The sequence below is a fragment of the Rhineura floridana genome, chromosome 1 (assembly GCF_030035675.1).
Source record: "Rhineura floridana isolate rRhiFlo1 chromosome 1, rRhiFlo1.hap2, whole genome shotgun sequence".
In the NCBI taxonomy this organism is placed as follows: Eukaryota; Metazoa; Chordata; class Lepidosauria; order Squamata; family Rhineuridae; genus Rhineura; species Rhineura floridana.
In genome coordinates this window covers 310,909,107-310,981,195 of record NC_084480.1, presented here as the reverse complement: position 1 = coordinate 310,981,195, position 72,089 = coordinate 310,909,107, and the positions used below count along the sequence as shown (strand labels likewise).

The following is a 72,089-nucleotide window of genomic DNA, read 5'->3' as shown; positions in this document are numbered from 1 at the left end:
GCTAATTCTGGATCCACACAACCTCCCACAGTGAGGACATAGGTTTCCAGATGGAAGATGGTCACAATGAGGATTTGCTTGATGTGCCTTCTGCTTAGCTCGTTTCTCCCTTTCGCCCTGTACTCGTGCTTCTTCAAAGTCCATAGCACCTTTGATAATGACCAACCTGCAATTGGGACGCTCATAGGCCAAGGCTTCCCAGTTCTCGATGCTTATGTTACATTTTTTAGATTAGCTTTGAGAACATCTTTAAACCTCTTTTGCTGTCCACCAATATTCCGTTTTCCATCCTTAAGTTGGGAGTAAAGTAGCTGCTTTGGAAGATGGTGATCAGGCATTCGAACAATATGGCTGGTGCAGCGAAGTGGTTGTTGGAGGATAATTATTTCAACACTGGTGGTCTTTGCTTCTTCCAATACACTAACATTAGTCTGCCTATCTTCCCAAGTAATTTGCAGAATTTTCCGGAGGCAGTGTTGGTGGAATCTTTCAAGAAGATGGGAGTGGCGCTTATAGATGGTCCATGTTTCACAGGTGTACAGTAAGGTCGGTAGTACAATGGCTTTGAAAATAAGCATTTTGGTCTCCCTGCAAATATCCCGATTCTCGAACACTCTATGCTTCATTCGGGAGAATGCGGCACTTGCATAGCTCAGACGATGCTGAATTTCAGCATCGATGTCAGCTTTTACAGAGAGATGGCTGCCAAGATAAGAAAAGTGATCGACATTCTCCAGCATCACACCATTAAGCTGGATTGATGGTGCTACAGAGGGATTGGTTCGCACTTGCTGATGAAGCACTTTGGTTTTTTTGATGTTAAGGGAGAGGCCAAGCTTTTCATATGCTTCTGCAAAGACATTTAGGATAGTTTGAAGATCTTCCTCTGAATGTGTGGAGACTACATTATCATCGGCATATTGAAGTTCTATGACAGAGGTTGTAATTACCTTACTTTTTGCTTTCAGTCTACTGAGATTAAAAAGCTTTCCATCTGTTCGATATGTGATTTCCACGCCAGTGGGAAGTTTCCTCTCAACAAGGTGTAGAATCATGGCAATGAAAGTAGCAAATAAGGTCGGAGCAATGACACATCCCTGTTTGATGCCTGATCCCACTTTGAATGGATCACTTTGAGAGTCATTGTTATTCAAAATTGTTGCAGTCATGTTGTCATGGAGGAGTCGCAAAATATTAACAAATTTATCAGGGCATCCAATTTTCAGAAGGATGGTCCAGGGAGCAGTTCGATGTACAGTATCAGAGGCCGTAGTCAAATCAATAAATGCCATATACAGAAGTCGGTTTTGCTCCCTGCATTTTTCTTGAAGCTGTCGTGCAGTGAAGATCATGTCCACTGTCCCCCTGGAAGGGCGGAAACCATTTTGGGATTCAGGGAGGATGTCTTCTGAGATACGTAGGAGGTGATTTAGAAGGCTCAAGTACATTGCAGAAGACACATAAAGTGCATGTAAAAATGGCAGGCCAACCCAAATTAACAAGTTATAAGGACTTAATCAAGTTATACATGCATAGATCATTCAAAACAGCTTTCTTCAGATACATCCATAGTAAAAGACAGAGAAAAGAAATGATGGTACAGTTATTCAATAAGGATGGCAATATGATAACAGATGACAAAGAAAAGGCAGAAGGGATCAATTCCTAATTTGGCTCAGTCTTCTCCCAAAAGAGATGGCCTCCATGATGACCATGGGGCTGTCTCAAGTTGTTACTGGCCTAACACATAGGGCAGGGCACACCCTCAACTTGGTTTTTGCTCCAGATGGAGGAAGGGGTGGTCTAGAGATGGGGGGTGGATGTCACCCCATTGTCATGGTCAGATCACTTCCTGGTGAAGTTTAGACTTATGGCTCCGATCCTTCCCTGCAGGGGTGGTGGACAGATCAAGATGGTCTGCCCACGGAGCCTAATGGAATCCACTGGATTCCTGAATGCCCTGGGGGAGTTCCCAGTAGATAGAGCAGGTAACCCTGTTGAAGCCCTCGTCACACTGTGGAACAGCGAGGCACGTCAAGCTCTTGACACGGTTGCCCCCGAGCACCCTCTCTGGCATTGTGGAGCCTGGCTTGCACCTTGGTACACCAGTGAGCTATGGGCAATGAAACAGGCTGGACGACGTCTAGACCACAAGTGGCAAAAGACATGCTGTGAGGCTGATCGGGCACAAGTAAGACATCATAACCATGCCTATTGTGTGGTGGTGAGGGTGGAGAAGAAGGCCCACTTTTCTGCCTCCATTGCATCCTCAAGTAGTCGTCCAGTGGAGCTTTTCCGTATTGTGAAGTGGCCAAGTTTGCTGACGACACTAAATTGTTCAGGGTTGTTAAAACAAAAAGGGATTGCGAAGAGCTCCAAAAAGACCTCTCCAAACTGAGTGAATGGGCGGAAAAATGGCAAATGCAATTCAATATAAACAAGTGTAAAATTATGCATATTGGAGCAAAAAATCTTAATTTCACATATACGCTCATGGGGTCTGAACTGGCGTTGACCAACCAGGAGAGAGACCTCGGGGTTGTAGTGGACAGCACGATGAAAATGTCGACCCAGTGTGTGGCAGCTGTGAAAAAGGCAAATTCCATGCTAGCAATAATTAGGAAAGGTATTGAAAATAAAAAAGCCGATATCATAATGCCGTTGTGTAAATCTATGGTGTGGCCGCATTTGGAATACTGTGTACAGTTCTGGTCGCCTCATCTCAAAAAGGATATTATAGAGTTGGAAAAGGTTCAGAAGAGGGCAACCAGAATGATCAAGGGGATGGAGCGACTCCCTTACGAGGAAAGGTTGCAGGATTTGGGGCTTTTTAGTTTAGAGAAAAGGCGGGTCAGAGGAGACATGATAGAAGTGTATAAAATTATGCATGGCATTGAGAAAGTGGATAGAGAAAAGTTCTTTTCCCTCTCTCATAATACTAGAACTCATGGACATTCAAAGAAGCTGAATGTTGGAAGATTCAGGACAGACAAAAGGAAGTACTTCTTTACTCAGCGCATAGTTAAACTATGGAATTTGCTCCCACAAGATGCAGTAATGGCCACCAGCTTGGATGGCTTTAAAAGAAGATTAGACAAATTCATGGAGGACAGGGCTATCAATGGCTACTAGCCATGATGGCTGTGCTCTGCCACCCTAGTCAGAGGCAGCATGCTTCTGAAAACCAGTTGCCGGAAGCCTCAGGAGGGGAGAGTGTTCTTGCACTCGGGTCCTGCTTGCGGGCTTCCCCCAGGCACCTGGTTGGCCACTGTGAGAACAGGATGCTGGACTAGATGGGCCACTGGCCTGATCCAGCAGGCTCTTCTTATGTTCTTATGTTCTTATGTCAGGGTTCTGTTGACATCAACTCCAGGAAAAGGAGTTTTAGACCCTTTGGAGGTCCACTGTGAATTGTTTGCAAGGCACTTTGAGGGTAAAGTTGCTTGCCTCCATAGCAGTCTTGATGCCCCATCCATATCTACTGAAGTCCCCAATGAGGTGTCCAGTGCAACATCTGCTGCAACTTCTTAGGAACAATTTCAGTTGATGCGGCCTGATGACGTAGACAAGGTGCTTGCAATGATGCAGCCATCAACGTGTCCTCTCGAATCTTGCCCTTCTTGGCTTATTAAAGCTTGCTGAGGGGGTCTGACCGAGTGGATCCAGGGTGTGGTCAATGCATTATTGCAGGAGGGAGTGGTTCCAGCCACTTTGAAAGAGACTGTGATCCGACCACTCCTGAAAAAGCCCACCCTGTACCCATTGGTTTGTGACAACTACTGACTGGTTACAAATACCCCCTTTTTAGAGAAGGTGATTGAAAAGGTTGTGGTGCAGCAGTTGCAAGCATTCTTGGATGAAACAGATTATCTTGACCCATCCCAGTCTGGGTTCAGGCCTGGTTATGGGACTGAATCAGCCTGGGTCACCCTGATGGATGACCTTTATCGGGAGAAGGACATGGGGAGTGTGACCCTGTTATTCTTACTTGATCTCTCAGCGGCTTTTGATATCATTGACCATAGTACTGTTAGGTAAAAATTTAAAAGGTGCATTTAACATTTTGGTTATGCCTTCTGTCTTGCTTAAAGTGACACAAGCAATATTAGGAGTAGCGCCAGAGTGTCTTCTAATTGACTTTCGATATAAAATGGCAATATATTTCCTGGTGACCTGACCCTTTCTCATTCCAGTGGCTCAAAGAATAAAAGCCGGTTTAAGCTGGAGATTTCCCTTCCCACTATTCCCTTTTACTCTTGTATCACACTGAAGTTGATTGCTTCGCTTATAGTTGCAAATCATAACATGTATAGAAATGTTAAAGCTCCCCAACTACCCCACAATCTTCTCATGTAAGTCTAGCAATATTAATCTGTCGTCACTTGAGGGGCGCCTGGTTGCAGCTAGGGGCTCCTGCTCAGTATCTCTTTTTGTTCCCATAGTCGCAGAGCGCTTATCTCAAGGACATGTGAAATACGCAGTCCCATAGTCTAACAGATATTTTGATGTTTCTACTTATGTTCTTCCTCTGCACCCCTTCACTTCCTCTACATGTTTTTAGGGATGATGACAATGAAATGTTCTGTTGTAGTTTATGACGCTGCTCCCTAATTTTGTAACTTTTCGGGGTAAAAGCTATATATTCTCTGACCTATCAATAAAACGGGTTCCCACGCTGACCTGCCTTTTGGCTTGTAAGTATTGGGTTCCCCTTTGCAAAGGAATTGTGTTGCGCTTACTTGATCTCTGATAGTGGGTTAAAATTGCACTCATCTCCGCACCCCCTCCCGGGTGAATGCAAGTTGAGGAGACAGAGACGGCTCGTGTGTTAAGTTTGGACCTAACAGTATCCTTCTGGGCCGACTTGGTGAGATGGGTATCTGAGGCACTGTTTTACAGTGGTTCCAATCCTATCTCCAAGGTCGCTCTCAGAGAATAGCATTGGGTGACTGTCTTTCAGTCCCCTGGCAGATATGCTGTGGGGTGCCGCAGGGTACCATTGTGATGTCCCTATATGTAGATATTACTGTAAATATGGTAAGTGCATGAATGAATGAATGAAACTTTATTTTTACCCCACCCTTTTTCCAAACTGGAGCTCAGTGCAGGTTTGGTAGGGTAAATGTGGTAAGTAGAGTGAGTGAGAGGGGGGGAGTACATGGGCTAGAATGGAGAATGTTGTATTGTGATTGGCTGAGGGTTTGAGTGGCTGAAGGTATAAATGAGAGGATGACAGTTGAGAAAGAGTTCTGTTGGTTGAGTCGGTTGGTCGGTTGTTGTGGGTTGGAGTTGGTTGTGGGTTGGATTATATTTGGCTGGTATTAAGGCAGATTATATATGACTGGAAACATAAAGAGTGACACTATATGAAACCATATGCTTGTTAAATATACCTTAAGTAATCTTGTTATTTCCTGGTGTTTATAAATACATATTTTCTTGGTTTACCAAAGGCCTGATCCTTGCCTGGGGCTTTCACAGACCAGAGGGGTAGGCAGGGTATTTACCAAGGTGGAGAAACAGTATCAAATGGTGGCAGCGGTGAAGAGATAGTGTATCATCAAGTATCCAAGGCAACCCAGGTCTGTATGCTTTATAGACAAAGATACAGGTGGGTTGTGACCTGCAAGTGCACCCAGACACAAAGTAACAACAAGCCTGAAGGAGACTAAGGCAAAGTCTCAAAGTAATATTGTGAAATAGGGAGTGGCTGGTGGTGCTGCCTAGCAGTGGGATCTTGCGAGATCTGTGTTAGAGCCGGTGAGAGAACAAATAAAAACCAGGATCCTGACTAGAGGGACCTGACAGGAGGTGGCAGCAGGTGGGATCCTCAAAACCATCTTGTCCCCCACACTGTTTAACATCTATATGAAGCCTTGGGAGCAGTCATCAGGAGATTTGGGGCAAGGTGTCAGCAATATGCTGATGATACCCAGCTCTATCTCTCCATAACATCTGAATCAGAAGAGGCGGTGGAAGCCCTGGACTGGTACCTGGACTCGGTGGTGGACTGGATGAGGGCGAATAAACTGAGTCTGTATCCTAGCAAGACGGAGGCACTGTGGGTTGGGGGTTCCCAGGTTCAGATAATTGGTCAGTTGCCTGCTTTGGATGGGGTAGTACTCCCTCTGAAAGAGCAGGTCCGTAGTTTGGGGTGCTCCTGGATCCATCTTCGTCACTAGAGGCCCAGGTAACCTCTGTGGCTAGGAGTGCCTTTTTCCAGCTTCAACTGGTAAGACAGCTGCGGCCATTTCTGGACCAGGATAGGCTGACCACTGTTGCCCATGCACTGGTAACCTCCAGGGTGGATTACTGTAACGGGCTTGAGGTTGGTATGGAAGCTGCAGCTGGTGCAAAATGCAGCAGCGAGACTGCTCACTGGGGCAGGGTATTGCCAACATGTCACCCCGCTGCTGGAAGAATTGCACTGGCTGCCCATTTGCTACAGGGCCAAGTTCAAGGTTCTAGTTTTGGTGTACAAAGACCTATACAGCTCGGGACCAGGATACCTGAAAGACCATCTTACCCCTTATATACCCAGTCGATGACTGCACTCTGCAGGTGAGGGCCTCCTGCAGATACAATCTTATCAGGAGGTTCATTCTGCACAATATAGGAAACAGACGTTTAGTATGGCGGCACCTACCCTGTGGAATTCCCTCCCCTTAAATATTAGGAAGGCACCATCTCTGCTATCTTTTTGGCGCGTTTTGAAGACTTTCCTCTTTCAACAAGCATTTTAAGTTGAGACCTATCCCAGTCTGCGTTTGTGTTAGAATTGCTTGTTAATATGTTTTTTTAATAATATGTTTAACCCTTTTAAAAAAGATGTTTTAAAGCTTTTTAAAAAAAATGTTTTTAACGTTTTGTTTTAATGTATTTTAAGGTCTGTTTTTATGATGTTTTAAAGTGTTTTTAGCGTTTCTGTTTGCTGCCCTGGGCTCCTGCTGGGAGGAAGGGCGGGATATAATAAATGAATGAATGAATGAATGAATGAATGAATGAAGAGGGTCTATGACTCTCCTGGCAAATGAGAAGTTGAAGTGGAAGGACTGCAGCTTGAGATTGGTAGATAAATGGTCAAGAAATACCTAATCATTTGGTGTGTGTTATATGCCTTCAAGTCGATTATGACTTATGATGACCCTATGAATCAGTGGCCTCCAATAGCATCTGTCATGAACCACCCTGTTCAGATCTTGTAAGTTCAGGTCTGAGGCTTCCTTTATGGAATCGATCCATCTCTTGTTTGGCCTTCCTCTTTTTCTACTCACTGCTATTTTTCCCAGCATTATCGTCTTTTTCTAGTGAATCCTGTCTTCTCATGATGTGTCCAAAATATGATAGCCTCAGTTTCATCATTTTAGCTTCTAGTGATAGTTCTGGTTTAGTTTGATCTAACACCCATTTATTGGTTTTTCTCGCAGTCCATGGTACCCACAACGCTGTCTTCCAACACCACATTTCAAATGAGCTGATTTTTTTCTTAACCACTTTTTTCACTGTCCAACTTTCACATCCATACATAGAGAGCGGGGATACCATGGTCTGAATGATCCTGACTTTAGTGTCCAGTGATACATCTTTGCATTTGAGGACCTTTTCTAGTTCTCTCATCGCTGTCCTTTCCGGTCTTAGCCTTCTTATACACTCTTGACTATTGTCTCCATTTTGGTTGATGATTGTGACAAGCTATTGATAATCCTTCACAAGTTCAATATCCTCATTGTCAACTTTAGAGTTACATAAATCTTCTGTTGTCGTTACTTTAGTCTTCCTGATGTTCAGCTTTAGTCCTGCTTTTGTGCTTTCTTCTTTAACTTTCATCAGTATTCATTTCAAATCAATACTAGTTTCTGCTAGTAGTATGGTATCGTCTGCATATCTTAAATTATTGATATTTCTCCCTCCAGTTTTCACACCTCCTTCATCTTGGTTCAATCCCACTTTGAATAAGTTCAAATTTCCAGGGTCTGATTAACTGCATCCTTGAGTATTGAAGGAACTGACTTAGGAACTCTAAGAGCCACTGTCTTATCTTTGCAAAACTGTGAAAGATGGGTGGAGGTAACAAGAGGGGGACTACAGGGCTTGGTCCTGGGGCCCGTGCTCTTCAACATTTTTATTAATGACTTGGATGAGGAGGTACAGAGAACGCTTATCAAATATGCAGATGATACAAAATTGGGAGGGACAGCTAATAACCCAGAAGAAGACAGAAACAAAATTCAAAGGGAACTTGATAGGCTGGAGCATTGGGCTGAAAACAACAGAATGAATTGAACAGGGATAAGTGCAAATTTCCACACTTAGGAAAAAGAAACCAAATGCACAGTTATGAGATGGGGCATACCTGGCTCAGCAATACTACATTGGATTGTTATTGATCACAGGCTGAATATGAGCAAACAGTGTGATGTGGCTGCAAAAAAGGCAAAATGCTATTTTAGGCTGCATTAAGAGAAATATAGGTTCCAAATCAAGTGAAACAGGGGAATGCTCGGGGTGGGTGGGATGGCAAGCTGGGCCACAATACACCACCCATCCTGCATTGCCATCTAAGGCAAATGCGTCAGCATGGCTAACCAGAGGGCATGCCTTGAGCTCCTTGAGGGGGAAAGTCCAGAAGGACATGTGTGTTACCAATATTTTGTATTGCACTCATCTCTATCTCTTTTTCTCCTTCTTTTCCTCCCTAGGCACGTAATGGAGCCTACAGCTTCCTCATTTTCTGGCATATCTCTGTAACCTTTTAAAAATATATCTTCAAGATTGCCCCAGAAACAAACAAACAAAAAAAGGACCTTTGTGGATATCCGGCGGCTTATGGCAATTCAGGAAGATTCAGGTCAAGACGGGCCATTAGAAGTTCAGGAAGCACCCTCTGCAATTTGTTTGTTTAATATTTTTTAGTGATCCCAAAAGAGCTCTCACTGTTATCCTTCAACTGCCTGAGCCCCAGTGGCACAGTGATAATAAATAATAGCAATAACAATAGCAGCAGTTTCTCTCCTAGTCTGAAGACACAGCCTTCCTGTCCTGCTGTTCAGTGTAGCATGGCTCAACCATGGTATTGAGCAAGGCAGGGTTCATGGTGGGCACAAGGCAAGGCAGAATTTAGACTGTGCTCTGGGAAACACAGCGCTCTAAAGTTGCTCTAGCAAGGAACAGGCTAAATCCAAACCCTTATGTATTAATAGCAGCAGGTGCAGTCAGATTGTTAGCAGCTCCTGGCTCAGGTCTTTCAGGGTATAAATTATTCTGAGTCAGAAGACAGGAAGGCCACATCCTCAGGCCAAAGGGCAGGGGAACTGGTCCCACAGATTATTTTGGTAGCATTCCTCTGGGGTGGGCCTATGGAGTCCTTACCTCCTCCACCTGATGAAAAGGAATCTGATTCCTGGTCCCTGACATCATCCCTCCTCCCCCCACCCTCAAGAGTTCCCTCTCGGGCAGTGGCAGGCCCTGGGATGTTGGGATACAACCTGTGAAATCAGCTCACCAGTTGAGGGGCATGGATGTTAGCTGTCACCTCCCAAGATCTTTCTTCTAGTCCGCGCAACAAAATATTGTAGCCTAGCCAGCCTCTGTGGTTACAGGAGTCCAAGATGTTTGGACTGCACATTTCATTGGATGGTTAACATTTGATAACAAGAAAACCAGAGAATACCTCAGAAATATACACGATTGGGCACTAGAAAAATACCACCATTTATATTAACGCATACATCTCCAGGTTTATTATATGTGTACAATAATTCTATGAATAAGACAGGTCAACTTAGAGACCAGTGATTTACTTGCGGTCACAACATTTTGATTTGTATATTCATTGAGCAATGAGGAAGACCCTTTGGGAGCTGAAACACATCTGGTTTTCAGTATTAATTTTATTATTGTTGGTCATATGAGCTTGACATTTTGACATTACCGTACATTAGGGCTGTGCACAGCTCTCCCTCTCTGCCCTGTGGCCCTGATCTATAAGCCAGTCCACCCTGTCCCAAAGAGGGGACCATCTGCCCCACCCCAAATCCATCCCCATAGCTATTCAGGGGGTGGGGCAAAGGGCCTTTTAAATATCAAAAATATGATTGGGGAGGAAAGAAGCTACATCTCCTTCTTCCCTCCCACCCCTGACTGAGAGCTGGCATGCAGGGAAACTACCCATGAATGAGCAGTGACCAGCACTGCACAGGATGAATCCTCCTGCTTATCAGCTGATAAGCAAGCAGGAAAGCCACTTGTAAAGGGGCTGCATGCAGGAAAGGGGATTTGGTGTGTGCAGCTTGAGGAGGTCTGGTGAGAAAGAGCAGAGACTGAGCAGTGTCGTGGAATTTATGACTAGGTTCTTTTTGGAGGAGACTCAATAACGAAGCCAAAGTCTGTTTTCAGGTTATTTATTCAGCAAAGTGCTTCACTGGAGCAAAGTACACAACTCGACTAAAAAATGGTGGCCGGGGACAAACCCTTGTGGTTTTTCCCATTAGTGTTGCAAGAACACCTGCACTTGGCTGACTTTCTCTTCTCCAAAAGATAAAGGATCAGTCTCAGGCCAGGAACCTGGCAACCCTAGCTCTTTGTGCATGTTCAGTCTGCTACAGCAGTTCTACTCACTATTGCCTATGTGGCTCCCCTGCTTAGAAGGAGTCTGCATCAGCGGCAAAGGCAGGCACCTACCTTCCCCCACAGATAGGTGCCTTTCCTGCCCAACATCTTTATTCCTGCCCATGCCTGCCTCTTTGTCTGCCCTAAGCCCCACCCCACCTGGATCACTCTGGACTGCCGTACCTGAACCTGAACCTAAGTCGTAGAGATCTGAGGCTATCTCACTCTGACTCTGGTGAGGCTCAAATGCCGGAACAGGCCCAATTTGGCTCAGGCCTCAGCCAAATCTGAAGCACAGATCTACCTTACACTGCTATGTTCATAATGACTGCATTTTAGAAATTTCATTCACCTTTGATGTCTGTTTATAATGTTAGGAAGATTAAAGTTGAATTCTATTATATATATATATATTAGTAATATAGTAGTAATTCACTTTTTTCTTTACTTGCATCCAGTTTTGTGCCTTTGTTACTAGTCTGTCTTTTGATATTAGGCACTCTTTAGATGTATGAAGACTGCTGAAAGTGTAAATACAATGAAGCCTATTAGGCAAACAGATACATTGTGGGTATTGCTCTCTCAGCATCTAAGAATAGGACACCTAACAAACGTGCTTCCCCAGTCCACCAGTGGAAACATAGTTGAAGCCCCAGTGACAAAGGAATGTAAGGATGTCTTTTGCTGGCAGTGGCTGACTGGTGAGGTAGCTAGCACCGACTGGCGAGGTCTGGTATAATGTCATGCCCACTGCATTAAATGAATAGATAATACCATGAGGCCTAGAATCTTCACCAGGAGTACCAACTCCACTGTTTTCATTCACGAGATGGGGTTCTTGTAGGCTAGAATGTGTGTCTGAGTTGCTGGGACATGCAAAGAATAGTGGAACCCAGGATGAACATTTGTGGTGTCAGGCAGAGAGAGGTAGTACGCCACAGGATGTGTTACTTGGGCTATTGGGAAAGGACCCAAATATTAGTAGTCCAGTTTATGGGAGGGTCAGGTGATTCAGAGATGCTTTGCTGAAAACCATGTGTAGTCACCAATTTGTAGTTGTTTCCAAGTACTTGTCACATGTGACTCATCAGCCTATGTCTTCTTGGCCTCCTTGGCTTGGTTGAGCCTGAAGCTCCTTTAGAAATTTGTTTACCTACAGTTGGCACAGTAGTGAGAGGACAAGTAGGAAGGTGGAAGCTATAGTTGGCAAAGAATGGGGCATCTTATCTGTCACGTCCACATCTTCCTGGTCAGGTTTACATTGGGGTCAGTTCAGTTAGAAAAGGTATAAAATATGAGGGGGTTGAAGGGGTCAGCAGTTCCTCTTTCTGGAAGCTTCTTATGGCTGCCTTATTTACCAACGCACCTCAGCATCATCAGGACAAATGTGGAGCTTCAGAGATGAGGATTTGAGTGAGCTCTTTCAAATCTAGTGCTGGTTACACGAGGGCTGAGCCTTGGCTCATTGGGCTAGATACAAAAGTCTCCCTCTCAGGCTTAGACTTGCAGCTCTCCAGGAAAGGCATACACAACTTTGGGTCTCTTTCCTTTTTTCTCTGTATGGGTGAGCTTGTCGTGAGAGTTCGTGTAGGGTTTAGTCTCCTTGCTTTAGTCTATCTAGCACTACAAAATGCATGAATAATAGATGGTGTTCAAATATTAACTGTAATTGTACACTGCAATATTTTTCCTTCTTTCTTCTCTTAATAAAACTGCTCTGTTTTACTTTCTGTGTATGTGTCATTGGGTTAAGGGTAGATCTATACATTCTTTAGAGATGACATGCAAATAACTCCAGCAAAAGGTCTCACTACCCTTGCAATAGGGGAACTTGCATTTCTAGTGAGCTATGCACATGAGGAAGTCCAATGTCCATTCATAACAGTACTCCTCCTCTTCCTCACCTTGAGAGAGGACTGCTCCCAGCCAATGTTGGAAGCATCAGTCTGTAGCCAAAAGGCTGAGAGAAATCAGTATTTCAAAAGACAGGAGCCTGACAAATACAATCTTTTAAGCTCAGAAAGGCTTTACAGGCAATTTCTAAGAAGGAGGCAATGGTGCATTCCCTCCTTAAGAAGATCTCTCTGGACCCAAAAGTGTTAAACAACTATCATCTAGTGGCAAATATCCCCTTTCGGGCGATGTGTTCAAGAAGGTACTGGTGGTCTAGCTTCAAGCATGTTGGAGGAAACTGATTACTTGGATCCATTCCAGTCTGGCTTCAGGCCTGGCTATGGCACTGAAACTACTTTGGTCACTCTGGTTGATGACATCTGTTGGGAGAGAGATGGGGGAGTGTGATCCTGCTCATTCTCCTTGATCTCTTGGTAGCTTTTGATACTGTTGGCCATGGTACACTTTGGGAGCATCTCAGAGAAGTGGGGGTTGGGGGACTGTGATTCAGTAGTTCCACTCATACCACCAGGGCCACTTCCAAAAAGTAGTTAAGGGAGGCTACTGTTCAGCACCATGGAAGCTGTCCTGTAGTGTTGTGCTGGGTTCCATCTTGCCCAGATGCTATCTAACATCTATATGAAGCTGCTGGGAGCTGTCATCAGAAGATCTGAAGTGACATGTCATCAATATGCAGATGACACCCAACTCTATCTGTCTGTTCCTTCTGAATCGCGAGAGGCAGTGGAGGTGCTGGACTGGTGCTTGGAAGTGATGGGCTGGATGTGAGCCAATAAACTGAAGCTAAATTTTGAAAAGACAGAGGCATTATGTGTCCAGAGTTCTCATGTCTTGGAGATGGGAGGTGGCCTGTTCTGGCTGGGGATGCATCCCCCTTGAAGAAGCAGGTCTGTCACTTGGGGGTGCTTCTGGATCCAACATTGTTACTGGAAAGTCAGGTGGCCTCAGTGGCTAGGAGTGTCTTTTTCCAGCTCTGGCTGATTTGCCAGCTTTGCCCTTTTTAGACAGAGATGACTTGGCCACAGTACTCAATGCTCTGGTAAATTCCAGATTGGATTATTGCAATGTGCTCTATGTGGGGCTACCCTTGAAGATGATTCGGCAACTTCAACTAGTCCGAAATGCAGTAGCCAGATTACTGGCTTGGGTTCCCTTTAGGTCTCATATAACTCCTGTTTCAGAACAGCTGCATTGGTTGCCAGTTCATTTCCGGGCCCAATTCAAAGTGCTCACACTAGTGTTTGAAGCCCTAAACAACGTAGGTGCCAAATATCGAAAGACCATCTCCTTCCCTACATACCCTCTCAGTGTTGAGATCAGCAGAAGGGGCTCTGTTGGTAGTTCTGCCACTGTCAGAAGCTTGGGGGCAGGGTGGGGGGCAGGGCATGGGACAGGGCATTCTCTGTGGCAGCCCCTACATTGTGGAGCTCCCTCCCTACTGAGATGTGTTTGGCAGTTTTAGGCAAATGCTGAAAACACACCTCTTCACACTGGCCTTTTATGCCTGAGATCTGTAGTTTTGGGAATCACCATGTTTTCTCATTTTAGGTTGGTTTTAATGCTATTTTTTTAATAAAAAAAAAACAAAATCTGGCAGACAATTCTTGTTGCTTTGTATGTAAGAATTATACAGCCACGAGAGTGCATTTTTCACATTCCGCAATGTTAAATTGAAAAGACCCCCCTTCCCATTCTGATGCTTCCCATAAGCTCATTTCAAAATAAAACCTTACCAAAGTTACAGTCCTGAACTCAGAAACGCTTGCTTAACAACCCTGTCAATTTTCATGGCGATACACAAAACAGTCAGAGAGAATAGAGAGTTCAAAGTCTAGAAAGAGAAAAAAACTTCAGAGAAGTTTTGGATTTTTTTCTCTGACAGTTCTCATAATCTGTTGAAATTCATTAAAAATCAGCCATGTTCACAGAGTACCTGTAATTCTGTTACTGACCTGTAATCCTAATACTGACCTTGACCCAATCTCTGGCCTTCATCTTCTACAGTTTAAAAGTTAAAAAAAAACCTGGGTGATTTTTAATTAATTTAAGAAATTTTGACTTGAAGCCAATGATAAGGGCAGGCATGCTCAGTAAGAACCAACTGTCAGAGTTCTAAAAGCCTCACAGCTGCTGGGCTTGGCTAATCAGGAGGCCACACCCACACCAGACTTGATTTCACTTGAGACATTCATGGCTTCCCTCAAAGAATCCTGGGAAGTGTAGTTTGTGACGGGTGCTGAGAGGAGACTCCTATTCCCCTGAGAGAATGGTTAACAGTCAGCCACTCTGATTGAAGGTCTGTGAGAGGAACAGGGCGTCTCCTAGCAACTCTCAGCACCCTTCACTCACTACACTTCCCAGGATTCTTTGAGAGAAGCCATGATTGGCTTTGAGCCATGGCTTTGAGAGAAGCCATGATAAATTGTTTTAAATTGTGTTTTAAATTGTTTTTAAAAGATGTGTTTTTAAATTTGTATATTTGTTTTTAATGTTTTTAGTTACTGTAAACTGCCCAGAGAGCTTCGGCTATGGGGCGGTATATAAATACAATAAATACATAATAAATAATGATTGTCCAAAGTGTAATAGAGGCCTGGTGTGGATGTGGCCAGGGACAGCTTTGTTCTAAATTTGGATGGGAGGTAGGGTTGCCAGGTTCCTGGCCTGAGACTGATCCTGTATCTTTAGGAGAAGAGAAAGTCAGCCAAGTGCAGGTGTTCTTGCGACATTGTAATGGGAAAAATCATAAGGTGGAATTCTCCCTTCCTCCTGCACAAGTTTGAAAGATACAGAAGACCTCTTGGTTGCCAGGCCCAGCCTCCAAGAAGTCTTCTGTATCTTTAAAGTTGTGCAGGGGGAAGGGAGAATTCCACCTTGTGTTTTTTCCCATTACAGAGTTGCAAGAACACCTGCACTTCGCTGACATTCTCTTCTCCCAAAGATACAGGATCAGTCTCAGGCCCTGAACTGGCAAGCCTAGTGGGAGGCTACATGTGCGTTCTGTAGAATAAAAAGGTGGGGGAAATGCTGAAAACCAATGATACTGTTCACAATGTTTTCCTTTTGGGAAGGAAAGGGGCTTCCCTTCTGCCCAGTGCCCACCCACACAATCTCCTCCCCTCCCCCCGCCCTGCCCCTCCCCCAGGTCAGTGTTGGTCTACGACCTGGGAGACCAGGGTTCAAATCCCCACACAGCCATGAAGCTCACTGGGTGACCTTGGGCCAGTCATTGCCTCTCAGGCTCAGAGGGAGGCAATGGTAAAACCACATCTGAATACCATTTACCATGAAAACCCTAATCAAAGGGTCGCCATAAGTCCGGTCGACTTGAAAGCAGTCCATTTCCATTTTCAAACATGATTGCACAGAAATAATTCCCATTGAACTCAAAGAGTATGCAAATGACCAAACCCACCCTCCCTTCTCCTCCCTCCCTTCTCCTCCCTCCTATTCCCTCCCTCTTCCCCCTTCCCCTATTCCCTTCCTCTTCCTCCTCCCCTCCCCTCCCCTCCCCCTCTTCTTCCAATCCCTTCCCCTTCCCTTCCTCCTCCCCCTTCCCTTCCTCCTCCCCCTTCCCTTCCTCCTCCCCATGGTCAGTTTTACCTATCTTAAGCATGATAGCATGGAAGTAAATACCACTGAACTCTATAAGCATGCAAATGTTCAAACCTGCCCTCCCCTCCCCCTTCCTTTGCCCCCCTCCAATATGCTCCTTCCCCTTCCCCTCCCTTTCACCCTCCCCCATGGTCAGTTTTACCTATCTTAATCATGATTGCATATGAGTAAATCTGATTGAACTCAATAATCATGCAAATGATCAGACCTGCCTTACCCTCCTTCCCCTTTCCTCTCCCTTCCTCCTCCCCTCCCCTCTTCCTTCTTCCTCCTCTCCTGCCCACTTCAGCCCTCCGTCCCTCCCCCCCGGTCTGTTTTACCTATCCTAAGCATGATTGTACGAGAGTAAATCCCACTGAACTCAATAAATATGCAAATGATCACATCTGTCCTTCTCACCTCCCCCTCCTGCCTGCTCCCATCTCAGTCCTCCCTTTCCACCTTTGCCTTTCCACCGCTCCCTCCTCCTCCTCCCTTCCCCATCCCCTGTGCCCAGTTTCACCTATCCTAAGCATGATTGCAGGGGAATAAATCCCACTGAACTCAATAAGCATGCAAATGATCAATCCATTCTCAACAAACTTGCACAGGATCCCATTTCTTACCTCCCAGTTTAAAAAGCAGGGAAATTCACTAATAGGCAAAAAAAACCCTTGCGGTTTAAGAACGTATGTATAGCCCACAGATATTTCTATCAAACTTTAAAAAGCAGGGAAATTGGGCAGCTATAGTGAATGCACCAGGGGAGCAGGACACCTGACCTCCTCTCTGAGATATTGGACTGCCCTACAAATTTGTCAAAATGCAAACACAGTTTGGGTTGGTCTTTCACAGTCCAATCCACTTCCTGTGTAGCTTGAAAGAATTTGGTAACATGTGCCTCTGAGCATATGGTGAATGGTGGCAACACCTGCAATCAGCCCAAATAATAGAAACAAGACATGTGCTGTGCTGTTCTTCTTTTAGCAGGGAGGAAGCAACATTATTAAGATAGTTGATATAGTTCAGATGGTCACTTTAAATATGTCTGATTTCCTTTGCAATTTCAGTGAAGTTTCCTATAGGAAATCATTTTCTTTTGCTTTTGTTTCTATGAATATGTGAAGTACAGCAACACTTTGCAAAATTTACACTAAAAAAGCTCCAAACATAATTGTGGAATAACGGCACTGACTTCTGCAGAATAGTCTCCAGTGGACCTCAGAAGTGTCTCAATTTGCACAAGATAAAACAGTGGGATATTCTAGCAAAATTCTAGGTGTGCTCTATGTTTGTAATTGATTGTGAACACCTTGCCTTAGTTAAAGTGGTTTAAACATAGCAGGCTGAAAACATGCATCCTCTTTTTTCCAACAGCTAGAGTCATTGCTGAAGTAGCAACATATTGTAATCAGTCTGATTTTACATCACACTGCAGTTTCAGATTCAACTGCTAAGGCACCCAAAATAGAAATAGAACATAACCTCCAATTTGAAACACAAAAGGCTGTCTTCACCATCATATGACATTGACCAATAAAAAGACTTTGAAATTAATGAAAATGAATTTGACACAGGTTTCTAGCATGAATGAGAGAAATAAAAATTTCTAGATTAGATTCTCTGTAGAAACAATAATAACACAGGAATGAAGTAAAGTAAGAACACCAACAAACATACAAAAATGTAATTCTCCATCTTTGGAGATGGCAGGTGTTGCCACCACTCACCATATGCTCAGAGGCACGTTACCGAATTCTTCCAAGCTACACAGCAAGTGGATTGGACTGTGAAAGACCAACCCAAATGGTGTTTGTATCTTGACAAATTTGTAGGGCAGTATAATATCTCAGAGAGGGGGTCCGGTGTCCTGCTCTCCTGGTGCATTCACTATAGCTGCCCAATTTCCCTGCTTTTTAAAGTTTGATAGAGATATCTGTGGGCTATAGGTACATTCTTAAACCTCAAGGTTTTTTACCTGTTAGTGAATATATTCATGTGTTCGAAAAGGAAAGGATAGGATAGATAGAACATACTTTAAGGCTATTCTTTTTTTTTAAAAAAAACCCTCTTGGCTTTTAAATTGAAGGAGGAAAGGCTATTGTAGAATAAATCATTGCACTAACTGCCAGTTTGTAAAAGATCCTCCTCCAACAATGTGCAATAGAGAAGGGGTGAGGGTCTAGAACACGGTTACCTGGCATGAGAACTGAAGTGTTCTGAAAGAGTTTGCTGTTTTGAAATGTGAAATGTTTGAAGGAAAAGGAGAGAAACTATTTGTATATAGCACTTTCTCTTGCTTATAGGATATGTTTATATTGCAGTCCTAAGAATAACTCTGGAAGGTAGATAGGTCAGTATTATTATCTCCACTGTGCAGATGGAGGAGTTAAGGCTGAGAGAGAATGTGGTCATCCTAAGGCCACCTAGGCAACCATGCACAGCAGAGTGAGATCCAAACTAGGGACTTGCTGGTTCATAACTCAGTCACTTTGCCACTACACTGTTCTAGGTCTATCACCCCAGGAACTAATCAACATCAAATTATTGCAAGAATACAATCCTAAACGAGTCTCCTTTCCAAGCAGAGATGATGCATCATATCCGCTCTCAACTGTCAACAGCATCCTGGAATCTTCTGACATCCTTCACCTGATTGGCTCTCACAATGCTGTTAGAGTTCTGAATGCTTTATTTCAAAATGAAATAGGGCTTGGCTCAGTTTTCCCTACGCACCAGTGAAAGAATACTAAGGTAAGTTTGTGGGCTCTTGGTCTATTCATCCTCAAGAACTTACCCTGCATAGAGTGAAGTGGTGGCTATAGAAAAATCCCATCTCTACCCAGTTCTGTGATTGTTTATAATAATGACACTGCAGATAACAGCTCCTGTTCTTTGACCATTTCAACAAATATTAAAGTTGTCAGCATACAAAGACTAACACAGTTCCTTCCCTTGATCTTTGCACTACCAATGATTTGGTGATGGCCAGATGTATACTGGTAAATTTTGAAGTACAGAAGCCAATCATGCAAGGCCCATACCCATGTCCCCAAGGGCAGCCCCAAAGTGTAGGCAGCAATACACGATTTATTAGGATCTGCACGACTGCATTCCTATGCATATTCAACTTCTCAAACACTTTGAGCTTTATCAAAAGATCTTCAGCCAGAAGAAATACAACTTTTAGCTAGCTATTAGAAATGCAAAACTGTTGGCAAAGTAATAAGAACATAAGAACATAACATAAGAACATAAGAAGAGCCTGCTGGATCAGGCCAGTGGCCCATCTAGTCCAGCATCCTGTTCTCACAGTGGCCAACCAGGTGCCTGGGGGAAGCCCGCAAGCAGGACCCGAGTGCAAGAACACTCTCCCCTCCTGAGGCTTCCGGCAACTGGTTTTCAGAAGCATGCTGCCTCTGACTAAGGCGGCAGAGCACAGCCATCACGGCTAGTAGCCATTGATAGCCCTGTCTTCCATGAATTTGTCTAATCTTCTTTTAAAGCCATCCAAGCTGGTGGCCATTACTGCATCTTGTGGGAGCAAATTCCATAGTTTAACTATGCGCTGAGTAAAGAAGTACTTCCTTTTGTCTGTCCTGAATCTTCCAACATTCAGCTTCTTTGAATGTCCACGAGTTCTAGTATTATGAGAGAGGGAGAAGAACTTTTCTCTATCCACTTTCTCAATGCCATGCATAATTTTATACACTTCTATCATGTCTCCTCTGACCCGCCTTTTCTCTAAACTAAAAAGCCCCAAATGCTGCAACCTTTCCTCGTAAGGGAGTCGCTCCATCCCCTTGATCATTCTGGTTGCCCTCTTCTGAACCTTTTCCAACTCTAGAATATCCTTTTTGAGATGAGGCGACCAGAACTGTACACAGTATTCCAAATGCGGCCGCACCATAGATTTATACAACGGCATTATGATATCGGCTGTTTTATTTTCAATACCTTTCAAATTATCTCTAGCATGGAATTTGCCTTTTTCACAGCTGCTGCACACTGGGTCGACATTTTCATTGTGCTGTCCACTACAACCCCGAGGTCTCTCTCCTGGTTGGTCACCGCCAGTTCAGACCCCATGAGCGTATATGTGAAATTCAGATTTTTTGCTCCAATATGCATAATTTTACACTTCTTTATATTGAATTGCATTTGCCATTTTTCTTTTTTTTTTTTATATAATTTTTATTCAAATTTTTCCAAAAACAAACAAAACAAAGTAAGAAAAAACATAACAATATTACAACAAAAAATGAAAATAAAATGGTTGACTTCCGATTTGTCACAAATCAGCTATAAGTATATAATATACATCAAACCTGTCCCTTAATATATATACATACATAGTCCCTTTTCTCCATAAGCTGTCTTAATTAATCATCAAATCCCAGTATCATCATTTTATTTTGATCTTTTGACAAAAAGTCTAAGAGAGGCTTCCAATCCTTAAGGAATGTATCTGTCGATTTTTCTCTAAGTAAACACGTCAATTTATCCATTTCTACTAAGTCCATTAATTTCAATAGCCATTCTTCCATTGTTGGTATTGATTCCATTTTCCACTTTTGTGCATATAATAATCTTGCTGCCGTAATCATATATAATATTATTCTTCCATATTTCTTTTCTATTTGTTTATCCATAAAGCCCAATAAAAAAAATTCTGGTTTTGACTGAATATTTATTTTTAAAATTTTTTGCATCTTCCTGCCTATCTGTGCCCAGAATAATTTTGCCTTTTTACATGACCACCACATATGATAAAAAGATCCTTCTTGTTGATTACATTTCCAACAAACATTAGAGACATTACTATACATTTTTGACAGCTTTTCTGGAGTCATGTACCAACGGTACATCATTTTATAAAAATTTTCTTTAAGATTATAACATAATGTAAATTTCAAGCCTTTTTTCCACATATTTTCCCATTGATCCATTTGTATGTTATAACCAAAATTTTTTGCCCACTTTACCATGCACTCTTTTACTTGTTCTTCCTCCATATCCATTTTCAGTAAAAGTTTATACATTTTCACAATTATGTTTTCATCATTTGTACACAAACCTATTTCAAAATCAGATTTACTTATTTCAAACCCATACATTTTCTTATCCATTTTATATCTTTCTAACAATTGTAAATAAGCAAACCAATGAAAACTATATCCTTCCTTTATCAGTTGTTCTCTCTCTTTCATTGTGTATTCTCCATGTACATTTTCTAATAGATCTTGATAAGTTAACCATTTCTCTTTTCCAGTCATTTCTCTTCTATAAAACGCTTCTTGACTTGAGACACATAATGGTATTTTCGAAAAAAACCTTGGTTTATATCTATTCCATATTTTCAACAGAGGACGTCTTATAAAATGATTGTTAAAGTCTACGTTTACTTTTACTTTGTCATACCATAGATATCCGTGCCATCCCCACTTCAAGTTATGGCCTTCCAAATCCAATAGTCTTTTATTCCTCAATAAAATCCATTCCTTTATCCAGACTAAACAGCAGGCAGCAAAATAAAGTCTCAAATTTGGTAATCCCAGTCCTCCTCTTTCTTTAGCATCTTGAAATAATTTAAATTTAACTCTTGGTTTTTTTCCTTGCCATACAAATTTAGAAATATCTTTTTGCCATTGTTTAAAAGGTAAATCAGAGGATATTACAGGTATTGTTTGGAACAAAAACATCATTCTCGGTAATACATTCATTTTTATCACAGATATTCTACCCATTAATGACAGTTGTAATTTATCCCATCTTAGCAAGTCTTTCTTAATCTCTGTCCATAATTTTTCATAGTTGTTATGGAACAACTTTGAGTTTTTATTTGTCATAATAATACCTAGATACTTCAACTTTTTTTCTATTGTAAAATCTGTCTTGTCCATTAACTCTTTCTGTTCACTTAAAGTTAAATTTTTCACCAACATCTTTGTTTTTTGATTGTTGATCTTAAATCCTGCTAACGGTCCAAATTCTTTTAATTTATCCATCAATATATGAATTCCTTCCAAAGGGTTTTCTAATACAATTATCAAATCATCAGCAAATGCTCTCAATTTATATTCTTCTTTTTTTATTTTCAAACCCGAAATCCTTTTATCTTGCCTTATATCTCTAAGCAGCACTTCTAAAACCAAAATAAATAAAAGGGGAGATAATGGACATCCCTGTCTTGTACCCTTTTGTATTTCACATGAATCCGTTAAGTCTCCATTAACAATTATCTGAGCCTTCTGTGATGTATAAATCGATCTAATCCATTTTATAAAGTTGTCTCCAAAATCCATTTGCTCCAAAACCTGGAACATAAATTTCCAATTCAAATTATCAAACGCTTTTTCAGCATCTAAAAAAATCAAAGCTGCTTGTTTATCATTTCGTTGTTCTAAATATTCCAACACATTCAAAACATTCCTGACGTTGTCACGTAATTGTCTTTTAGGTAGAAACCCTGATTGATCTTCCTGAATAAATTGTTGCAATATTATTTTCAATCTTTCAGCCAAGATCATTGTAAAAATTTTATAGTCATTGTTCAATAGAGATATTGGCCGATAATTTTTTGTTTTAGTTAAATCTTGGTCCTCTTTAGGTATTAATGTTATATTAGCATTTTTCCAACTATCGGGTATCTTTCCCTCTTGCAAAATAGAATTCATTGTAGACTGTAGGGGTAACAAGAGTTCTTCCTCCAAACATTTATAATACATTGCAGATAACCCATCTGGTCCTGGTGCCTTTCCTAATTTAATTTTATTTATAGCTTCAGATATCTCTCTTGACGTAATAGGGCCATTAATAACTTGTCTCTGAAAATCTGTAATTTTAGGCAAATTCTGTTTGGATAAGTACTCTTCTATTTTTTCAGATGGAATTTCTTGACACTTGTATAATGTTGAGTAATATTGATGGAAAATCTTTTTAATTTTTACATTATCTGTGAGCATCTCGTCTCCTTCTTGTATCTTTAAAATAATGTTTTTTTGACGTTCTTTTCTTAACTTGTATGCTAACCATTTCCCAGGTTTATTTGCAAATTCAAAAGTCCTTTGTTTAGCAAAATTTAATTTCCTTTCAATTTCTCTGACTGTCAACATTGATACTTGCTTCTGTAACATTTTAATTTGATTTACAATAGAAACTTTAGCTGGATTCTTTTTCAATTCTTCCTCTTTTTGTTTTATTTCTTCCAAAATTAATTGCATTTTCTGTTGTTTCTTTTTTTTTAATTCAGAGTTACATTTAATAAAGTATCCCCTCATAAATGCCTTACTTGTATCCCAAACAATATTTTCACTTGTTCCTTTATATAAATTATATTCAAAGAACTCTTTTAATTTCTTCTTACATTCTTGTACTACTTTATCATTCTGTAATAAAGATTCATTTAGTCTCCATCTAAATCCAAGATTTTTTTTTTTTAAAGTTAATATCACGGGATTGTGATCCGAAAAAGTTTTTGGTAATATATCCATTTTAAAGATATCCTTCGCTAAAATTTTAGACATCCAAATCATATCAATCCTCGAAAATGTTTTATGTCTTTCTGAAAAATAAGTAAATTCCTTTGCGTTATCATTTATATATCTCCAGGTATCCACCAATTCTAAATGTTCCATGAGTTCAAAACAAATCTTCGGTAATTTACCTTGTGTCTCTTTGATATTTTTTTCAGAAAGCCTATCAATTTTTGGTGAGATTACCCCATTCCAGTCACCCATGACACACCAATGCTCATATGAAAGCTCTGACAATTTTTCCATAAGTCTTGTATAAAACCTTGTTTTATCTTCATTGGGGGCATAAATACCCACTATCAAAATGTTTGTACCTTGTAAAGTAATTTCAACCCCCACAAATCTACCACTATCATCCAGTAATACCAATTTAGGAAGCAATTGTGGATTAATATAAAGAACAACTCCATTTTTTTTTTTTGGTCCAGCTGAAATAAATTCTTCACCCAAATTTTTACAAATCAAATATTTGGAGTCTTTCTTCTGAATATGAGTTTCCTGTAAACAAATTATATCCAATTTTAATTTTTTCAAGTAATGAAACACTTTCTTTCTCTTTTGTGCCGTGTTAGCTCCATTTATATTCCAAGTTAGGTATTTGTAATCCATCATTAAGCATGTATTTTAAAATGTGCCTGGTGCTCCTTTTGATCCATCATCTTCCTTCCCCTCCTCTGCATATCCTTGTTGACTTTGTTTCCCAGGAACTATATCCATATCTTTGAGTTTATCTTCTTCCATATCTTTTGAAGCTTTTCTCAGGAAGTCCCTTGCTTTTTGAACAGTATTCAATCTATATTTCTGTTGTCTGAATGTAAAAATCACTCCTTCTGGAACATCCCACCTAAATTGAATTTTGCATTGCTTAAGTTTTTCTGTAAGGAAAGCATATTCTTTTCTCTTACGTAAAAGTCTAATAGGGATTTCTTTCAACACCAGTAGTTCCTTACCATCAATTTTAAAGGTATATTTAAAATGTTGCTGTAATACCATATCTCTGGTCGTTTTCTTTACAAAATGAACAAGCACATCTCTTGGAATTTTTTTCATTGTTGCATATCTGGAATTAATTCTATAAACTTTGTCTATTTCAAATTCCATCCGATCTTCATTCAAATCCAGAAATTTTACTAAAGCATTAACAATTTTATCTCTGATGTCTTCACCTGTTTCCTCAGGGATTGCACGGAATCTCAAACAATGCTCTTTACTTCTCATTTCAGTCACAGCCCCATAGTCCAAATTTTTTTCTAATTCCAGATTTAATATATCTGTTCTATTCTCCAAGGTTTGTACCTTTTCTTTAGTATTTTTTGCATCCTCCTTTATTTGCCCAATTGTCCCTTTAATCTCATCCACTTGTGTTTTAATATAGTCTCTTATATCTGTCAATTCAGTTTTCATTTCATTCATTTCCTGTTTCATCTCCTGTTTTATAGCATTGATCCCTTCCATTATTTTTTGAAACATTTCTGAGGGCATATCCTCTTCCTGTGTATCAATAGAACCTCTTCGCCCCTTAGTTATTTTTTTAGTTGCCATTTTCAAAAATAAGCCTTTAATTTCTAATATTAATCACTATTTCAGAACCTAGAGGCAATCTATTTCTTTTCTTTTTTCTCTCCACCGAAAAAAGAGTTAATATTCCAGGCCTATTATTGAAATCCAGCCAGCAGTTCTTATCTGTATCCAAGAATGCAAAACAATTCTGGTTGCCAAGACTAAACAGTTATTAGCATATACGAGCAGCGGATTTATCCAAAAAGAAATAGTCCAAAGAGAAAATTAGTCCAAAATATAATAATTGCCTCTCATCCGTTTTTAAACTTTATAACTCCAAATTCAAGCCAGCTTTTTGTCGTAAAAGAAGTATATAAGTTGTTTATATTTTCTTTCTTCCTTAATTATATTTAAAAGAGAAAAGGTATGACTCACCCAGGTTTCTCAGTTGCTGATTCATAAACAAATCCCTTTTATTGCAGTAATTTAAGCCGAATGATAAGATTTAGGTAGAAGTGGGCTCGCTGGTTAAGAACGTTTTTTTTTAAAAAGAAAAAACGCTTCGCTTTATCCCAGTGCAGCTTGCGTGGAAGTCCAGACTCCGTCTTCAGCCGATCGGCTTGCCTTCTTATCTCAGGAATTTCCTGATCAATTCCAGCCGCCGACAGCTCAACGAAGTCTTGTGGGAGATCTGATCGGTTCTCCTATACCTTGGAGAACATTTGAGCCAGTCCAAGATTCCTCTTGGCTGGCTTTTAACCTGGAAAAAGCTTCCTCTGAGGCAGAGCTCCCTCAGAGACAACCACCAGCCAGCACCACTTCCCGGAAGTCCTCATTTGCCATTTTTCCGCCCATTCACTCAGTTTGGAGAGATCTTTTGGGAGCTCTTCACAATCCCTTTTTGTTTTAACAACCCTGAACAATTTAGTGTCGTCAGCAAACTTGGCCACTTCACTGCTCACTCCTAATTCTAGGTCATTAATGAACAAGTTGAAAAGTACAGGTCCCAATACCGATCCTTGAGGGACTCCACTTTCTACAGCCCTCCATTGGGAGAACTGTCCGTTTATTCCTACTCTCTGCTTTCTGCTTCTTAACCAATTCCTTATCCACAAGAGGACCTCTCCTCTTATTCCATGACTGCTAAGCTTCCTCAGAAGTCTTTGGTGAGGTACCTTGTCAAACGCTTTTTGAAAGTCTAAGTACACTATGTCCACTGGATCACCTCTATCTATATGCTTGTTGACACTCTCAAAGAATTCTAATAGGTTACTGAGACAGGACTTTCCCTTGCAGAAGCCATGCTGGCTCTGCTTCAGCAAGGCTTGTTCTTCTATGTGCTTAGTTAATCTAGCTTTAATAATACTTTCTACCAGTTTTCCAGGGACAGAAGTTAAGCTAACTGGCCTGTAATTTCCAGGATCCCCTCTGGATCCCTTTTTGAAGATTGGCGTTACATTTACCACTTTCCAGTCCTCAGGCACGGAGGAGGACCCGAGGGACAAGTTACATATTTTAGTTAGCAGATCAGCAATTTCACCTTTGAGTTCTTTGACAACTCTCGGGTGGATGCCATCCGGGCCCGGTGATTTGTCAGTTTTTATATTGTCCATTAAGCTTAGAACTTCCTCTCTCGTTACCACTATTTGTCTCAGTTCCTCAGAATCCCTTCCTGCAAATGTTAGTTCAGGTTCAGGGATCTGCCCTATATCTTCCACTGTGAAGACAGATGCAAAGAATTCATTTAGCTTCTCTGCAATCTCCTTATCGTTCTTTAGTACACCTTTGACTCCCTTATCATCCAAGGGTCCGATCGCCTCCCTAGATGGTCTCCTGCTTTGAATGTATTTATAGAATTTTTTGTTGTTGGTTTTTATGTTCTTAGCAATGTGCTCCTCAAATTCTTTTTTAGCATCCCTTATTGTCTTCTTGCATTTCTTTTGCCAGAGTTTGTGTTCTTTTTTATTTTCTTCATTCGGACAAGACTTCCATTTTCTGAAGGAAGACTTTTTGCCTCTAAGAGCTTCCTTGACTTTGCTCGTTAACCATGCTGGCATCTTCTTGGCCATGGCGGTACCTTTTCTGATCTGCGGTATGCACTCCAGTTGAGCTTCTAATATAGTGTTTTTAAACAACTTCCAAGCATTTTCGACTTCCGGGAAGGGTTGCTTTGCCTGTGCTGCCTCTGAGTCGTCTCTCGTCTCAGAAGAAGCTTTTTCAGCTCTAAAATCAGTGAAAACATTCTTTTTGACTGGTAAAGATTTTCTCCCGGACAGGGAGAAACGTAGAGATTAACCATAAAGCCTGTTTTTGTGGGGAGGACTGGATTTCATTTATTTATGAGAGAAGGTTCAAACTGCAATGCCGGATGGACTTTCATCAAGCTCTAGCTGATTATAGCGACACGTTTATCTTTTCTTCAAAGAAAAATGAACTACAACAGGCAGATAAGCATCCTTCTTTCTATTTTCTTTTTTTAATTGGTTTAAATTGTTGCAGCAAAAAAGAGATTTGTCAATGAATCAGCTGTGAAGAACTTCTGGTGAGTTAAGGCTTTTCTCTTTCACTCACGAAATTAAGGAGGAAAGAAATAAAAAAAGCTTATATTTGTTTTTATTGCAAAAAGCTGTCCTGGAGGTGCATTCTAAAGATACCAACGGAAGAGGGATTTCTATTTCGAGGAGAGGGGGGGAATTATTATTATTATTTTTAGTCTATTTCATTTTGACGAATCTGCTTGTTCATGACGCCACTAATTGTTTTGATGTTGGGAACTAAATTTGTTTTGTATTTCTGAACACATAAAAGATAAGGCAGGCTGTATTGTCTACACTGATGTCAGCAAGCCTGTAATATTAACCCAATTGTGGCTGAAATAATTTTTGTTTCTGTGGTTTTAAGAATGACAACCAGGAAAGTGATTGAGACCATGGAAGAAATTATGTTTCAGAAAATAATGGGTGAGATTGAGATAACGAAACAAACCCTGAGACAGGGTAGACAGAAGATGAAAATTGAATTTAACAAAATGACGCAGGAGCTTAAAGAAATAGGAGATTCTGTGAGAGAGATATTTGATGAGATTAGAGATGAGAAAAGAAAAATTAAAGGGAAGCTACAAGCCCTGGAGATTGGAACAAATGTGAAATTGGAAAAAGATTTGGAGTTTATGGATGTTAGAAATAAAGTTTACTGTTTGGAATTCAACGTTGTCTCTGAAGAAATTAATGAAGATTTTGGTGGTAAAGTTATCAATGTCTTGGATAATTTTCTGGATTGGAATGATGTGATGGAGCTTGACATAGAAAAAATCTATGGAGTTGGCTACAGATATGTGACAGTGGAGAAACTCTTAAGAGATGAGCCAGTGCATCTTGTAAAAAAGAAGAACAGAGATATGACTTTGCAGCAATATTTTAGCAACATATTCAGAATTCTTGACTGGAATGATGTGATGGGGCTTGACATAGAAAAAAATTATGGAATTAACTACAAATATGTGACAATGGAAAAACTTTTAAGAGATGAGCCAGTGCATTTTGTAAAAAAGAAGAGCAGAGATGTGACTTCACAACAATATTTCAGCAACATATTCAGAATTGATGGCAAGGACATATTTGTGATGGGGGAAATTCCCATCAGACTCTTGTTATATGACTATGGCTATGACAGCAAGATCATCATGGGATACTGATAATGGATGAATGGATACTGAAACCACTGGATTTAACAGGACTATTGAAGATGGAAGATGGAATTAATATTGATAATGGAAGAATGGTTATAGAAATCATTGGACCTAACAGATTTGACGAGATGGATTAATCAATATGTTTATTTGGACTATGGCTATGACAACAAGATTATTATGGGATACTGATAATGGAAGAATGGCTATTGAAATTACTGGACTTAACAGCATTATTGAAGATGGAATTAATACAGATAATGGAAGAATGGCTATTGTAATTATTGGGCCTAACAGATTTGAATCAGATGGATTAAGCGATATGTTTACTTGGAGAAAAATTGAAAGATATATCTCTCAAGGAATTGAAACCTCTCTTTGACTTTTTGTGGAAAGAATAAAGTAATGTTTATGAGATTTGATGATTAATTAAGATAACTACTGGAGGAAAGTGATTTTATAATATAATTTTAGAGACAGGATTGTTATATATTGTAGACCTATAACTGATCTGCGACAAATCGGAAGTCAACATTTTATTTTATTGTTTAATTGTTTTTGTTTTGTTTTGTTTTTTGTCTTTGAAAATTTGAATAAAAATTAATGATAAAAAAAAATAAACAACTTCCAAGCATTTTTGAGTGATGTGACCCTCTGGACTTATTATTATTATTAATAATATTTATTATTATTTATAAATTAATATTATTTATTATATTTATTCACCATTTAAACTGCTAGTGTGGACAAGAAGCCCCATCAAAGAAGGAAGTATCGAGCTTCTGCTTGATTATTTTCCTTATTCTGACTTCCTCTGTGCCTATCTGTCCCAAACATTATCACCTGACCAAGAAAGGAGGGTCCCATCAATTGTCCTGTTCATCTGACAGGTGACATAATCACTCCTGCTCTTAAAAAGGCCCAAAGTTGCAGTCCCTGTGTTCCCCCTCTACTACACCCCTGGTGATCAGCCTTAGCATAGAGGGTGTCAACAAAAAAGGATTGTGGCAATTTATAGAGAAGCATTTCTCTATCAATTATTGTTAAATGAAAGAATCTCCAAGTTCAAATGGTAGGGGCAAGTCAAAAGAATTCTCTTGTTCTCCAACAGGTGAGCATTATTTTCTCATTCCCACATAAGAAGCCATGAAGAAAAAGGAAGAGGCAGCCAATACAGCAACTGAGAAAGGGGTGAGCTTAGAGGAGTTTTTTTCCAATCCATGGAGTTTATTAAAAATCTTAGTTATTGCGTAATTGTTTTCCAAACTTTGAATAGAGTAAATGGCCCATAGTATTTTCATTTCATCCAGGATTTGTCATTCTAAGAGTCATCTAATGAGTATTTCATATATTATAATTATTAATAACTATTATAATATAGCAATATAACATAGCTTTCTATTATATCATTCACTAATGGGCAAAAAACCTTGCGGTTAAAGAACATACCTATAGCCCACAGATGTTTCTATCAAACTTTAAAAAGCAGGGAAATTGGGCAGCTATAGTGAATGCACCAGGGGAGCAGGACACCGGACCTCCTCTCTGAGATATTGGACTGCCCTACAAATTTGTCAAAATGCAAACATAATTTGGGTTGGTCTTTCACAGTCCAATCCACTTACTGTGTAGCTTGAAAGAATTCAGTAACATGTGCCTCTGAGCATATGGTGAGTGGTGGCAATACCTGCCACCTCCAAAGATGGAGAATTACATTTTTGTATGTTTGTTGGTGTTCTTACTTTACTTCATTCCTGTGTTGTTATTGTTTCTACAGATAATCTAATCTAGAAATTTTTATTTCTCTCATTATTCATGCTAGAAACCTGTGTCAAATTTATTTTTATTAATTTCAAAGCCTTTTTATTGGTCAGTATCATATGATGGTGAAGACAGGCTTTTGTGTTTCAAATTGGTGCTTATGCTCTATTTCTATTTTGGGTGCATTAACAGTTGAATCTGTAACTGCAGTTTGATGTAAAATCAGACTGATTACAATATGTTGCTCCTTCAGGAATGACTCTAGCTGTTGGAAAAAACAAACTTAGCCTGCCCAAGATGCATGTTGTCGGGCTGCTATGTTTAAACAACTTCATTTAAGGCAAGGTGGGCACAGTCAATTAAAAACATAGAGCACACATAGAATATATTTCACCTCCTACTGTTTTATCTTGTGCAAATTGAGACACTCCTGATGTCCACTGGAGACTATTCTGCAGAATAGTCTGTGTCGTTACTTCATAATTATTTTTGGACTTTTTGTAGGCAGTTTTGCATGTTATTTTCACTCATATATTCATTTTAATGCACACTTGCACCAAACATGTGCATTTTTGTAAACACTGGTTGATTGGCGAACTGTATCACAAAATTCATATATGTGCACATGTTGAAGGATAGCTGTGTTTTGGTTCTCATATTGTTTCAGAAAGTGTGAGTTTAATTGATTTGGCTTTGAATGTGAACTGAATTGAAATTCTTGCTAATCTCTATCATATGCTAAGACCATCTTGCCATGGTCAGCGATCTGACCATTGAATTCTGCAGCACCTGCAGTTTTTGAACCATTTTCAAATGCAATGCTCTTGTAACTTCTAGGTTAGGTGATCACTGTTCAGAAGTGGTTGGCTGGGCCACCATTCAAAGCTAATGGAAGGCACTCCTCACCACTGAGCCCCTTGAGCCTCAAGTGACAATAATAGATGTAGAAGTAGCCCAAGTTACATACTTGTTCCTTCATATTGAACATAGCCTCTTCCAGAGCAGGCCACATTTCATCCAGGCAATCTAGGGAACCACCCATTAAGTGTGCCTCAGTCTTGTTTGGATTAAGCTTCAGTTTGTTGGCTTTCATCCAGTCAATTGCAGAGGCAAGACATCAGTCTAGTGCACCCACTTCCACAACTGCAGATGTTGAGAAGGAGAGCTGTGTGCCATCAGCATATTGTTGGCAATAAACTCCAAAACTCCAGATGACCCCACTCAGAGGTTTCATATAGATGTTAAACACCAGGGTAGATAAAACTGAATACATTATAATATTTATTTTTATATTAATTCTGTCAAAAAGTCACCTGGGCCAACCCCCTAACCCCAGGGCAATTGTCCCAGACCAGGCACTCCCCGTGGCTCTCCTAACCAGGGCTGAGTTACTCCCAATGCCTACCCTGTAAGGTAGGTAGACTGTTACCACCCCTTAACTTGGTTTCCCACTCTGCGTTAAGGGGAATTCAGAGCACCAGCTAGACCGACAGCAAGAGCCAAACTTTACACTCACTGCTCAGGAGCCTCCAGCCAAACCCAATCCAGCGGTCAGTAACTTTATAGTCAAGGTACTGGTTTCAGAGCCACAGCCCCAACTAACACACACCAAGTATTATGAGGTCATTTATTAAATATAATAGAAGTGCATAGAAAAGAGCAGCATACAAATTCCTTTAATCCCAATACTCTGGAACAGAATTACGCATAATCAATATCTAGACAAATTACAATGAGAAAGTTCAACACTAACCCAAAATAACAAAGCTTACCTAGCCTAGGCTAGAATACTCACAAGCAGGAAAAGTACAAGAACCCTTTGGCTCCTTATAAGGCTAGAAATCACATAAGTAAGTCAAGATGGAATGGGACGATTTGGTGAAGGCTAGCCCCTCTTTTATGGGAAGTTGCTCAGCACAGCGAGAGGGCCAATTAGCCAATCATGACACCTCTGGGTGATGGAATAGACCGAAGGTTCACTGCAAGGCCAGGACTACTAATTTACAGCTGCTCAGGCCTCCTGAACTTGGTACCAGGTGCTACAGAGAAGATTCAGCATCCTCCCTTCTCAGTTAACAAGGTGCAGCTGGGCTATGTGAGATACCCTGATTTTTCCCAGCTTGGAGCATCCCCGGAACCTATGCAGGATATTCCCCACAATCCCTTTAGGCTGGCCCATTTTACTTTGGCCAACCTTGCTGTTCTTGACAAATTCTATAGCATTTATTATTATATTCACGTAGTTTAAAAACAATGTATAGTATATTCATGAATAACAGTATTGTGATATATTAAATTATTATACTGTAGCAATATAATACGGTATAATATAGTATTCTATTATATCATACATTATGACTAATAATAATTAATGTCTTGTTAATTTTATTCATGTAGTGCAATCTGCTACTTAATATGTTTTGATGCAACCCTTCAATTTATAAATATATAGGGCTGTATCCAGTCCTGCTCAGAGTAGACCCATTGACACCAATAAATGAACATGAATAAATTAGTTCCATTGATTTCTACTCTGAATGGGACTTAGTTGAACGCAACCCATTAGTTACAAAAATCTGAATTTTGAAGTCAATGATTTCATAAAAAATAATAAAACAGCAGAATAGATATACCAATAAAAATTGAGCAGGAGGAGAACAGAGAAAGTGTTTGCCCCATGCTGATTGGACATTAGAGTGGGTGCCAGGCTAGCCTCTTGGGAGAGACAATTAGATAATCAAAGTGCCAACAAGAAGTCCCTTTCCTCAGTGAACACCTGTCTCATCCCCTTTCTTCACCTGTGACTCTCCTTGGATAACGATAATGATTTGTTAGTCCCTTGTTACCCGATGGTCTCCAGTTGATTTACAATACGGAACCACCACCATAACAGTCACAGCAAACTTGGCAGCACACCAATAAGAAAACATCATCTCAGTGTATCAAATGCCTTGGTAAAATACTGTTCCCACTTTCTGTAGGTCTCATTTGCCTCCATCCCTCCCTCCTTCAAAGGAGACTCAGGTGGATCGGTTGCCAAGGGAGGTCCAATGGGGCCCAATGGCCAATTGGGAAGGGGTGGGGGAGCATGGCTTATAAACCAGTTCTGTCCCAAGCTCTCCCTGTTCTGCATTTTGCCATGCCCCATTTTGCCATGCCCATTGTCCCACCCCTTCAGACTTGTCTTATCCCTTATAATATATACCCAGTCAATCACTGTGTTCTGCAGGTGAGGGCCTCCTGCAGATACCATCTTATCAGGAGGTCCATTCTGCACAACATAGGAAATGGACCTTTAGTGTGGCGGCACCTATCCTGTGGAACTCCCTACCCTTAAATATTATACAGGCACCGTCTGTTATCTTTTCAGCTCCTATTGAAGACCTTCCTCTTTCAACAAGCCTTTTAAGTTGAGGCCTTATCCCAGTCTCCTTCTGTGCTGGAATTACTTTTTAATATGCTTTTAAACCTTTTTTAAAAAAAACAACAATGTTTTTTAAGCTTTTTTTAAAAAAATGTTTTCAAAGCTTGTTTTAAAAAAATGCTTTTAAAGTTGTTTTGTTTTAATGTATTTTAAGATCTGTTTTTATGATGTTTTAATGTGTTTTTAGTGTTTTTGTTTGCCGCCCTGGGCTTCTGTTGGGAAGAAGAGCGGGATATAAATCAAATAATAAATGAAAAAACAAACAAACAAACAAAAAATAAATCTACACAATCAGAAAACTCAATTGTTTGGAAAGTTGCACACATGGTCCTGTGGAACATCTACATATGAGTAGTTGTTCACATGTAGCCACTGCAGATAGGTCAAGAGTCTTGATCGCATAGACGCCTTTTTGCAGACATCCATTCAGAATGTCTGGAAGGAGCCACGGCCACTGAGGGGTGCATATTCAGCAGTGGAGTCACCAGTACAGTCTCACTTCCTGTTGTTTCTGTGGTTTCTCTACATGTGAGTAGTATGTGAAAAGGACTACTGTCAATATACTTAAGGGGAGTCAATACAGCATTGTAGTGGAATAAAACTAATCCATTTAAAAAAGGAAAAGAAAAGGTTTGAGATATAGGATCGACTTCACCCGTATGTAATAGTTTAATTGCTGGGAGGAAGGGCGGGATATAATAATAATAATAATAATAATAATAATAATAATAATAATAGAACTATTAAGTCTACAAAATTTGCCTTTATGCGTAATGTTAAAGTGCCCTTATTCTATCTTTCCATTTAGGATTTTTTTTAGTTGTAACTGCAGTTAATTAACTATGAATGATGTAGTTAGTTGTATTTTGCCCTGTACTCTCCCATCACAGTGTCTGCTGTTCCCTCCTGTAGGAGCTGTCAAAGAGGCTTCTTTGGGTTTCGATTGCTTCCTGCCTCCTATCACAGCAATTTGGTTATAACATGTGGATTCTCTGTTCTCCTACTGTGGTAAGATGGCCCTACTGTGCAGAAGGCTTCTTAAAGCCACAGTTATTGTAGAGAGTTAGGAACATTTTCTGTGTTGAGGGCCACATTCTCCTGGGTAATTTGATGGGGGGCACACTGTTACACCATTTCATGAGAATGAATCCCCATGTAGTGTTCATTACCACATGATCCCTAACACACATTTCCTGAGCAGTGGGATATTTTTCATAAGACAATCACATGCTGTTCCAAGCATGTCCTTAACTTATTGCATACTCCAAGGACATTCTCTCACACAGAATTATTCCAGAGAGGCTTATTTATTGCATAGAAAAATAACAAAAAGTAATTAATGTGAAGTAACTATGGTATTTCAGCAAAAACAAAAGGATCGCAGGTGCCTTTAAACTAATATCCTATCACATTCCCACTCCCAGCCTAAAAAAATAAGAGATCTGACTCCATGAGATGAAATAAACGGTAGAGCACAACAAATTTGTTGCAATGCAAAGGTTTATGTATCCTTGTTCTGGCTAGAACTTCCTGCAGCAACATAGGTACAGATGTGCAATGATATCAGGGCCCTGGAATGGGATCAGCAATTCTTTGCCTGCTGCGATTTCAGCTCTTTTTGAAAATCAGTGGTAGGCTTCTGGTCCAGTGCGCAACAATACTCTAGAGCTGTTCCCTGAGAGTGATGTGAAGATGTGTGCAGGCCGTTGAAGATAGGATGGGTGTGTCTAACCAGTGCCAAAAACTGGATTTAAATAGGCTTTTGGGTTTTTTAGGTGAGCATATGAAAAGAGGGATCTAGCGATGCAATAAGGAGGAGTTTGATGACGTACAGGTATGGGTGTGTTCAGGGAGATAAGTGTACACTCTTCTAGTACTTTAATGGTTGTCACACATAAGATGGCCAGGATTTCTTCTTGATCATCCTAGTGTGCAAGACACAGACTAATGGTTTCAAGCTCAGAAAACTAGATTTCAGCTGAACATCAGGAAAAACTTCCTAACCCTTAGAGTGGTACAGCAATGGAACCAATTGCCTGGGGAGGTGGTGGGCTCTCCAACTTTGGAGGCATTCAAGAGGCAGCTGGACAGTGTCGGGATGCAGGATTGGGACCCTGATGTTTCTGAGGACGAAGAGAGGGAGGGGGTCATTTGGCCAGGGCCGTGTGAAGAAAATGCAGAGGAGGGGGAGGGAGTCTCAGAGATAGAACTGTCTGGCAGAGAAGACCTTGAAGTTCCCACAGACACATATCCTTCCCAGGAGCTTCCCACACCCCCTCCCCCTTCGAGCTCAGAGCAGTTAGAGAAAGAGGGAGGGCAAGGGGGAATCCAGCCTCCTCCTGACTCAGGGAAAAGCAAAGAGAAATAGCCCGACGATTTAGGCCTGCCCCCCCGCTTTCCCCAATACCTGAATCAGAGCCCTCAGAAGGGGAGGGGGCACCTCCTTCACCACGTACCAGGAGACAGCAAAAGAGACAACAAAAGAAGAGGGAAAGGAGGGGAGTGGATGAGAGCACTTTGAGGCGCAGTGAGAGAATTCGTGCCCGATTGCCCCCTTCTTAAGGGACAGGGGGAATAGTGATTCCTTGTTCTGTCAACTCTCTTTAAAGTCGCAGGTTATGTTTCATAGTGAAACTTCATGAGAAGGCGTAGTCTTTGTCTGGATATTACCTTAATAAAAACTGAATTGCTTTCACCAACTGGTCTGGTTCCTGAGTCCCAACCTGGATACGACAGACAGCCACCTGTCAGGTATACTTTAGGTTGGATTCCTGCATTGAGCAGGGGGTTGGGCTTGATGGCCTTATAGGCCCTTTCCAACTCTATTATTCTATGATTCTATAAGGTGATGAAGTGTACTTAAGAAAGATGACGCCTTCAGGACAGCTCACCCAAATAGATTTCTTCTCTAGTAAGGAATATATATCTCATAGTTTCCTGGTTTGATCAAGATCCTTGAGCACACACCCATTGTTCTGCACTTGAATTTGCACTTACCCATAGCAGTACCCGTATTTGGCTAAAGAAAGGCTGTCTCCAGAGATCCAGCCCAGAGTCTCAGAATGCGAAATCGGCCTACATGCTCTAGGGTGTTTCAGGTTTCAGTGACTTTCCTCTGCTCACTAGAACACAGGTGGGAAATGTCAGGCCCTCAAGGCCTCTCTCTCTAGCCCCTGGGACTTTATTAGGCCAAACCTCTTATCAGCCATGCCCCACGTCTCCTTTTGCCTGACTGGAATGTGTTGCTTAACTGAGAATGCCCCTTGTTTGCTTAGATGGGTGGTATTTGTGTGCATAGAAACCTCTGGTTTAGGTATGACTAAAAAGTAATGTACTGCAAAAAAAGAGGTAAAAATCACATTAGTTGTTCCATCCATTTTTGCTTTTTGAGCTGACCCTGATTTTCACTTTGAGCAAGAAAACTAGATCTGTCTGTCTACCTACCTACCTACCCCAGTTCTTACTGCAATGATACAGAAGCATGCATCATACCCAGCACTCCCGCTGAGCATCCAGGATTGATTGCAGCTCCCTGCCAAGTGTTCTCTTGATCATAGGCTCTCAGGTTTTGCCGCCATGACATCTGTGGAGAGGTCCTAATGTTGACCATTATGTTCTTCTCTCCTAGCTCCTGCAAGAGTTATATAACATAACAGCATTTGAAGAGATGAAGGATTCACCTTCCCAAATGACTCTGGTCATTATCAGCATGGCTCTGTTTCCATTTGGAGCCACCTTTGGGTCCCTTCCTGTTGGCTATTTGGCGGATAGATTTGGCAGGTATAGAGATAAAGTTGTGATTGGTGAACTATGTGTCCTAGGGTGGTGGGGAGTGGGGAACACGTGGCTACAGCTAATCAACACGTCCAGTAACATTTAATAATACATGCATCATCATTTTTGCTCGTTTCAATCTACCTTCCTATGGCATTCAACCAATTGTATGGGATTTCTGAGAAAGGCAATACAGTGCTGTTACACCAATCTTATCTTTTACTAGACATTTCATGGAGTAGTTTGTGGAAGGGAGAGAGGCAGTAAGATCTAGTTGGCCCCTAGAATTGTTCCTGGTGATCTCTTGTCAGCTAATGAATCTTTGTTTGAAGGAGATGGGAAAATGCTTTTCAAATACAAGAAAACCTTACCAAGGTAGTTTCAATCTCTTCTATACCTAGCACATCATGTAACATACATCAGCAGATTTTCTAATATACTACTGGGGAAGGGCCCTAGGTCAGTGGTAGAGCACGTGTTTCCATTCAGAAGATCCCAGACTCTTTCACCAGTATTCTCCAATTAAGAGAACTTATCTAACATGGTGGCAAATAACTAGCCCTTAAGAAAAAGCATGAGCAATGCCTCCTGAAATCTGTGAAGTGAAGAAAAGAAGCTTGGACAATTTTACATTGCTTGGAGTAGGAACGTCAGTGCCTTGAGTAGTTCTTTGTCCTTTTCCATAACTAGCAAAACCAGAACAAATTATCCACAAAAAGTTGAGAACCTTATTGTGATTACATAGCTCTTCCCCCTTGTCTGCACTTTTGATATTGTATATTAATTGGCATCTCCCCATCCCCACCATCTCTTTTTACTCTCTTTTCAGGAAAGGTGCTTTGGTGATAACTAACATTTTGTCCATTATCTCTTCTGTCCTGTTGGGTTGTTCACATAAGATAAGAACCTACATATACACCCTCTTTACCCGCTTCTATGCTGGAATGTGTGCAGGTGAGTCAGGGTCCTGGAATCAGTGGCTTGTGTTTTTTAAAGTGAAAGACACTCAGTTCGAAACCAGCCTGGAATTTGTGAGATTTGTTTGAGCTGATCAGGGACACTAAAAATTGGGAACTTAAATTAAAAAAACCAATTATTTGTGCACACAGAGGACAGCCATGAACAGAACATTATTCTGGAACTTTCAGCATCTCAGATCAACTTATGAAAAACACAAACCTTTCTCTTAAACTGAGCAGTAGGTTGGTTGTTCAGCCATGGAAACCTCTGCAGCCAAAGAACCAAGCAAGACTATTTGATTTCATAGCCAGGCTCCAGGGCTGTCAGCCAGTTTAGGCCTTATAGAAAAGGAATGGGGCAATAGGTAGAGCTGAAATACTAACTCTGTAGGACTTGAGTTGGAAAATGTATTCTTATAAAATCAAGAAAGGAGAACACATGAAAGAAATATATTGAAAAGAGACTGACTGGGCTGACATTTTATTTAATACAAAATTTGTGCCACCACAAGGAGTTAGGATGGGGTAATTAGTATGATAGTTATTCTAATCTAGGTGAAGGCAGCATAGTGCCCTCCAGATGTTGTTGGATTAGTTTTCATCTGACCCATCCAGCACACCCAATAGTCAAAGATGTTGGGAGATGTAATCTAGTATCATCTGGGAGGCATCGGGGTGCTACGCCTGCTCTACCCTATCTCTGACCATCACAATTACTTTGAATGAACGTATTTAATGCCAGTTCTGGAAGGTGTACAAGCTCTGACTTAGGCAGGCAGCCAGGGGAAGAAATTTACAAAGCTGAGTGAGAACACCTCCCTGTGTGCCCTTGCGGGTTCCAATTTGGTTTGGAGCTACAACTGGGCAACATCTCCCTCTCTATGGTATCAAATGTGATCTTTCCATGTAGTTTCACCCACTTGCCTCGCATGCAGATTGTGAATAGGATTTTGCAGAATTCCACAGACAACATCTTGGGGTCCCTGAGAAATTTCCTGCATGCCCCACTGTGGCCTCCTATACCACACTGAGACTTTCATACATTTCTGCACATCATGTCACATGCCCATTGTGAATTATCCTTTATCATCTAACTAGGAATAATCTCCATTGTTGTCCCTCTATATCTTGGGGAGCTCTCTCCTAGAAGCCTGAGGGGAGGCATCACCATGATGCCCCAGCTTTTTTATGGTCTTGGCATGCTGATGGCTCAGATAGCTGCTCTTCGAGAACTCCTTGGGAACCGAAAAGGTAATTCAGATGAATTCATCCTTTGTCTTACAGCATATCAGATGGACCATCACTGTTTCATCACATTATTGTCACTCTATCTTTTTGCACAGGTTACCCAGCTCTGACGTGCCTTTCTATGATCCTGCCTTTCCTTCAGTTCTTTCTACTGCCCTTCTTTCCTGAAAGCCCTAGGTATCTATTCATTCAGAGGAAGGATGAAGAGAATGCAAGACAAGGTACTGACCTGTACTGGGATAGCTATGATAACCCACTAGGCTGAAGAGACTTCAGCCACCTTTGGCCTATCAAATAATTTGAAATATGGTGTTGGAGGAGAGCTTTGTGCATACCATGGACTGCAAAAAAGACAAATAATTGGGTGTTAGAACAAATTAAACCAGAACTATCACTAGAAGCTAAAATGATGAAACTGAGGTTATCATACTTTGGACTCATCATGAGAAGACCTGACTCACTAGAAAAGACCATAATGCTGGGAAAAACAGAAGGGAGTAGAAAAAGAGGAAGGCCAAACAAGAGATGGATTGATTCCATAAAGGAAGCCACAGCCCTGAACTTACAAGATCTGAACAGGGTGGTTCATGACAGATGCTATCGGAGGTCACTGATTCATAGCGTTGCCATAAGTCGTAATCGACTTGAAGGCACATAACAACAACAGCAGCATTACCATATCATTCTTGTTGTTATTAATCTTCTCATTAATATGTCATCAACAGCCATTTTGTAATGATGCCCATGCACATGATATATAAATGCACTTTGGTATATAAGTTTAGGATCATCATACAGAATAAAACTTCTAATGGCTACTAGTACTGATGGTGGTAGTATAAGAGGCAGTATACCTGTGAATGAATGTTGTTGAGGATCACAAGTGAGAGAGTGCTATTGTATCATCTCACATTACTAAGCTTCTATGGTCAACTGGTTGATCACTGTGAGAACTAAATTGATCTTTGAGCTGTTCTACATGGTTCTCCTTATATGTTAACATAAATGAGAAGCACTACTCATATCTGGATCTGTTTCAAATTGCAACAGCTTCAAAAGTTAGAACTACAGCTGCAAGGAACAGATCCTTCATAGGAATGGCTCCAAGCTTATTGGACTTTCTGAATGCACTTTATGCCCATATCCTCACTTTAATCACCAAATATCAATCACCACCCATATTTCAGTTCACTGACAAAAATCCTAATTCTAGCTGAAGTCCTTTATTTATGTTTCTGAAAGACTCCCAAACATTCTGGAGAGATTTGATCCTCTTAACTTTGCCTTTCCAACTCCCTTTTCATCAATCCCTTTATTTTATTTTAGAAGATGCTTCTTTTGAAGTTGAATATTTTCTGCCTTTTTTCATATGCAGCACTGAATATGCTAAGAGATAGAAATGATGTGGATGATGAGATTGAAGAGCTCCAACTGGAAGACATCACTGAGAAGGCAGAAAAGAACATGAATCCTATTAAACTGCTATCAACCTCAAGCCTACGGTGGCAAGTCATCACCGCAGTTGTCTTGTTGGTTGGAGAGGAGCTCAGTGGCATCAATGCGGTAAGGAAATTATTATCCCAAGATGTTAGGAGATTGAGCCAAGTAAAATAAGGGCTTATTTCACACAAAGTTCAGAGTGTAGGGTGGGGAAAGCTGTGGCCTGCCAGGGGTTGTTGGACTTTAACCCTCATCAACCCCAATTAGTATGGCCAAGTTTGAGGGATGATGAGAGGATTTGTCAAAAAACATCTGGAGGGCTTCATGACTTGTGAATGGTCAAGCTCTACAGGAAATATGGCCTTGCCTAGGAGTAAAGGTTTCACAGGTACAGAGCACTGAGGTCATCAGGGTAATTAGAACGAAGCACCATAGAATAGGACAGATTGATATTGTTTCTTTGGCTTTCTGAAAAATTAATGATCCAAACTCTGATTCGAAGTGTCATGATGCACACTGACCAGACTAATGTGTGGATTGGGACACAATGATCCTTCAGTTCTTGCCCTTCGGAACATTTTGCAATATGCTCCTTGTGATGCGTCCTTCCCTGGCTCTCCCTGTCAGGTTCCTACCTGCTCGTGGTTACTGCCTGTCTCTAGGCACCACCAGGGACTCCACCAGTCCGGACCGCACTCTCTTATGGTTTACCTATCTGCTCTAGCACAGATCTCAACAGATCCCCCTGCTAGGCAACCACCAGTAACGTCCCAATACTAGTATTCCCAGAGACTCTGAATACTGGTATTGTTATTCTCTTGACCGCTGCCACCATTTGTTACAGTTCCCCTTCAGCCTTGGTCATTACCTTACCCTCCCTTCTGGTCTGTGAAACCCCAGCCAAGGATCAGGCCTTTGGTAAACCAAATTAAGTATTTATTACAGATAACAAAGCTAACAAGATTAACAAGATTTCTTCTTAAGGCACATAAGCATATGGTTTTACTCAATACTAATCCGAACTCCACCTCCCTCCTGGTAAACAACTCTCTCAAACCCCACCAAGCAATCCACTCTTTCTCTTCTCCCCCCCAGATTCCACTCTCACTCTTCCTTTTATACATTCAGCCATTTTAAACACTCAGCCAATCATCTCGCATTCTACTGCCCATTCACTCCCCCTCTTTCACTCCACTTACCATGTATCTTCTAAACAACTAACACTTACCATATATACATTAATATAGGAACATCACACTCCTCACCTCAAAAAAAATTGCACCAGGTGTTGAAATGTGTATTGAAATATGAATATTTGTACAGAAATACATCTCCAGATTAATGCACAAATAGTATGGAATGAATGGACTTGTGAATGAACTCGTGAAATTAACATGGACTGGAAATAGATTGATCTGTCCATTCTTTGACGCATTTTTATGTGCTCATCATTTCAATTGTGTTGATCTGATTTCAGGCATATTATTACATGGAGAGAATCTACCTGAGTGCAAGGATAGATATAAAGAAAATCCAGTTTGTTATGGTAGGAGGAACTGCATTGTGTTGCTGTGTAGCCACGGTAGCGGTAAGCCTCCATCACCCTTTTCCTCTCTTACCTTCCAAGTCTTGATAACCATTATTCTTCAACAGACATATCTTCGCATCAACCTTTTATATCTGTGTTATGCCAGTTTTGGTGCACCAGCTGTCCCTTTTAAAAAACAAGAGTTGTATCAGTATTCTATGTAAGAGAAACCTATAGATTTAAACACACTAGCTGGCTCCAGGTTTGACTGGAAACTGTCTGAAAGGAATTTAAAAAATCAGTTTGCAAATTTGTTTGATTATTAGTATTAATATTTTTCTCTACTTGAAATAAGATTTGAGTTAGAAAGAACAAGCACTCCTGTCTTTGTTTCTTTTATTCTGCTATAAATAATAGGGGGGGTGTCCATTTGTGTGTGTAACATGTGAAAGCATAAATAGATCCTATCTCCAGTCAATCAGATCTCAAATCTTGGCCTACTGTATGGAGAAGATCGCCTTATAATGATGAAAGTGGCACGTAGCTGGCTTGAACAAATGTATAATAATACTTATATTGGTGAGGCAATTTCTACATTTATACAGTGCTTTATTGTAGCTGGCAATTAATATTTATCCAGAATCATAGACCATAGAATAGCAGAGTTGGAAGGGGTCTATAAGGCCATCAAGTCCAAACCCCTGCTCAAGGCAGGAATCCAAATCAAAGCATTCCCGATAGATGGCTGTCCAGCTGCCTCTTGAAGGCCTCCAGTGTCGGAGAGCCCACTACCTCTCTAGGTAATTGGTTCCATTGTCCTATGGCTCTAACAGTTAGGAAGTTTTTCCTGATGTTCAGTTGAAATCTGGCTTCCTGGAACTTGAGCCCATTATTCTGTGTCCTGCACTCTGGGACGATCGAGAAGAGATCCCAGCCCTCCTCCATGTGTCAACCTTTCATGTACTTGAAGAGTGCTATCATGTCTCCCCTCAGTCTTCTCTGCTCCAGGCTAAACATGCCCAGTTCTTTCAGTCTCTCTTCATAGGACTTTGTTTTCAGTCCCCTGATCATTCTTGTTGCCCTCCTCTGAACCTGTTCCAGTTTGTCTACATCCTTCTTGAAGTGCAGAGACCAGAACTGGACGCAGTACTCAAGATGAGGCCTAACCAGTGCTGAATAGAGGGGAACTAATACTCCATGTGATTTGGAAACTATACTTCTGTTAATGCAGCCTAATATAGCATCTGCCTTTTTTGCAGCCACATTGCACTGTTGACTCATATTCAGCTTATGATCAACAACAATTCCAAGATTCTTCTCACATGTCATATTGCTGAGCCAAGTATCTCCCATCTTATAACCGTGCATTTGGTTTCTTTTTCCTAAGTGTAGAACTTTGCATTTATCCCTGTTGAATTTCATTCTGTTGTTTTCAGCCTAATGCTCCAGCCTTTCCAGGTCCCTTTGAATTTTATTTCTGTCTTCCACGGTATTAGCTATGCCCCCCAATTTTGGATTATCTGCAAATTTGATAAGCATGCTCTGTACCTCCTCATCCAAGTCGTTAATAAAAATGTTGAAGAGCACTGGGCCCAGGATATATATTTAATTGTACAAACAGGCCCTTCTTAGTTGTACAAACAATTTTTGGCCTTAGCCAGAGGGTCTTTAGCATTAGCTAAAGGGTCTAAAAGCTTGATTTAATATTTCTCTTTTTGGCTTCAGAAAAAGAGTTTAACAACTTAATGTTCCTTTGAATTGGCGCGGGTTGCTTAGCTTCAGTGTAAGGCAGCATCTTTGCTTTAATCTCAAGGGCAAGCTTCATAATCATATCTTTAGCCATCATTAGCAGACTTGCTTCTGTAGCCTTCGCTTCGTTAATTTTCTTCAGCAGCTCCTGTGGCTTTGTAATCATATGTCTTTGCTTTTAACCGTTGCTGTTTTTTTATATATAGCATCTGCTCTTTTTATGCACAGATTCGAACTCTTTGGGCTTATCCACATGGGAGCAAAACATTGTATTAAAAATGCTGCTTTTACCTCCATTTTCTGTTTACACAGTCCACACAAGGGGTTCAAAGCCAGCTGCAAATCCCGTGCTTTTCATTCACACTGAAGGTAAAGAATTAATCACGCAGCTTCCTAATGACCACACCCTCTTAAGGTAAAGATTTCACTTCCTCTGGTTACCTTGGCAACCGAGCATGCTCAGTTTGTTCCGGAGTTTCATACCCCCCCCGAAGTGTGATTATTTGTGTTTTCACTGCTACAGTCCAGCTGGAATGCAAATATTCGCTTGAACAGTGTTATGCACAGATGGGGGGGGAATAAAGCACCATTTGCAGCAGGCTTGCAGAACTGGAGCCAGCAGCCAAACAGGAAATGACATGAACAAAGGGAAAAGGAGAGAGTGGGCATGGAGAGGGGAAGCATTGGAGTAAAGCATCTACAACTCCCTAGAGATATGAACTGGAGACGTATTTACTTTCCCTTTTTGGATTAAAACAGCATGTTTTTACTATGGATTTAAAGGGGAAAACTGTGTTTTAGCTGCTGATTGCCAGTCACATCATGTGAACCATGCAAATTAAAAGGGGCTGTGAGTAGCAGCAGACCCGCCCTAAAACTCTGTGTGAACCAGCCCATAGAATTTATGTGGCTTTGGCCAGTGCATAATGCTTAGACAGATATAAAGCTAGCCGCATCCAGGGCATAATATTTAAACAGGCTTCTGGGTATAAAGTCACCAAACAGTGTCATGACTTAAGGCAAATAACATTGCATACAGAAACCTCTTACTTCAAATAGTCAAACACTATACAGCTTTCCGTTTAATTTATCTGTTGTTGTTATGTGCCTTCAAGTCGATTACGACTTATGGCGACCCTATGAATCAGTGACCGCCAAGAGCATCTATCATGAGCCACCCTGTTCAGATCTTGTACGTTCAGGTCTGTGGCTTCCTTTATGGAATCAATCCATCTCTTGTTTGGCCTTCCTCTTTTTCTACTCCCTGCTGTTTTTCCCAGCATTATTGATTTTTCTAGTGAATCAGGTCTTCTCATCATGTGTCCAAAGTATAATAACCTCAGTTTCATCATTTTAGCTTCTAGTGACAGTTCTGCTTTAATTTGTTCTAACACCCAATTATTTGTCTTTTTCACAGTCCATGGTATGCACAAAGCTCTCCTCCAACACCACATTTCAAACAAGTTGATTTTTCTCTTATCCGCTTTTTCCTCTGTCCAACTTTCACATCCACCATACATAGAAATTGGGAATACCATGGTCTGAATGATCCTGACTTTAGTGTTCAGTGATACATCTTTGCATTTGAGCACCTTTTCTAGTTCTCTCATAGCTGCCCTCCCCAGTCTTGGCCTTCTTCTGATTTCTTGACTATTGTCTCCATTTTGGTTAATGACTATGCCGAGGTATTGATAATCCTTGACAAGTTCAATGTCTTCATTGTCAACTTTAAAGTTACATAAATCTTCTATTGTCATAGTCTTCATGACGTTCAGCTGTAGTCTTGCTTCTGTGCTTTCCTCTTTAACTTTCATCAGCATTCTTTTCAAATCATTACTAGTTTCTGCTAGTACTATGGTATTGCCTGCATATCTTAAATTATTGATATTTCTCCTTCCAGTTTTCACACCTAATTCATCTTCATCCAATCCCGCTTTCCGTATGATATGTTCTGCATACAAATTAAACAAATAGGGTGATAAAATACAACCCTGTCTCACACCCTTTCCGATGGGGAACCAATTTGTTTCTCCATATTCTGTCCTTACAGTAGCCTCTTGTCCAGAGTATAGGTTGTGCATCAGGACAATCAGATGCTGTGGCACCCCCATTTCTTTTAAAGCATTCCATAGTTTTTCAGGATCTACACAGTCAAAGGCTTTGCTGTAATCTATAAAGCACAATGTGATTTTCTTCTGAAATTCCTTGCTCCGTTCCATTATCCAACGTATGTTTGCGATATGATCTCTGGTGCCTCTTCCCTGTCTAAATCCAGCTTGGACATCTGGCATTTCTCGCTCCATATATGGTAAGAGCCTTTGTTGTAGAATCTTGAGCATTACTTTACTTGCATGGGATATTAAGGCAATAGTTTGATAATTACTGCATTCCCTGGGATCCCCTTTCTTTGGAATTGGGATATATATTGAACGCTTCCAGTCTGCTGGGTCATTGTTTAGTTTTCCATATTTCTTGACAATTTTTTGTCAAAATTTGGACAGATTCAGTCTCGGTAGATTGTAGCAACTCTATTGGTAGTCGTAGTAATTTATTATTGCTTTTAGCCATAGGCCATCGCAAAATACAGCAATTATAAAACATCAACAGATAAACTCAGCTAAAACCATTTACAAAACATTAAAAGCTTTAAAATCTTGGATATAAATCATACGCAGCTTCCTAGCAGCCAACGCAAAGTTGGCCACGGAGACCGTCACCTGTTTAACATTATCGCTCAATAACTCCACTGCCAGCTCCTGGGGGCATTTGCCTGGCGAAAGATGGAAGAGAGGGGCCAGGACTTTCTGTCTGGGGTTGTCATACAGTGGACAGTGCAACAAATAATGGGCGATGCATTCTACAGAGTTACATCCAAAAATACAACTCCGTTTCTCTAGTGGGATTCCTAGATATCTCCCATCTAAATAGGCGGAAGGCATCTGTTGGAATCGAAGTTCCGAGAAGGCTCTACGTAATGGAGCGTGTGTTAAGACCTCTAGGTACTGTGACTTAACATGATTAAGTTTGAGTTGGGGGTACCATGGGGAAAAGGAAGGTATTAAGATAGACACCCGGTCTCGGGCTGCATCCTGGTTGAAAATCCAACCCCTAAGGGCACGCGGACTAAGAGTCAAAAACTCCCCCAAGGCGAGATTGTACCACTCTACCATTTTTTGGTAGTGAGAGGCCCATCCCCTATCTTTCAATTGCTCCTCCCAGCACTGTTTGGTAAGGGAAGAGTCGGGAGTCCCATGTAATCTGCGCCAGTATCTGAAGAAAGCCAAATCTATTCTGGCTGCCAGTGAGTGTAGGCCGAGCTCCGCTCTGAGATGCGCAGCAGGGGTTCCCGCGGGGAGCCCTAAGGTCTGTCTCAGGAACTTGTTTTGCAGGATTTCTATCTCCCTCTTTACAAGTTCCCCCCAGAGTTCCGCTCCATATAATATGGAGGCTAAAATTTTTGAAACGAAGACCTTGATCACTGGGCTGACCAGCTGGCCTTCTCTGACGTAAAAAAATCTCCTGAGTTGTGCTGAGGATCTGGCACCAACAAATTTAATTGACCTTAGATGGGACTTCCAGGAAAGGTTCTCGGTGAAACAAATGCCCAGATATTTAAATAGGTGAACCTGTTCGAGGGGGTGTCCATTAAGGACCCAGTTTGCAATTGTCCTCTTCTTACCAAAGGTCATAATCTTAGTTTTGGTGTAATTAATTGTCAGGCGGTGCTCTGAACAATAGGTGCCAAGCCGGGTTAACATTCTTTTAAGGCCGATTTTATTTAGAGATAACAAAGCCAGATCATCAGCGTAGAGCAGGAGGGAGATCTTGAGGTTGCCGATGGAAGGGGGGGGAAAAGAGGGAGAGGTCATTGCAGGAACAATGTCATTTATGAAAAAATTAAATAAAAAAGGGGCCAAAATGCAACCCTGCTTCACTCCTCTTTTGATCTGAATCGCTTGAGAGAGAGTACCCTGCAGGCCCAAGCGCACCTGCAAGGAATTGGCTTGGTGGAAAGACCGAATAAGATGAAGCAGTCTCTTATCAATATTGGTCTGGGCCATTTTTTGCCATAATAGCTCCCTATCTATAAGATCGAACGCGGAAGTGAGGTCTACGAAAGCTGCATACAGGGATTTGTTTGGGCCCCTGATGGATTTGCAAATTACGTGCTACAAAACAAATGACTGATCGATGGTGCTCCTGCCTTTCCTGAATCCCGCTTGCTCCTCGTAAAAGATGGAATTATTAGCTTCCCAGGCAAGGAACTTATTTAATAAATATCGTCCGTATAATTTGGAGGTGACATCTAGAAGGCTGATAGGTCTGTAATTCCTCGGGTCTGAGGCCTCTCCCTTCTTGAATATAGGGACAACTATGCTGGAGCACCAACCTGAAGGGAAAACACCAGTCGCATTAATATAGGTAAATAGAGACGCCAATACTGGTGCCCACCAGTTGGCGTCTGATAAAAATGCCTCAGGGGGAATCATATCCTCGCCTGGGGCCTTGCCAGGGCGGAGCTGGGAAATTAAATCCAAAATTTTGGAGTTGGTGACAGGTGGCCAAGATGGCAGGGTGGAAATATTCCCTGGAGCTACAGAGGGTGAACTTATGTTGCCTCCAAAGATGCTGGAAAAGTGGGAAACCCATGTTTCCGACGGAATCGGTGGGGCTACCCGGTAATTGGAACATGTAGGTCCAGCTTGTATCAATTCCCAAAATTTAGGCTCATTCCTTTCACTCAGTGCAAGGGCCAGGGCTTTCCAGTTGTCGGCATGAAAGGCCCTTTCCTCCCCCCCAATTAGAGATTTATATTCTCTCCGACAACTTTGGAAAAGAGATATGGAGCCAGTACAGGCTGGCACTCTAGATAGATGGCGAAGTTTCTTGGCTCTGCATTCACTATCATACCAGGATCACGGCGTTTTACTAACTAAATTTGAGGTGACAAGAGGTCTGATTTCACTGATTATGTCCTGGTAGATCTGGAAAATGTGCCCTGGGGATTCGGCTGCCATAGAACAGAGATGGAGAAATTTCTCCGACTGCAGCATCCGGTCCAAATTAGTACCTGTTTCCTGGGACCATTTAAGACGTCTAACCCCTTGTAGATGTCCGGGCATATGGAGGCCTGATTTTACGGTGGAGCGGAAGTTTTGAGTATGAAGTTTAAGTTTTAACGGGAAGTGATCACTTTCTATCCTGTTCTCTAAGGTCATGCTTTGGATGAGGGGGATGATGGTAGGTGTTCCAATGATATATCGATGACACTAGCTCCCTTCCCAGAGACGTACGTGAAGGAGCCCTTAGACTGGTCGAGATAAGACCCGTTAAGACAGACTAGATGGAATTTGAAAATCAATGAAAAAAGGGCATGTCCGTATTTGTTAATTACTTGGTCATGGGAAAGTCGGGGGAGGCTAATAAATTCACCATGATCGAACCAGAGATCTTTTTCCAGGGGAAAACTAGATCCCATTCTGGCACTGAAATCGCCACAAAAGAAGAGCAAGTGGGAACTGTACTTAACTAGAAGATTTTCCACGAAGGCCTCTATCTCAGACCAATATTCTAAATCCACTTTGGGAGAATAGGGCGGTATATAAATATTGACGCAGATCAGAGGGGGCACCATAGGATCCTGTACTATCAGTGCCTGACAAGTGCTTGGCATGGGACCACAAACCTTGGAGACCTGCACTTCCAATGTCGTGGAAATCAGGGTGGCAAGACCACCACTGCCATAGCCACGACTGGTAGTTTTCACGGCTGGCTGCTCCCAGGCCCTGAAGCCCTCCAGCAAGATGGAATTAGATTCCGGGAGCCAGGTCTCCTGGAGACATACAATGTCAAAGGACTGGAGATAAGATATATATTCTTGGTCCCCCAGCTTGTTGTACCATCCTGCGATATTCCACAATAATAGATTTAAAAAATTTGACTGACAGGGATGATCATCCGAGGGATCCTCCCTTGGGGGGGGCGAGGACACTGCTGTGGGCATATTGCAGGGTGTCTTGATGGACAGCAAACCCGAAGAGGCGGGAGGTTTGAAGTTAGTCAGCTGTCGCTTCTGCCCTGTAAAAGTAATCATTGGGTTGGCCAAGCAGGGGTGAGTATCATCAGGGGGAGAAAGGACAATCTCCGGGCTATGTCTTGGGTCGGCCCTGGGAAAAGTATAAATGCTCGATTTCCGTCGGTGGGGCTTGGTGGAGTTCTTGGGTGGAGGGTTTTTCCCTGGTCATTTTGAAAAGCCCTCCATGGGGGTAATGATCTCCAATGATGGGCTAAGCCTGCTCACATTGGAGATGATAATCCCTGGATGGATGTGGGATATACCCAGGGGGGCCTGTCCCTTCCCCGGGGAGCCCAATTCCCAACTCTCTCAAAAGCGCATGCCAGTCCACGAGGGACAGGCAGATGGTTTAACATTCTCAATATTTAGGTTAGTTTCCTCTTTAGATAATTGGACAGATGGAGGCAGTCCCTGGCCCTGCGGACTCCTCTCGTTTTCTCGGTGGACGGCTGCCGCTGCTAGCTGCCCCTCTTGCGATTGTCTTGGCATCGTATGGCTAAGTTGCTCAAGCTGTAGCTTTTCCAGATGCCTTTTTAAGAGGTCCAGTTTCCTAACAATTTCAGATTGTTCTTTAGCAGGTAAAGCTAGAAAGGATTCCACCAACTGCTTTTCTTCATTGTCAAAGGGTGGTGTCATCCCGGGCATTGGGCACCTTGCCTTTGAAGGTGTTAGCTCCTTGAGGAGGGGACCCTAGCCCAGGGGCAGTGGCCCCGTCTGCCTGGACAGGCAATACAAAGGGCACAAAGCCCTGCTCACATTCCTGGGGGTATGGAAACCTTAAAGGCCAAGGAGGCATCATGTTCTCAAATAGTCTATGAACCATAATCCCGCTTGATACAAGATGGTCTCTGCAAGAACAGATCATGTTAAAAAACTCGGGTCCCCAAAGGTGACCACTGACCGCGCATTTCTGTCATTGTAATACAGATCTTTGACAGAGACAATGTCCGACGAATGAAGCTGACTCAGGAGGACTGGATTCACAATGTCTAGGAGATGGAGTTTGCGCTTAAATTGTGATGCAAACCCTGCAGGTTTAGGATAGTTTGTCAATACCAGCTTGCACCGATTCAGGACTAAGTTCCAGTGGGCAGAAGTATTGTCTTTCCACCCCCTGGCAGCTGTGCTATGGCCCTACGAGGGAGGCTTCTTACCAGGGGGTGGAGCTCCTGAGGCTTGCGCTGTCATGACTCGAAACGGCTCTTGGGCTGGTTGCGGTGAAGAAAAGGGTGTAGGGGAAGTACTTGTATCCTGAAGAAATGGCGAAGGGGTGCTGGCGATTTCCCTCTGCCTGGTTCTCTTGGTGGGATTTAGGATAGGACTCCGCGCCTGTGGCCCATCCAATAGCCGAAACAACTGGTTGAACCTCATCTTGTAGCGAGGAGGTTTAGAGTTTTTAACGTTTTTACTTTTCTTAGCAATATTTCCACATCGGCTACTCGCTCTCTTGCTAGTTGTTAGATGACTGGATTGAGTTTTGGTGGGCATCATTTTGGGGAGTGGATTAGGCATGGTTTGAGAGCCTGCATTACGCTGTCTATAGCTGGCAGCCACATCCCCAGTGGGCTTTTGGAAAAATCCCACCAGGGTAGTCAGGAGACTGTTGCACTCCATAAGAAAAGATTTTACACAGACAAGGTCTTCCGATAGTGAGAGAAGCCATCCCTCGAGAGGTATTTTGGTGCTTGGGGGGTTAGGTGGGAGGTCAGAAGGGTCTGTAAGTGGCTGCTGGAGTCCACTGCAAGTTGGCAGTTCATTAGGTCGGCTGCCCAAGTGATCCTTCAAATTGAGCTCATTTCCGAGTTGCCGGGGAGTAGAAAAACCAGCCGCTGCCAATTCCATGGCTAAATCCGTCAAAGCAGGGTCCTCCTTTAGGTCAACAGGATTGTAATCAGAGCTTGGAAAAGTTACTTTTTTGAACTACAACTCCCATCAGCCCAATCCAGTGGCCATGCTGGCTGGGGCTGATGGGAGTTGTAGTTTAAAAAAGTAACTTTTCCAAGCTCTGATTGTAATTTAGGTCCAAGGACCAGTCTAAGTTGACATTTGGGGGAGATAGTATAGTTGTCGGCACCTCTTTTGTCTCTGTATCAAGGTCTCCCTCGGGGAGCGAAAAGAACTGGGTAATTTTAGTCTGATAATCCCCCGCATTTAAAGGAGCCTCAGCAGTACAGGGCGTAATTCCCAACTCCCTATATCTTTTCCTGGTAAACACCATGAGTTCAGCGGGTCAGTCAGGTAGTGAAAGAATAAGAACTCGGTGGCAATAGAATAGAGGGCAAACAAGAGAGTTATAAATCTTGAAATGTACAAGAATGGAGACAGTCAAACTGCTAGACGTTAGGAGCTCAGTGTTATATTTAGAGTTAAAGTTCTCTACATTCCTGCCTTGGTGCTTCGTCCAGGATAGGATTGTCTCCGCTCGTAAATCTTCCAAGCTTACAGCACCAGCCGGTTTACTATTTAGTTAGCAAAAACCCATTTGTTCAAGTGGGGGAGGTATATCAGCTCTTCTTGTCTTTGTACTTGGCTCCTTATCACAGTGGGGGAAGGGAAGAGGCTCTGACGTCTCTCTGAGTTCTAACTGTTTTCCGTACATGAGCTGGCAGCAAATTTCCTCCACTGTCCTTCAGAGGTATTTCCAGCCTCTGTAGATTGTTATAGTTTGAATTTGCTGCCTAATACAAAGGCGAAGCTTACCCGCTGAAGGCAAAACTTGGCAGTAACCAGAGGGTGTTTGAAAGCACGTCCATAGCCGATGCCATCTTCCACCGGAAGCTCAACTCTATTGGTATGCCATCTGTTCCTGGTGATTTGTTTCTTCCAAGTATTTTAAGAGCAGCTTTCCCCTCGCATTCTAAAATTTCTGGTTCTTCATCATATGGTTCCTCCATGAATGAATCTGTCATCCTGGCATCTCTTTTATAGAGTTCTTCAGTGTATTGCTTCCATCTTCCTTTTATTTCATCTCGGTCAGTCTGTGTGTTCCCCTGTGGATTATTCAACATCCCTACTCTTGGTTTAAATTTCCCTTTCATTTCACTAATCTTTTGAAATAGGGCTCTTGTTCTACCCTTTTTGTTGACGTCTTCTATTTCTATACAATAACTATTGTAATAGTTTTCTTTGTCTCTACGTACTAGTCGCTGTATTGTTGCATTTAGGGTTCTGACCGTTTTTCTCCTTTTGCTTTTGCTTTCCTTCTCTCTTTAACCATTTTAAGAGTTTCTTCAGTCATCTATTGAGGTCTTTCTCTCTTTTTAACTAGAGGTATTGTCTTTTTGCATTCTTCTCTGATAATGTCTCTGACTTCACTCCATAGTTCTTCTGGTTCTCTGACAACTAACTTTAAAGCCTCAAATCTGTTCCTTATTTGATCTTTATATTCTTCTGGGATGTTATTTAAATTGTATTTTGGTATTATCATTGCTTTGTTCTTCTTCTTTAGATTTACTCTGATTTTCGATACAACCAGTTCATGATCTGTACTGCAGTCTGCTCCTGGTCTTGTTTTTGCAGAAAGTATGGAACTTCTCCATCTTCTGTTGCCAATTATATAATCCATTTGATTCCCATATTGACCATCTGGTGATGTCCATGTGTACAGTCGTCTTTTCGGTTGCTCAAAAAATGTGTTGGCCAGAAACAAATCATTGGCTTCACAGAATTCAATAACTCTTTCTCCTGCTTCATTTCTGTCTCCTAAGCCCTATTTCCCCACAGTTCCTAGTTCTTCTCTGTTCTCTACTTTTGCATTCCAGTCCCCCATGATTACCATCATATCTTTTTTTGGTGTGTGATCAATTTCCTCCTGTACTTCTGCGTAAAATCTCTCCAATTCTTCTTCTGTGTTTGCCGTTGGAGCATACACTTGGATGATGGTTATGTTAATAGGTTTCCCGTTTAATCTCATTGATATCACTCGCTCATAAACCTAACAAACAAAGTCTACTTACACTATCTGCCTTTCTGTCTCCAGCCTCCATCAGTCTGTTGAGTAGCAGCAAGCTTAGTGTTGGACCATGTCAAAAGGAGGACTGATAGAAAAGCAGCTCCATTCCAGCCTTTTTATAGGCTGTTCCAAGGCTAGACTCAAGGAGGGTTTCCCCCCAAGGCATTACACTTTTAGTTTCTGTCACTTTTTAGAGGCTTGACACAGTGGAGGCTGAACACTTCCAACGAGAAAAACACTTCTACAAATGGTAATCTTTCTTTCTTGGTCATCTTCCCAGACTCAGCAGTCACCTCTTTGTTTACAAAAAGGAGGGGGGAAGTGCTCAGACCCTTGGCAGACTTCCCAGCCAGCTGTTCTTGAAGAGAAGGGGAATGGAAATTGAAAGGAGAATGAGTGAAAGAAAAAACTTTCTTTCAGCAGTCGTACAGCAACTAGGAAATTTATACTTTCAACTGGTGGGTTTTTTTCACTGAAAACTAAACGTTTATCTCCCAACGTTTACACATTTTGGGCTCCTACTGGGAGGAAGGGTGGGATGTAAATCTAAATAAATAAATAAATAAATATGTTTAATTTGGAGACCCTGAAAGGGCCAAACTAAGGAAAATAACAGGAAGCCCGCAACAGCAGGTTCAATATTCCTTCCAGAGTGTATGGACTCTGCCAAAATTGCAGATAAATAGGGCCAGGGGCTATATTTTTTCCTGCAAAGTAACACAAAAGAAAGTATTTCTTCACACAGTTCTTATATAAACTATGCAATTCACTCCCACAAGAGACAGTGATGGCCACCAATGTGGATGGCTTTAAAACTGGAGTAGACCTTTTAAAACAGGCCATTTTATTCTCAGTCCCCTTCCTGATGATCCCTAACAGATAATACACCTTTCTCACAAAGGCCACATGCTGGGATAACATTTTCATTGAACTGTCCACCATGACCCCAAGTATTTTTTCCTCGTCACCCATTGACATTGATGAGTTCAGACCTCTTTAGTGTATACATAATTTAACTGGGCAAATTTCCCCAATACAAATTCTTTATACCCTTTATACTTTTCATTTACACTTTCTCTGAAAGTTTGTTATGCAAGAAGTTGTCTGACAATTCTTCGGTACAATTTGTTCTTCTATATGCTTGGTAATGTTATCCTTAATAATGCTGTCCGCCAGTTGTCCAGGAACAAAGTAAGCTAACCAACTAGCAGTTTCTCAGATCTCCCTTCCTTGTCTTTATATTGTCTAGGTGTGTCTCGCTGATTCTAAGGGGCACAGGTTTCTGCTTCTCTCTGGCTTCGGTGTCTGCAGCCTCGTCACTGTGCTGTTAACCATGACCATGGAAATGCAGGTTTGTAATTGGTGGCATTTAGAGCTGAGAGTCACTAAATGGGCTGCCCTCTGGTCCCTTTCCCCTTCACCCTGTAATCTGTACTTTGTAACAGCCGCAGGGATGGGAAAACTGCCCATTTTGGCTGTCTCAGTTTCTCATTTTCCCACTTCTCTATATTTCTGCAGCAATTTGGATTTTAAAAAAAAACTCATGAAAATTCTTCAGTACTTTTGGTGCAAATTTCTCCTAATACTCATTTTTGTATATCTGTATTAGTTTTGACTAATGTTCACATATCTGCAAGCAATTTCTCCTAACATAATGCTCTTTGTCTGATAAGTTCACTATCTTCATTTTTATGCACACTTCTCCCTAATTTATTTATTTATTATTTTATTTATTTATTTATTGCATGTGTATACCACCCTATAGCCGAAGCTCTCTGGGTGGTTTACAACGATTAAAAACATTAAAAACAAATATACAAATTTAAAAACACATTTTTTTAAAAAAAGCAATTTAAAAACACATGCTAAAATGCCTGGGAGAAGAGGAAAGTCTTGACCTGGCGCCGAAAAGATAACAGTGTTGGCGCCAGGCGCACCTTGTCACACAGATCATTCCATAATTTGGGGGCCACCACTGAGAAGGCCCTCTCCCTTGTTGCCAGACTCCCAGCTTCCCTTGTAGTAGGCACCTGGAGGAGGGCCTTTGATGTGGAGTGTAATGTACAGGCAGGTTTGTGTTCCATCAGGTATTGTGGTCGTAAGTCGTGTAAGGCTTTATAGGTTAAAACCAGCACCTTGAATCGAGCTCGGAAACATACAGGCAACCAATGCAAGCGGGCCCTAATACATGCATTTTTTTAAAAAATTGGTTGGTTGGAGAACTGGGCTGCAAAATTCAGATAAGTCTGACATTTGAAGGATAGCTGTGTTTTGGTTCACGTGTTGTTTTGGAAAGTGTGAATTTGATAGATTTGGCTTCAGATGTAAAATGAATCACATTTATCCTCCAACATTAAACAGCCCAAAAGCCAATGGGACAGTTGTTGTAGATGCAACAGACCATTTCTTTTCTTTTCTTTTTAAGTTATACATACATGATTTGAAATGGATGTGCTTCTGATTAGTACATCTGTAGAAGGAGACATGAGAGAAAAGTTGCTTTGGATTTCTGGATTTTAACATGCACTTGGATATGAAGGCTTCAAGCGAATGAATGAGAAAGAACAAAGTGTCCCATTTGCAGATCTTTCCTGTGAAAGTTATGTGGATATTACATTCCAAGGCGAGAGATCTTACAGGGGCCTGCTGCATTCTATGGGATGGCAGTTCTATGGAATAACGGATGGTAATTGCAAATATGAAGGTTAACAAGTATGATTCTTTTCCGGGTGTTATGGAATTCCAATACCCATCAGCCTCAACCAGCATGGGCAATGCTTAGGGATGATATGACTTATAGTTCAGCAACATCTGGAGTACACCACATTGGCTACCCATGTTCCTGATAAAGGGGACCTGGCAATTTTACCAGGGGCATGTCAGTGTTTTAACTGGATCCTGCTTGGAATCCATATATCCTCCATGCAAGTTTGACCTTAGTACACACACACACACATTTGCAGCTGAAGTTCAAGATTAACTCATTAGTACACACACACACGTGCAGTTGAGAATCACAACTGTTTGTTCCCATTCATACCAATAAATGTTTCCTTTTGTTTTTGTGCCTGCCTTCCAATTTGTTGATTCAAATGTGTTACATTTTCACAAAAAGGGCATACTTGCCAGAATCAGCAAAGCAGTGCATGCACCTTTTAAAAAGTATATCCAGCCAGATATTATACAGGAGCACATATCCAGGAATTCCCAATTCAGAACAATCTTTCATGGGCATACGTTCTTCTCTGTTCAACCTTAAATGGACAGGCATTTTCCATTTCAACATAGGAAGATGGTTGTGAGAGAAATCAATGCTGGAATATACAGCAAAATCAACAGAAAAAAAGAAATAAGTCAGGGAGATCTGGAGAATTTTTTTCCAGTTTTCCTGTATTGCACAAATCGTGTGTGTGTGTGTGTTGGGGGATGTAGGTGGTGTGGAAAAGGGAGTAGCACAAATGGATGCTTGATCCACCCCCAGCAGTCACATTTCCTAAACTTACCACATTTTTCTACATTTAAATATTACACAGGTGCCATTTCTGTTTCTTTTCGGTGCCTACTGAAGATCTTCTGTTTCAACAACCCTTTAAGTAGAGAGCTTTATTCCAGTCTGCATTTGTACTGGAATTGTTTTTATATGTTTTTATTATCACTTGTTGTTTGCTGCCCTGGGCTCCTTTGTCAGGAAGGGTGGGCTATTTAATAAATAAATAAATAAATTTATTATCCCTGGATCAGGGAAATCCGAATACAGAGAGGGAAAGCAGTGGAACAGGAGATATTTGAGGAGGGTGCCATGTGGATGCGCGCACACATTTACAGTCAAGGATTAAATCTGCTTGTTCCCATTTATGCCCGCCTTCCAATTTGTTGATTCGAATGTGTTGATTTTTTTACAAAAAGGGCATGCTTGCAAACAGCTTCAATGTACATTAAACTTGGGTATAGACACTCCCTAGTCAGTAATGGAAATATAATCTACTTTCTCCAACAGGCCACCATACCAGAGATGGCATATTTCAGCACAGTTTTTCTCAACGTGTTCCTCGTTGGATACTCTGTAGGGGCCGGTAAGTGGCCATATAACGTACTGAGCTCTTTAGATGATGTGAAAGATATAAATATGTTAGATAAGTTAGTGAGTCAAATTTTAACAAGTGGTGTTCAATACCCTGAATCGTTTTTATCCACCAAGGTCCTGTTCCACCTGCAATGGTAGTGCAGCTGTTCCTTCAGTCATCACGATCTTCAGCCTTTGTAATTGTGCGAGTTGTACAGTGGTTCACAAACTTTATTACAGGAGTATTATTCCTTTATGCAGAGGTGAGTGGTTTTTAACATCAGTTTGATGAAGAGTGCATAGCTTGTTTGAGCAAAATAAGCTCTGCTCCTTACCCCACCATCGTTCTCCCCCACAATCCACCAATGAAGAAACATCTTTTGAGTGATTTGTGATCATTCCTTGTCCCCTTTCCCAGATCCAGTCAGTGTGTTTTGTTAAAGCAGAATGTTAAATCATCTCAGAGATTTACATATTTTCCAACATGGTTCAGTGCAGGGACAGTGAATCTCTGGCCTTCCACTTGTTGCTGGACTGCAATTTCTGACATTCCTAACCACTGGCCACCCATACTGGGCTTATGGGAGTTAGAGTCATAGAATCATAGAACAGCAGAGTTGGAAGGGGCTTATAAGGCCATTGAGTCCAATCCCCTGCTCAATGCAGGAATCCAAATTAAAGCAATACCCAACAACTAAAGAGAGTACCAACAACATCCAGCAAAATCTTGGTACAAAATAAGACCACACTCATCCATGATTTGATCATTGATGAGTGTGCTGATCTGGAGTATATTATGAGACCTGGGTGGGTGAGCTCAGTGCAGTTGATCTAACCCAGCTTTGCCCATCTGGATACCTGGTGCAACATCAGTACAGGCTGCATGAATGGGACAGGGGAGGAGTTAATGTGGTCCATAGAACTTCCATCTCTGTGCCCAGGAAACTACTCGGTCTTAGAGCTGGCTGCGAGGCCCTACACGTGGTGTTGGGCCAAGGAGACAGTAAACTAGAGTTGCTGCTGGTGTACCATCACCCCTGCTGCCTAGCATCTTCTCTGACCGAGCTGTCAGAGGCCATCTTGGCTGTGGTGTTGGAAAAGCCCAGAATGATAGTCATGGATGATTTCAATATCCATGCTGAAGCTGCCTCTAGTGTTCTGACTGTTGGAATAGGCAAATATTGCATGTTCACCTTGGGAGATATTTGGGGAAATATCCCATGTACCTGTTCACCGTGATGTAACTTCCTTATGGGTGGGGTTAGTTACCTGGTTTCCTCCTTCCTTTGTCCTGGGGATTCTTTGAATATTCTCCATTGCTGATCTATCTACCACTGGGAGAGGCCGCATGGCGCATGGCTCTCTACTGAGAGCATCAATACCAAAGACTAACATGGACCGAGACTATTTTTCTTTCATCTAAGCTAGAGCCTATGTTTCTGAACATATGAAGAGGTTGTGAGTAAATGTTGTTTATCTTTTACCTAAGAAGATTGTGTCTGTTGTTACTTGTATAGAGAAAAGTGTGGACTGGTTTATCTCACTCTGCTTCTTGTTTTTATCTCTGCTAAGAAATAGGACCACCAAACTTAGTTCCTATTTCAGCTTGGTATATTTTAAAATACCGAGCACTGACTTGGGGTTACATGGGCTCCATGACCACCACAGGGCTGCATCAAGTTGTCACTGGTCTAAAACATAGCTCTGTGGGGGGAACAGGGTCTCTCCTAGCAACTCTCAGCATGCTTCACTAACTACACTTCCCAGGATTCTTTGGGAGAAGCCATGACTGTCTAAAATGAAATAAAGGTCTGGTGTGGATGTGGCCAGGCACAGCTTTGGTTTAAATTTGTGTAGGAGGCTACATGTGCCTGCTGTAGAATAAAAAGGTGGGGGAAACCCTGAAAAAGAATGATACTGTTCACAAAGGTTTCCTTTTGGAAAAGGTAAGGGCTTCTCTCTACCCAGTGCCCACCCACCCAATCTCCTCCCCTCCCTCCCTCCCCTCCCCCTCCCCTTTCTGCCCTTCTCCTCCCCCCACCCCTCCTTTAGGTCAGTTTCACCTATCCTAAGCATGATTGCACAGGAGTAAATCCCACTGAAGTCAAAAAGCATGCAAATAATCACACCTGCCTTCCCCTTCTCCTCTTTCCTATCCCCTCCCTCTTGCCCCTTCCCTCCCCCTTTTTTCACCCCTCCCTTCCCCTCCCCATCCCCTTCCAATCCGCACCTTCCCCTTCTTCCTCCTCTCCTTCCCCTCCACCCTCCCCCTCCTCTCCCATGGTTAGTTTTACCTATCCTAGGACTACAATCTGGGAGACCAGGGTTCGAATCCCCACACAGCAATCAAGTTCACTGGGCGACTTTGGGCCAGTCACTGCCTCTCAACCTCAGAGGAAGGCAATGGTAAACCACCTCTGAATACCGCTTACCATGAAAACCCTCTCAGCAGCTTTTGATAGCATTGAGCATGGTATCCTTCAGAGCCAACTTGGTGAGATGGTTATCGGAGGCATTGTTTTGCAGTGGTTCCAATCCTATCTCCAGGGTTGGTTTCAGATAATAGCATTGGCAGATTGTCTTTTGGCCCTCTGGCTGTTGTGCTGTGGGGTGCCACAGAGTACCATCTTGTTCCCAATGCTGTTTAATGTCTATATGAAGCCGCTGGGAGCAGTCATTAGTAGCTTTGGAGTGAGGTGTCAGCAGCATGCTGATGACACTCAGCTCTGTTTCTCAATAACTTCTGAATCAGGAGAGGCCATGCAAGCCCTGCACCAGTTCCTGCATTCAGTGGTGGGCTGAATGAGGACCAATAAGCTGACTATGAATCCTAGAAAGACAGAGATGCTGTGGGTAGGTGGTAGGGATGAGTGACGGTTTTAATTCAGTTCTCATGTGAAGCTGGATTTATCAAATTCACACTTTCCAAAGCAATATAAGAACAGAAACACAGCCATCCTTCCAAATTTGCACTTATCCAAATTTGCAATGCAGTTTGATAACCAACCAATATTTACAAAGACGCATATCTTTGTGCGGGTGTGCATAAAAATAAATCTATGAGTGAAAATAACATGCAAAAATGCATTATAATGAGAAATGCCTTGTAACAATATGTACATTAATCAAAATTGCCTTCAACATCTGTTTATTAGGAGAAATTTGCACTAAAATGCTAGAGAATTTTCATGACGATTATCTTTTTTTAAAAAAATCACAAATTGCTGCAGAAATGAGGAGAACTGAACTTAAGACTGGAAAAATGAGAAACTGAGAGAACCAAAACTGAAAGATCTTTCCATCCCTAGTAGGTGGCTCCTGAGTCCAGATAATCAGCCAGTTGCCTACTTTGGATAGAATTGTACTCTGGGGGTGCTCCTAGATGCATCTTTGTTGTTAGAGGCCCAGATGACCTCAGCGGCGAGGACTGCATTTTACTAGCTTTGGCTGGTAAGATACCTGCAGCTGTTTCTGGACCAGGATAGTCTCCCCACTGTTGTCTATGCACTGGTAACATCCAGGCTGGATTACTGTAATGCGCTGTAGGTGGGGCTGCACTTGAAGTTGGTCTGGAAGCTACAGTTGGTGCATAAGGTGGTGGTACGACTGTTCACTGTGGCAGGACATACCCAGTTGATCACTGCGCTCTGCAGGTGAAGGTCTCCTGCAGATACCGTCTCATCAGGAGGTCCATTCCACACAACATAGGAAGTAGACCTTTAGGGTTGCGGCACTTACCCTTTGGAATTCCCTCCCCTTAAATATTAGTGAATATTAGATGCCATATCTGTTGTCTTTTCAGTGCCTATTGAAGATGTTCATCTTTCAACAAGCCTTTTAAGTAAAGACCTTATCCCAGTCTACATCTGTGTTGGAATTGTTTTTAAGATATTTTAAAATATGTTTTTAAAGATGTTTTGTTTGTAAGTTTTTTAAAATATGTTTTTAGTGTTTTATTCCTTGTTTGTCACCCTGGACTCCTTCTGAAGGAAGGGTAGGATATAAATTTAACAAATAAAATAATATAATAAAATACACATCTGGTCGGCCACAGCTTCCCCTTTTAGTATGTAGGCTTGGGTTTCAAATGCCCAGATGCTCGGGCAACCCAATACTTGGCCTTGGGCCAGTTGCTCTAGCTCCTAGCCATAACTCTGTGACATAACACATAGTGTGTATGCAGAAGATCCCAGGACACCTCTAGGTAGGCCCTGGAAAGACCTCTGTCTGAGAACCTGAAGAGTTGCTGCCAGGCAGTGTAGATAATGATACTGACCGAAATAGACATAGATCTATCTCTGTAGAAAGCAGTGTCATGCATGCATTTGTGTCATCAGTTTAGTGTGCTGAGAGAAGGTCTGGGACTCGAACCAGGAACTGCAGTGGCCCAAGCCTCAGTGCTTCTATGTACTGTGTGTGCTTAGTTTATGGAGCCCTCCCCAGCTATGAATGGTGGGTATAAAATCAGAATCCTGTGATTGGCAGGGAGTATGAAGCCTTGAGCATGGCTCTCATATCTCAGGTAGTAGTAGTACTAGTAGTGAGTGAGTGAGTGAGTAAATGTCCAGAACAGGATAAGACATTCTGTGTTTTGGTTCTTACATTGTTTTGCAAAGTATGGATTCGATAGAAACAGCTTTAAATGCCAACTGATTCTCCCTCATCCCTAATCAGAAATAAGTCTTTTTTGTGTTTAATGGGGTTTGCTCCAAGATAAGAAGGTACAGGATTGCAGCCTTGACTTTCTTGTGGGGAAGGAGCAAAAGTGAAGGAGTAAGTATCAATGCAAAACAAACAAAGCTCAGTTATAGGTATCCCTCTAAAGAAGGGTATAAAATCAACAATAAGTTTAAATTAAATTATCATTAATAAAATAAATATATTCTATAACATTTAAAAATCCTCCTAGTTATCCCAGTGATTTTGCTGTTGGGGCAGAACGCTGGAAAGTGGGATCGGGTTTTATTCCTTTACTGGGCAATTAGGAAAAAAAATACTGATTCCTATTTTACCTATATAATACTCATGCATTTATTATTGTACAGTCACAGACCCAGTATACAATACAAAATTAAAATAAACAATGTCAATCAAGATACAGAAATAAAAATAAAAATAAAAATTTGGGCACCAACTTGAACTTATGGGACTTGTTTTTTACGTATAAGTTGGGCTGCGTGGAGGAATTTGGCCACCCCAATAGTTAAAAGCTTGTCTGTGCCTGAAAGGAGAAGTTTCAGCTTCTCGGCTGTTGAACTTCCCGGCAGTTTCTCAACCATAGGGTTTAAGAACCTGGTACGTTCATTAGAATAAAATGGGCAAATAAAAAAAACATGAAACACAGATTCAATGTCCTTCTGACGGCAGGGGCAGAATCGGTTATCGTAGGGTACCCCGCGATAGCAGCCGTCAAGAAGGGCGGATGCTAGGCAATTAAATCTGGCCCTAGTAAAAACCAATCTATAGCATGGGAAATCTAAAAACTCCAAGTAGTGAGCTGGGAAAGGGGAATGAAACTTTAGGCCTAAATGAAGTGGAGAACATATTTTGGCGGCATTTGCTACATCTCGTTGGAGGTCAATGTCCTTTTTGCGATTAACAATGATCCTTTTGGCTGAACAGTAGTCAAATAAGGCTAAGAAGTCCGAAGAAAGACCGAGAGAGGATAATTTATGCTGAATGGCTTTAGCCCATGAACTGACAAAACAGTCTTTCTGAATGGCATTGAGATAACCAAAGGAGGGGGTTGCTTGAGCCACCTTGAACCAAAAACATAAAGTTCGAGTCCAAGAAAGGCAGTCTAAGGATGGAAGACCAGCTTTCAGCCATAGTACTGCATTTGTAACACAACGGGGGACTCCAAAAATTAGGCAAAGAAAGCTGGAGAGAACAGCTTCGATTTTGGGGCCAAAGTCTTTTATCCAAATTGGGGCACCATAGAGAAGTTGTGCAGCAATTTTGGCAAGAAAGACTCTGGTGGCAGCAGGAATGTATTGCCCGCCTTTGGGGAAAAAAAATGGAAGAGAGCCTTAGACATGGTCTTAGCGGAAGCCACAGCTGTACGGATATGGAATGACCATGATAGAGAGGAGTGGAATATGATCCCCAAATACTTATATTGTTTAACTTGGGAGATCCGCTGGCCACTAATTACCCAATCGGACGTAGGAGAGCAAGAAGAGAAGGCTAGTATTTTGGTCTTAGTGAAATTAATGCATAGCATGTTATCTGCACAATAGGCTATGTATGCACAGAATAATCTCTTCAGGCCTATTCTCGATAGAGACAGTAGGACCGTATCATCAGCGTACAGCAAAAGAGGGCAGGCATGATCAGCTATTTTGGGAGGATGGAAGACAGGGGAGTGACAGATTTGACTCAAATCATTAAGATAAAGATTAAATAGGGTGGGAGCTAATATACACCCTTGTCTCACTCCCCTGGCAACAGAAATAGGATTGCTTAAAGAGCCATCTATGCCACATCTGACCCTAAAGGTAGAGGGTTGGTAGAGTTGGTAGATGAGGAAAAGAAGCCTTTTGTTAATGCTAGAGTGAAAAAGCTTTGTCCAGAGTCTGTCTCTGGGGATGGAATCGAAAGCAGATTTCAGATCGATAAAGGCCACGTACAGGCCATTTCCAAGAGAGCCAGAGTATTTTTCCTCCAGGTGGTTTAGCAGGAAGCAATGGTCAAGTGTGGATCTATATTTTCTAAAGCCTGCCTGCTCCGGGCCCAAAATATTTTCCTCCTCAATCCAAGTTGGGCCCTGTCTATTTGTCTGACCGGTTGTCTCGTTATGAACCTTCCCGTTCTTTGAGGTCCTCGGAAGAAATACTTCTTATGATCCCTCCAGTCTCACAAGTTCACTTGTCAGGAACCAGAAATAGGGCGTTCTCGGTTATAGCTCCTAGTCTCCAGAATGCTTTACCGATTGAGATTTGGTTGGCTCCTTCACTTGCAGCATTCCACCATCAGGTGAAGATGTTCCTTTTTCGGGTTGCGTTTAACTATACGTAGAATAGGAATTTTAATAAATCATGGTAACGAGTATATAATTATTGTATTTTTTAACTGTATTCGATTTATGTAGATTTGGTATCTTATTGTTTTATTCTTTTTTATGTACTGGTTTTAGGTTGTTCGCCGCTCTGAGTTTCTGGGGAAAAAATAGAGTGGGCTAGAAATGTTTTAAATAAAATTAAATAAATAAAGTGGATAGTCTATCATTAAGATGACCTGCGTATAATTTCCCAACTGTAGAGAGCAAGCTAATAGGTCTAAAATTTTGGGGATCATCTCAAGCCCCCTTTTTGTAAATAGGGATCACTATGGTGTCAAGCCAAGAGGCAGGAATACGTCCAGAGTTATCAATCATGGTAAAAAGGTTAGCTAATAGAGGGGCCCACCAGTCCTGATGGGATTTTAGCAAGTCAGGGGGGATAGCATCTGGGCCGGGGGCTTTGCCGGCCTTCAAACGTTTGATGAGGAATATAATCTCACTTTGAGAGACCGGTGGCCATGTTGGAAGATCCACAGAATTGATTGTATCTGGCCAAACTGAAGAAAGAGAAGGAGATTCCTTAAAGAGGGCCGAAAAATGATGTTCCCAAACATGGGAAGGGATATTACAGGCAATGGGGTTTGCGGACGACAGGGCATCAGTGACAAGAGCCCAGAACATTTTGGAATCATTCAGTTTGGATGTGTTAATTAGCGCCTTCCAACCTTCTTGTATGGCCTTCCTTTTTCTGGAGGCTAAGAGAAGTGTATAGGAGCATTTTGCGGAATAATATTCCGGCGGTAGTTGGTTAAGATTATTGGTCCTATAATTACAGTAAATCCTTCTCAGATTTCTCTTCGCTTCCACGCAGGTATTATCAAACCAGCAGGCATGATGGTGAAGCGTACGGGTCTTATGGTGGGGAGGATTAGGTTTGAGGAAAGACTCCAAAGCAAGACTCAGAGTGGAATAGCCCTCAAAGCAGGTTTGGACATCTAGGATGCATCCTTTAAGGGCTTGACCCAATGGGGAAGCTAAAAAGGAGGCTATCTTATCCGAGATGTCTGATGACCATTTAATTCTCTTGTATCGGGGGGAGAGAGAGTTATATGGGTAGATGTTTGTTGGCATCAAGTGACCACTCTCAAACACGGAAAGTGTAAAGATTAGAGGGAGATGGTCACTATCCAATCTGTTTCCCACTGTAAAATTAGAAATCCACCTAAGTAATTGGGGAGGTCAGAACATAATCTACCACACTGCTGCCCCGACCCGAAAGATAGGTGTATTCCGCTTGGTTATCAATCAGATGGCAGCCATTCAGAATCGTCAGATTATAGCAGCCCGCCAAAAGGGCCAGGCAGATCCCTCCAAAATTCACCTTCTGATCTTTAGATGATCTTTCGTAAGTGAAAATTAAATTGTTAAGGTCTGTAGCATCCCAAAGATTGGAAGAAAAGAGAGTGGAGTTATTAGGGCCAGTCCTAGCATTAAAATCCCCCATAATAATCAGGGGGACTTGGGGGTAAAGGGATTCTAAGTCTAGAATATAGCTCTCCAAAGCTTCCCATGCTTGTTTAATATCCGCCCTAACCAAAAAAGGAGGGATATAAACATTAATCAATAGGAGAAACACAGCACTAAGTTCCAGTAAAACAGCCAAAGCCAATGAGCCGCATGGAGGAAGTTTTGTTGATTTAACAGACAGAGAGGTTGAAAGAAGAATGGCCAGTCCAGCCTTAGGTCTGCCCTTACTCAAGGGGGGTACAGCTGGTAAATCAATGGTTAAAAAACCATTGAGATAAATTGAGCTCGTAAACCAGGTGTCCTGTAAAAGGATTACGTCAAAATTGGAGAGATAGGAGACCAGATCTGGGGATTTCTGCTTTACAGCCCACCCAGCAATGTTCCATGATAAAAAGGTCATTTGATCCCTAAGGTCAACATGACTGGCCCCAGATGGGGGAGGATGGGTAAAAGGAAAATTCGTAGGTGATTCGGGGAAGGGGCCAGGGGAAAGTCAGATGGGAACATTGATGAGGGAGTGGGCTGAAGGTGAAAGCGCAGCAGATGAACAGCTGGGAAAAGAAGGGTTAATCAGATTATCTTGGATATCAGAGCGAAGTAGAGCCTTCCCAGTCGAGATAACCTCTACAGACCTTAAGGTGTTTACCCTGTTAAAAGGGGTGAGGGAGCATTTCCCAGTCTGTTCAATGCTCTCTCCAAGGATGAGGCTGCCACTGTCCAGTGGAGACTTTGAGACTGAATCAGCCTCTTCTGTACTACAGACCATCTGTGCACTTCCCTGTTTGAAAATATTTAACAGATGGACCTTAAGGTGATCAAGACTAAGCAGGACATAAATTTGGTCCTGGGGGGATAGCGTGTCGAAGGAGTTGATAATCATTTTCTCTTCCTCATTATACTGGTCCACAAAGTTACTAAGAGGAGGACTGACATCACAGTTTCTGGCCGTCTGGCTCTCTGCAAGATTAGTTGAAGTAGAGGCATCAGTAATAAGTGAAAGTTCAGCTGGAGTCCGATCCTCTGGATCCGCCCGGTTCTTCTTCCTTTCCATCCGTAGAACAGTATTAGATCTGCGATTGATGGAGGAGGCTGAATTGAGAAGTGGCGAGGGGGCAGAAACATTGATGAAATAACGTTGAACCCATATGCCAGAATTCTTCAACTTCTCCTTCGCGTTATAAATCTGGGAGGCAATGTTCACGGAATGGAAGGAGACAATCAGTTGCCAACGGGATGTATTGGATGACAGATTCACCATTTGCTTAGTATAGCTCATGCGATGCGTTGCAGAGAGAGTCCGACTAAAGCAGGAGTCCAGAAACGGAATGCTCGGGAAAGAGGGCCATCTACCTGAGGTCCTCAGATAGCATGTGATTGCGAGCTTTTCAGGTTCTAATTTTAGATTCCAACAAGTGGATTCGGAGATACTTGCTGCTGTAGATGAAGGAGCAGAGGTTTCCCGGCGTGTCGGGAGGAGAGAAAGGTTTATCCCTGGGGCAGCATTGCTTTGTTCAGGAGATACATGAAAGTTCCTGTCATATTGAAAGAGGCCCGACTTAAACCCCTCAAACTTGGGGGGCAGCTTTATGGGAGAATGATACATGTCTGGATCTTTCTCCGCGGGGATAGACAATGTTCTCAGGACCTGGGGACCAGACTTGCCGATGTCCTCTTGAAGATCTTTACACAATGCGGCTTTCTTACTCCTGACAACAGCATGAGGCTGGGTGGCTAGAGAAGGGGTTGGTGGAGAGTCCAATAATCTAAATAGCGGTTTAAAGTTCATTTTCCTATCTCCAGCTGATTTTGCATTTTTGATGTTCTTTGACTTTTTGGCCCCTAGTAAAGAGCGTTCATGAGGAGAAGGTCTCTTAGATTTCCTCCTCGAAACCGTCTTTGGGCGGCAAGAGTTATTAGGTGAGCTAGGAGACGAGCCTGTGTTACTAGATTTATTTTCAAGGATTGAACCCATAGCCTGGACCAAGGTGGTTAGTAGGTTGTTTATTTCAGCAAGGTATGCTTTTATCAGGCACAGTTCTTCCATCACAGGTTCTCCACTGCTCAACGAAGGGGGCTTAAGGTTCGAGGGGTCCGAATAGGGGAACTGCTCATGCTTGGAGTGGTTGGACAATGGGGGATCTGAGGGCTCCTGCGACTCATGCAGTGAGTCTAAAGTAAGCAGTTCGTTGGGAATACTGCCATCAAGGAGGCTGAGAGAGCAGGTATAGCCAGCATCCAACAGTTCCTCAGCCAAGCTTTTGGATTGAGAAATTTCCCTTGCTATTTGCATGGGTAGTTGGAAATCCAAGGACCATTCACGTGAGTATTCATTGTAGTTTGGAGCCTTCTGAGCATCTGGAGGTAAAAAGGCAGTGTCAGAGCTTCCAGGCTTAGGGGGGAAATATTGAGTGATTTTAGGTTGTTGACCATTTGGCAGCCGCTCTGCCCCCGGGGATATACCCAATTCTCTGCATTTCTGCCTTGTGTATATCATTGGTGCTGTGCACCTCCGGCCTCTGAGTCATGAGAACGTAATGCTGAGAGTCAGAGGTCACTTTCAAGGCTGCCTGATAAACGTGTTTCCAGACCCCAGGCAGATACGGAGTTCAGGGGAGGAGAAATATCACAAAGGAGTGTAGGCCAAACAAGTAGAAGTTCAAGGCAAATACAGAACAGGCAGAGCAGCAGAACACCAGCTTCTTATCTCCTTAGCAGAGATAGCAGAGTTGAAACGGCCAAAAGACTGTGTTATGTTTTATGGCCATGCAATTAGTGGGGAGATAAGAAAGAAAGGAGAAGAGCTGAATCACGTCTTACCATGGCGGCTGCCAAACCGCTGGATTTCACCTATATAATAAAAAAAGTAAAACTAAAATAAAATCACAGTACATAACTTTGTTTTCCACAATGCCCCCATCCCCAGTGACTATAGAGTTAAGATAACTCCTGTTAGGAATTCATCCCGTGTGAAATTGAACGTAAGTAGGACTTATGCATCAGTAAAACATGTAATAATCAGGCTAGATTAAGAATGGTTGAAACTTAGAAGTTGTACTGATTTGCAGGAGTGGAGTCCCCAGAAAAATATGGACCTTTATAGTACAAAGATACATTACTCCAGTAAAAGGAACTAAAATTTGATGCTTGTGATACAAGTGCCCTTTTGTGGCCATTTTATGGCTTCCTCTTTATCTTCACAACAGCCAAGTTAGGAAGTGAACAAAAACAAAGAGAAGTTTAAAATATGAAACTGCATGTGCTCATAGTATTTTCTTTTTGTTTATTAAGGCTGCCAAAAATTGTTTATATTTTGGTGAGAGCTGTGCTCACAGTAGGGATAGGTTCTGTTGGCCAGTGCCGGTTCAAAAGCAAGCCATCAACCTTGCAAGCTGGTATTGATTTGTGTATTAATAGTAATATGATAATTTTAAAGGAAACATTGAAGAATTAATGTCGATAATTAAAGGAAACGTTGATAAACTGAAGGAAACATCAATTAAAATATTGCCATTAATATAAATATTTTAGTTGGGGATTTTTGAAAATCACTGCATAAAAATCCAATCCACAAAGATAGTGAATAAGATAGTGAATAGTGACTCTGCATGATGCCCACTCATGAACCACACAACCATAATTGTCTGTTGGACATCCAGTCCCACATGTGCAGTCTCTCTTGTCAGAGGAGGGACTGTCTGTCTCTCGCTGTGTCTACCGCATGGGTCCACATAGCCAACCATCTTTACGAGGTGTCTCAGTGTGACAGATAGACCCCGATAGCGCCTGCCAAGTCTCACAAAGACTTACTGGCTTTTGCGGGGGCGGGAGAGTTGGTGACAAGACTCTAGGGCAAGTGGTAGCAGCAGGAGGGAGCCAACAATGGAAGCAGGGGAAAATTAAAAGCAAAACTATGGCAGGCCAAGAGAGGAGGAATTGCCCTCTGTGGCAAATATCTCAACATGGTTATGAGAAGACCCTCTTAGAGATAGCTCAGGCAGGTGGACTGGCAGGAAGCCTCTGGTGCTGGTGGTAGCAGCAGAGGAGCGCCAGCCATGAAAAAATGGAACAGCATAAAGCAAAACAGTGGGAAGGAGCTGGGCTCTAATTGACCAGTCATCCTGCATTTGCTACCTGAGGCAAATGTGTCAACATGGCTAACAGGAGGACTGGTCCTCAGGAGAGCTCCTTGAGGGTGAAAGTCCAGGCAGACATGTGTGTGACAGATTGATAGATACATAAGATCTCTTTCTCTTCTCCCCTGCCTCCTTTCTTTTCATCTCTAGGCACATATTAGGGTTTACAGCTTCCTCATTTCCTGGCCTATCTCTGTAGCCACCTTTTTTTACATCTTCAAGATTGTCCCAGAAACAAAAAGAAGGACCTTTGTGGATATCAGAAGACTCATGGCAATCCAGACAGCCAGGAAGATTGACATCAAGGAGCAGATGGACAAGTAGACACTCAGGGAGCGCCCTGTGCAGTTTGTTTGTTTGCTTGTTTGTGCATTAAATAGATTTTTTAAACAATTCCAAGAGAACACTTACTGTTGTCCTTCAACTGTCTACGCCCATTTGATATGGTGATACTTATTATTTTTTAATTGCGTCTTATGCATAAACAAAGAAAACCAAAGTAGCAATTTTTTTAAAAAGTATTGAAAAGAAAATGCAACATATAATAAAACATAGTTTAAACAATTAAAACCATCTGAAACATTAAAAAAAATAAAAAATTATAGTAGCAAGTTTC

At 41.7% G+C, this 72,089-nt stretch overlaps 1 protein-coding gene across 1 annotated transcript; it reads left to right on the top strand.

The window, feature by feature from the left end:
• The first annotated feature begins 32,542 nt into the window (after positions 1-32,542).
• LOC133377583 (solute carrier family 2, facilitated glucose transporter member 5-like) lies at positions 32,543-71,797 on the top strand. The gene is made up of 12 exons (XM_061611909.1): positions 32,543-32,695; positions 34,937-35,032; positions 37,653-37,804; positions 38,628-38,752; positions 39,856-40,008; positions 40,101-40,226; positions 41,381-41,568; positions 42,923-43,033; positions 56,000-56,101; positions 58,748-58,823; positions 58,949-59,076; positions 71,624-71,797. The coding sequence occupies exons 1-12, from the start codon at positions 32,543-32,545 to the stop codon at positions 71,795-71,797; spliced, it is 1,584 nt and encodes a 527-aa protein (XP_061467893.1).
• Positions 71,798-72,089: the final 292 nt, after the last annotated feature.

Excerpts from the sequence above, each read along its gene's own strand:
- LOC133377583 (XM_061611909.1), top strand. The coding sequence starts at position 32,543 with ATGACACCTCTGGGTGATGGAATAGACCGAAGGTTCACTGCAAGGCCA. Across the intron at positions 37,805-38,627 it reads TTGGCGGATAGATTTGGCAG|GAAAGGTGCTTTGGTGATAA; the intron begins GTATAGAGATAA and ends CTCTCTTTTCAG. Across the intron at positions 56,102-58,747 it reads CCATGACCATGGAAATGCAG|GCCACCATACCAGAGATGGC; the intron begins GTTTGTAATTGG and ends TTTCTCCAACAG.